The sequence below is a fragment of the Lactuca sativa genome, chromosome 3 (assembly GCF_002870075.4).
Source record: "Lactuca sativa cultivar Salinas chromosome 3, Lsat_Salinas_v11, whole genome shotgun sequence".
Lineage (NCBI taxonomy): Eukaryota > Viridiplantae > Streptophyta > Magnoliopsida > Asterales > Asteraceae > Lactuca > Lactuca sativa.
Genome location: NC_056625.2, coordinates 112,893,078 through 112,965,166, shown reverse-complemented (window position 1 = coordinate 112,965,166; position 72,089 = coordinate 112,893,078). Strand labels below are relative to the sequence as shown.

Below are 72,089 nucleotides of genomic sequence, written 5' to 3'. Positions count from 1 at the left end.
TCCTGTATTGACGATGACATCCCAAACGTTTTAAAAGGAATAAAATATGTTTCTTCGAAAATGTTTTGATAACGTATTTATCGTATTTTTCTGGGAACAAATTCCGCAACATTTTTATGAAAAGAAGTACTCTGATTTTTATAAAGCATAAACAAAAAAATCGGTCTTTTCTGGCCGTAAAAATGGGGATGTCACAATATGCAGCGTTGGAATGCTGCTATTGACCAGTTTTTTAACAGAAAATCATCAAAAACGATCTGTTGGAAACAAAGAACGTCGGAAAAAGCAAGTAGTTAAGAATCATGGAGGGACGTGCAGCAACGGTAGTGCTTGTTTCAAGAAAGTAAGTTACAATAATGTTTATTCAGTTATAACATATTTTTTTAATGTTTATTCAAGTATAACATATTTTGTAATGTTAAACAGAATTTGAATAGACTTGAAGTATTTCATCGTACGCATGTGAATAAAAAAGGGGAATTTTTTAATCCTTTGGTTCAAGAGCAATATGTAAGTTATTATTACTTAAAAATGAACTAGATATTTGTGTGTGTGTGTGTGTGTTAGTTTTAACATATATTAACAATCTTTGTGAAATACAAAATGTCTTAGTTGCTGAGGTTGCTCTACAGACTCATCACATAGCCGACTTTGGTGGTGATCCAAACACCATTGATTGGATCGCAATATTTGAGAAGGTGTTGGGTATACAAAGGGGGCATGTGAGAGGTATTTGGCCTAAACATTCTTCAGCTGCGGGTACAAGTACTCTATCTCAATGTCAGTCACAGTCACGAGTACCGCAACCAACACAGGTACTTGTTAAATTCTGAAAGAATTTGGTAGCTTTTTTATATTAAGAACTTGATGTATTTGTAGTAATTTTTGGTAGTTCGGTAGTTTGTTAAATTGCTAAATACTTAACTGATTTGGTCGTTTAATAGTTTGTTAAATTGTTAACGACTTAATCATTTGGTGCTTTGATAGTTTGTTAAATTGTTAATGATTTAATGTGCTTGTGACTTAATTAATTGTAGGATGTTGATGTGAATGCTTTTCTTCAAATCCCAACATTTGTGACCGCCATTGGAGATATTAATGTTCATTTAAAAACCAAGTCAACAAAGAGGAAAACCACGATTAGAAAGACGAAGACACATAGTATTTTCTTGTTTTATATCATGGATTATGTTATTTTGGATTTATTAGATAATTTATGGATGATATATTATACGTTTCTTTGGGATTTATTAGATAGTTTATGTAATATGATATATTTGATGTTTTATGTAATGTGGTATGTATTTATTTATGTATTTTATCAAATCTGCATTTTATAATATATATATATATATATATATATATATATATATATATATATATATATATAAACTAATATCATAAAAAATATGCTTTTTCTCAAAAAAAAAAAAAAAAAAAAGGCAGCGACACTGATGGTGTGCCTAGGAAGCACAACAGAGTCGCGTACAAGCCCTAAAGTCGGGCACACCAGCCAGGCTCAGCCCAGCAGGCTTAGCGCCCGCGGGCGCCCCCGGGAGCAGAACGCCGGGGCGGAAGGCTCGCGCCCGCCAAGTGACGCTCCGTGCTCCAAGACAAAAGATACGGTCAGGAGACAAACAGTGGGATCAGAGCATTACCGTCAGAGCCAATGAGGGCGCTCTAGCAGTTGAAGGCGCATGACCCTCCAATCAGCACCTCTGATCCTGTCTCCCCAGAAAAGCGATCATGTCTGGTACGGACCAGACAGGGGCGCTAGGTATAAAAGGATGCATTCTCAGGCTAGCGAGGTAAGTTCTCTGGCCGTTCTAGAGAATACAGACACAAACCCTAAATCATCCTCTAACTTGACCGTCGGAGCGTTCTTCCGGGAGCTCCTCCCGGAAAGCGGCTGACGACCTTTGTTTTCTGTGACCTTGCAGTAGTAATCAGGCAATCAGGAAGAACCTAACCGAAGCACAAGCGAGGTCAAACGGGGAACGAGGTTCCATCATTTGGCGCCATCCGTTTGTGAGACGAAGAACGGAAACGAAAAGCATGAAAACGAGCATCAATGGCGTCCAGCGGTAATGACGGACAACCAGCTAGTCCCATACGTCCCATGACGACGTTGGACGAAACGCCACCACCTGCACCGGCCAGCAGGGTCGTTTTAGGTGAAGGAAGTTCTACAACAATTGCCGGAGATGTTTCACAATTGCCGTTTCCTCAGCAAGAAGCAACTCCAGTGGAGCTACTCCCGTCTACACAGCTTCAGATACCGTCGTTCTTCGCACCGTCGTTGCAACAGACACGGGCAATCTACTCGACAACACCCCCGTCAGGTTACATTTCCAGTCTTCCGCCGCCATTCGCAACACCTTCACCGCTTCAGGCGACGAATGGGCAGAGTTCCACAACCCCATTTCCGCCACTGGCGCAAACCATGATGAACAACCCATCACCCATCTACTCGGCGACCTGTACATGGTCAGGACCCACTATATCTGCCAACAACAACCGGTAATAATCAACCCCGATGCATCCGTACCCACTTTCTCCACTAGTTATCCTTTTCAGTTGCCATTCCAACCATACCCCTTTTATGGACCAAGTCTAGGCTACTTTATACCACCACTGCATGGTACGAACTCCCAGTACCAACAGGGGATGTCGACCATCCCAGGCCAGGATGGTTTTTCCCGAAGCGAAACGTCTCTGTTCTTCAAAGAGTTGCTGGATTATGAGATACCAAATACCGCAAAACTCCCAACACTCAAAACGTACAATGGAACCACCGACCCGAACAGTCACATCGACACATACGAATGGACGATGACGTCGCTAAAACTCAAGGAGAAGTTCTGATGCACATACTTCCCAACGACGCTCGAGGGCAACGCCGGCACGTGGTTCAAAACACTACAGCTAGGCAATATTTCAAACTTCGCTCAGCTCAAGTATCTTTTCCTCACCAACTTCATGCAGCTACGCAAATACAAGGGGGACTCTCACCCCATTATTGGCTATAAACAAAGAGAGGAGGAATCTGTACGAGAATACTTCACAAGATTCACAAACACCACACTAGATGTACCAGGGCATGACGAAGGTCTTATAGCCGGAGCCTTCATGTGGGGACTTCTGCCAGGACCTTTGTCGCAAAAACTCATGGGAAAGAATCCCTTAACACGACCCGAGTTGAAAGAAAGAGTAGAACGATATCTACGACAGGAGGTTGGTGAAGCGGCTAAGCAAGCTTACTTGAATGCCATGACGACCACCAAGCATCACCAGCCGAGTCATACGGACTTCCGAGGAGGTGGAAGACATTATAGTCAGGCAAGAAGACCGCCAGCGCGTTTTCGACCATTCGCCAGAGACGACAAACGGGGTCGTCGCCCTGAAGTGTACACAGTGTCTGGGAAACAGCAACCGGCCAAGTCACCTAAGAGCCGATACTGTGAATACCACAAAAGTAAGACGCATGATACAGTTAACTCTTCGGTGCTAAAAAAGGAGATGGAGGAGAAACAACTCAAAGGAGATCTGGTGGAGGTGGCACGAAGTCTGTGCGCCAAGTTTGACGTCGAGAATGCCAAGGACTCATCCCGTGAGGGGGTTCAGCCCAGGTAGATATTCATGATACGCAACAAGAGAAGTAGGGAGGAACAACGGGGAGAACAGACGACCGTTAAACCTTCAGCACGAGCGCTCACATACTCCATTCATGATCCCAGGCCAGATGGTTAGAGAGGCGACAACCCGTTCATAATACAAGCATCTATCAGAGACGTGACTATCCACCGGGTTTATATCGACACCGGAAGTTCAGCAGACATCATCTATGAGCACTGTTTCCGACTCCTCCCTGATCGCTAGAAAGAAAACTTGCGACCTACGACTGGTAGGCCGGTGGGATTCACTGGCCATAACGTGTGGCCGCTGGGCACAATCCACCTTCCCCTGACAATCACCGGCCATGACAAACAGCGAAAGAAAACTGCCCTGATAGACTTCGTGGTCATTCGACACGCGGCAGAGCACAACATCATTCTAGGAAGAACAACCCTCTTGAAGTTAGGAGCAGTACCATCAACCATGCATGGAATCATGAAATTTGACACACCGAAAGGTGAAGCCATGATACTAGCCACTCCGCCCAAAGAGTTGTAGTGCTATACAATCATGAAGCCAGCAGAAATAACCAAAGGGTGCAAAAGACCCAGGGGAAATCCCATAAAGGGGAAGGAGATAATCAATGAACACCACCCTGACCAGCCGATCAGTGTTGGATGCGACCTCCCAGATCATACGAGAAGAGCACTGGTCGACTTGCTCAAGCGCTACAAACATGTGTTCGCATGGACTCCTACAGACATGCTGGGAGTAGAAAGGAGGGTCATGGAACACAAACTGATGATCAGACTAGGAGCAAAAGAAGTTAAGCAGAAGAAGAGGGTCCAGGGGGAGACCATAATAGGGCGATTAATGCGGAAGTGACCAAACTGACAGAGGTTGGGATATTAAGGGAGGCAATATTCCCAACATGGATCGCGAACCCAGTTACGGTCCGCAAGCAGGATGGATCGTGGCGTATGTGCATAGACTTCTCTGATCTAAACAAGGCGTGCCCTAAGGACTGCTATCCCCTCCCGGAGATCGATCAGAAGGTAGAGTCACTACAGGGATTTAAACTGAAATGCTTTTTGGACGCATATAAGGGATATCACCAGATCTTGATGAGAAAGAAAGATGAAGAGAATACTGCCTTCTATACAGATCATGGCACTTTTTACTACTCTAAGATGCCTTTCGGATTAAAGAACGCGGGGGAAACATATCAGCGTCTGGTTGATTCGATATTCACCAAGCAGATTGGAAGGAACATCGAGGTGTACGTGGACGATATGGTAATTAAAATCCCGAATGAGGAGAGGATGCTGCAATACATCGAGGAAACATTCCAGACGCTAGAAGTGGTCAAAATGAAGCTAAACCCAGCTAAATGCACGTTTGGAGTAGAAGAGGGGCAATTCCCGGGATACTATGTCACCAGACAGGGCGTCCAACCTAGCCCGACCATGGTTGACGAGTTCATCGAGACGCCAAGTCCAAACTCTCTTCGTGATGCACAAGGTCTGAACGGGAAGCTTACAGCACTAAGCAGGTTCATTTCGAAATCCGCTAACAAGGCCATGCCATTGTTCCACACCTTAAAGGGGTGCATGGAGAAAAGCAACTTCCAGTGGACAAACGAGGCAGAAAAGGCGCTTTAGAAAATCAAGGAAGCGCTACACGATCTGCCGACGTTGGCCAACCCTATCCCTGGAGAAACGTTACAAATGTATCTTTCAATGTCAAGTGAAGCAACATCCTCGGTATTGGCTGTGGAAAGGGAGGGGGAACAAAGGCCGGTGTACTTTGTTAGTAGAGCTTTGCAAGGACTGGAACTCAATTATCCCATGTTGGAGAAGTTGGTGTTAGCACTCATCTATGCCGCGAGACGACTTAGGCGATACTTCCAGGCGCACCAAATCGAAGTAGTCACGAGCTACCCCATTAAACAGATCTTGCTCAAGCCAGAGACGTCAGGACGACTGGCCAAGTGGGCAATTGAGTTGGGGGAACACGACATAAACTACCACCCAAGAACGAGTATCAAGGGGCAGGTGCTAGCCGACTTCTTACTGGAAATCCCAGACGGAGGGAGCTCGGCAAAGGAGAAGGTGTGGGTAGTTGAAGAGGCCTCGACGGAGCAGGGTTCATGGACCCTGTATACGGATGGAGCATCTAGTAGGGAAGGCTCGGGAGCGGGACTGATCTTAACAAGCCCAGAAGGAGAGGAGGTAACCTATGCCCTCCGTTTCGACTTCCACACATCGAACAACAAAGCGGAGTACGAGGCACTTCTTGTAGGGTTACAGTTAGCTAAACAGATGGGTGTGAAAGCTGTAACAACCTTAACCGACTCGAGGTTAGCATAAAACCAAGTCAATGGTAGTTTCGAGGTAAGAGACCCAAGAATGGGGAAATATGTAAAGATGGTGAAACAGCTAGTAGGGTCGTTCGGCTGGTTTGCGATCAAGCAGATACCTAGAAGCGAAAACAAGAGGGCAGACGCTTTGAGTAAGCTGAAGTCCACATGCTTTGACCATCTATCAAAGAAAGTTTTAGTAGAAGTACTCAGAGAAAGGAGTATAGATGAGCAGCAAGTGAGTATCTTAACCCCCGCTGGACCTACATGGATGACACCGTACCAAGAATATCTCCAAAGAGGAGCGTTGCTAGATGGTCATGATGAAGCAAGGAAAATACGTATAAAGGCGCCCACATACACGTTGGTAAATGGAGAACTGTACAAGAAAGGGTTCACGTCTCCATGGTTAAAATGTGTGGATCAAGCCAAGGGGATAGAGATATTGCAGGAGGCACACTCGGGGCAAGTGGGCGCACATGAAGGGGCGAGAGCTTTGACGGGTAAAGTGTTACGAATGGGGATATACTGGCCGACGATACAGCGGGACGCAATAGAAATAACCAAGAAATGTGGGGAATGCCAGTCTTATGCTCCAGTCCAGGTTAACCCCTCGGCCCCGTTAAGCAACATATCTAGCCCATGGCCTTTCTACTAGTGGCGCATAGACATAGTGGGCCCGTTCCCAGAAGCGCCGGGAAAATTAAAATACATGGTAGTTGATGTGGATTACTTCACAAAATGGATCGAAGCTGAACCTCTGGCGTGCATATCCGGGAGGCACATGATAAAATTCGTATGGAAAAACATCATGACAAGATTCGGAACACCTAAGATTCTCATCAGCGACAATGGCTTGCAGTTTGCTGAGAACCCGTTCAGGGATTGGTGCACTGCCAAAGGGATAAGCCAACGCTTCACATCCGTGGCACATCCTCAGGTGAACGGCCAAACGGAGGTGTCCAACCGAACCATTGTCAATGGGATTAAGAAGAGGTTGCGCAAAGCAAAGGGGAATTGGGCGGAAGAGATACCAATGGTGCTGTGGTCATACAGAACTACGCCACGGAAAAGCACAAAGGAAACCCCTTTCAGGTTGACGTATGGGACCAAAGCCATGCTTCCCATGGAAATAGCAGTAAACACATTGAGGGTAGCTAAAAAGGATGAGGAAAGCAATATGAAAGACCTAAGGATAAATCTAGATGTCCTAGAGGAGAAACGCGAAGAATTAAGCATACGCCAAGCCGCGTACAAGCAAGTGACAGAAAGATATTACAACCAAAGGAAAGTTGGGTCCAACATGGGAAGGCCCATACAGAGTCACGGAGGCAAGTAGGAGCGGTGCATATACGTTAGAAACGATGGAAGGGAGGCCCATTCCAAGAACGTGGAATGCTAGAAACTTAAAGAAATATTTCTTCTAAGACAGGGGAAGAAGAAAAGGAGATAGCCTAACTAGTGGGCGTCCCGTTGAGCGTATTGTACCCCAAAATGCTTAGAGCATATTTGTTCATGCTAAGAGACATGAGTTTAGTATTTAATGTATTTAAAACTCCATGCTAAGAGACATGAATTCAATGCTTAGTGTGTGTGTGTATATGTATATATATATATATATATATATATATATATATATATATATATATATATATATAATCCCATGCTAAGAAATACGAGTTCAATACTTAGTGTATTTACAATTCCATGCTAAGATACATGAGTCCAATACTTAGTGTATTCAAAATTCCATGCTAAGAGACATGAGCTAAATACTTAGTGTATATATACTTACAGTCCCAAGCTAAGTGACATGAGTCCAATACTTAGCGTATTTAAAAGTGTCATGCTGAGCGTCATGAGTTAAACGCTTAGTGTATTAAGAAGACCCGTGGCTAAAAATGATAATCACAAGATCTTTACATACTTAGTGTATGAGTGATCACATATGAAACTCAATCGTGGACGTTAGTGCGTCCAATAACAAGGATAAAACAAAGCACCTGGCACATCAAGACACTGTACATCCTGAACAAGGCGCAAAAAGAGAGCAAGAGAAACAACACACACAAAAAAAAAAAAGCAAAGCAAAACAAGCAGACAAGTTGATAATGCCTAGAACAGGCCAAACATACATCCAAAAAAGGAAAATATTGTTTTAAAGGTCCCAACACTACAACAAAATACCAAATATTAAACCAACAGGAAAAGGGAAAACTCACGGCTCCAGATCATCCCCACGAACATTATTTTTACCCGCCACAGCCTCCACTCCAACACTTTTTCCAGCATTTTCCCCAATCGCGCTACCATCGCCCTCTTCACCCACAACCGTTTCGCTAACGGTACCACCACCAGACCCGCGGTCCTTACCATCACCCACAGTACTCTCAGGCATACCCTCTGAACCACCAAAGGAGCATAATTCTCGCAGGTCTTCAATACCCACCTCCCCCAAACCTAGCAGACTTGCATGGTCCACATTAGCAAAGGACAAAAGAGCATCATTTATACTAACCGCGGGGCCCACAGACGACGCATCAACAACCGCCTCACCACTCCCACCGCCACCAGAGGCCTTCTGAATAGATTCGACTCCATCCATGAACGCAGCATGGCGGATAAGGCTAATGGCGTTGGTAAAATCAGGATGCTATATCATTTTATCAACAATACGGACAACGCCAACATGCAACAACCAATCCAAATCTCGCCGAACAACATCCACGTCTGACTGCAGTGACGACACAAGTTTGTCACGATCGACGGCATCGCGCTCAAGACTTTCAACCTGGATCATTAAGCCTTCATTCGCTTGTGTGAGAGACTCAACTTTGATTTCCAATGCAGACCTAGCCTCGTCAAGAATGTTCTTTTCGAAGGCCAGCAATTCACATCTCTTCTCAGAAGAGTGAAGATCATCCCCAATCTCATTCAGACGGCGCTCCAAGCTTGCCACACGCGATCCACAGGTGGCATGTGTAGCCTCCACCTCGCCCAGGGTGTGGATACGCTAAGAAACTGCAATGAGATAAAACATCGCCTGTGCAGCAGCATAAGCCATATTGGAAGCAAGGGCATGATTACCCATCGCTTCCATATCCTCAACAGCAGCTGGGGGGAAGGCATGGCGCGAGAATTCCAGAGCATTGGCATGAAAAGACAAACGAGAATCGTCATTAAGATTCCAAGATGACACAAAGACTGTAGGCCCAGAAGCATCACCACCAGGACCACTATCATTGGAAGTTGTAACTGCCCTAGGAGGGTCGAATTCTTTCACCAGGGAAAGCTTGGAGGAAGCAAACAGAATAGTTGGAGAAGGAATGGAAGAGAAATTCGGAATAACGGGTTGTTCAGTCGCCCTATCGATTCCCTTAGACTGTTGCACGTCATCATCGGGAATCACAACCACACCGGTGGAGGTGGAACTCATCGAACATAGCAGGCGGGAAAAGCAGCGCCTAGTATGAACCCTCTTAGCAGCAGGGGGCGCCGGTAACCGGCCCGCCCATGGTCTGCATAGCTTTTCGCTTTGCCTGCATCCGTCGGACGTCACCAATGATACCCTCTTTGCTATCTTCACTATCCTCCAGGGAGGAAGAGGGGCGCCACCCAAGGGCATAACAAAGGAGATAGGGCAAACATGCGACAGATCTTCCTTGATCATCAATGAGCTTACTGGAGGAACAGGAGGCGCAACAGTCAGAGCAAGACGGTCCGCTTGAAGAGGAGGGGGAAGACTATCGACCAGGTCTACCTCACGAAACTCCAGTTTGATGGGTTTTGGTCAAAAGAACATCCTATGTGCTCATACAAACCCTAATGCTTGGATCTAGGTTTCTCTATTGTACATGCAAGTTATCCAAGACTATAAACCCTAGATCTAGAATATAACAATCAATATAACATATAATTAGGGTTTAAATCATACCTTGATTGTTATGTAGCAATAACAATCTCAAATCCTCCTTGTATTGACTTTAGAAAGCTTAGAGTCACAAATGTCACTCCTCTAATGGTTCACAAACACCAAGAGCAAGAGGATGAGGAGGAGAGAGGATGGAGGCTGCCTAAAACGTGTTCTAACCCTAGAAGAGAAGTTCCCCACGTTTTTGAGCCTTAAGGGTTCTATATATAGTGAGGCTATTAGGGTTATCTAATAAGGAAACCCTAATTTGGATGCTTAAGCCCTAAGCAACCCATGGATCCCTTTCCTTAAGGCCTTGGACGATTTCCTTATGGGTTTCCCCATAGAATTCGTCTAATCCATGGCCCAATTGCAATTATCTTATAATTAAAATTCCAGTCCCTTAAGTTTAATTAATCTCTTTTAGTCACAAAACTAATTACCAATTAATTCTTAACTAATATTAATTAAACAATATGATTTCTCCTTTAATATATTATTCTCATAATATATTAATAAATCATATTTAATCCTTTCTCTCCATAATTCATCCTATCAAGTTGCTTTGGTGAAGGCAACCCAAAAGGACCATGCACCATCGGGTCAAGTACATACCAAAATAGTTATGGACTTAGACACTAATCCAACAGTCTCCCACTTGGATAAGTCTAATAACTATTATGCGTATGACTTCAGATCTTGATCTGCAATCGTAGCTTTCCAAAGCCGCTGTCAACTCTGATCCTATCAGATACGCGTGTCCTTTAGATAAGGGATCATATATTCCTCCATTCTAGATATCGTATGAGACATGATTTCAAATCATTCTCTTTGTACTATTTCTCGACTTCCGATTTATGACGACTGACTAATTGAACAAATCAAATTAGCCCTAGCTCGGCCGAGCATTTACGTTTGTCATCACTAAATCATCGAGGGGCCCAAAGATATCGCTTTTATCCTACTTTGGATAAAAGGAACGGATAAACTTTGATTCAATGCTCGCTTGCACTCACTCACCGAATCACACACAACAATATGTTTTATAACACCAAGTTACTAGTGCGTTTACATATTATCAATGTGCAACCGATTTGAAAGATACAACTCACACATCTCGGTTTCAAGAATATAAGATGTTATCGTCTCACCAATCACTCGTGACACAATCCATGGAGTGATCCAAGTGAGTGTGGGTTTAATCCAATGCTCAAATCATATTCATAAGCACTCATGAACGTTGCAGCAAACATTTGCTTATGTCTAATGCTCTTTAGACAATCCACACACCAATTCATGACAGTCTTCATTCATACCTACTTCCAACATATGAACGACTGTGGCCCGTTTGAATAATTTGACTGTTCTTAACCAATTAAATTATTCAGGAAGTCAAAACATGCAAAGTGAAACACAAGGATAATACTAATCCCATATGGCCTCAAACCATTGAGTATAAATAAAACACCTTTTATTTATCACCATATCGATTGCTCATTATTTGTTGTTTCGGGTAATCAACTTCTTATTTGAATTACAACACTTGTCCCATGCTCCTAGCATGCACACAATGTTTACCTATGGTTCTTACTTTGTGAAATAGATCACATTGAACACATTTCCAATCATACTAATTTCACAACTCCAAATCCTTTTCCATAAGTGAAAGAATCTCAAATTTTTGCTACTTATAGAATATGTTAGATTCTAATATTTCATGCAATGATCCTTTCGTAATGTCACTGCACCAAAGTCACAATGACCATTGCCAATGATATTACAAAATCCTTTATCGGAGATTGTTACAATACAATTCCTTAGATATGATGTCTCTCACTCAAAGAACATTCCTTTGAACATCCTATTGCATAAAAGTTTCTAATCTAGTCATAGGTTTTCAATATTCAATTCCCAATATGGAAATGTTTCCATATTTACCATATGACAACTCATTCTTAATAGAATCTTTTCTATTCATAATAATATCGATATGGTCCATCCAATACTATACTTCCAACTACTCACAAGCGACCAATCCTCGGTGAACTTTGGATTGTCCTTTGATAGTTGTTTAATTATCTTAGTCAAAACCGATTCTTGTCCTTTTTCCCTCTAAATGCACTAGACATTTGGAAAATTTTAGAATGGTCAAATATTATAGCATTTTCAATCGACCCTATACCCGAAGTGTATGGAATACAATGCATAGTGTTTTACATAAAGATTTGATACTTTATCAATCTTCTGCCATAATATTTTATTTGCTATGTTCTCAAAATTCAAATTGTGAAGAGGAATGCCGTAATCATAATCGAATTTTAAGAACACACTATGTACCTTTGACTAAATTATTAACATTCCACAACCTAAGCCTTTAGATTTGAAATGAAGCATAATATTCTCTCCCTTAATTATAGCAAAACAACTTTACAACTCTTGCGACTTCTTGTTTTCTATAATTAATATTGCCAACTTACAATACTTTCCTTAATAATCATACAATCATAACATTTATGCTCCCACTATCATGATGATTATTATAAACATAACGCTTATGCTTCCACTAGCTTTGACATGTATTCAGAAACCAGCTTAACTTCTAGATAAACAATACTCATTGCATTTCTTAAGTTCTTGTTTCTAATACCTAATACTTTGATAATCCTTTATCTAAGCTTATATACCTTTCCCTTAGATAGCTCATATGTGTGTCTAAACAATCAACACTAATTGTCAAATCTCACAATTCAAATTATGGAAAGGGATACTGTAACCATAATCGAATTCGAGAATACAATTTCACAATTACTATCTTCTAAAAATCTTTCTTAGTGAAAGTATTTCCTCACAGTCATTTTCATGAAGGAGGAAATCTTATGACACTTAGATTGTAATGGTGTATGTGTTCCTATCCATGTGAATTTGTCAAAACCAAGGTTTACGACAAATTCAAACTCATATGGATCGAACTTTCTTAATCTTGATTTCTTGCCTTATGGTAGCACAGCTGCCCACCATGTCTTCCACGTAGTCAAGCAGCTCACCTTTTTCTTATCAATGTACTTTCCATTGATCAAGGTCCTTGCCTTTTATGCATTCAAACGAGAACTCACATGCATAATTAACTCAATTGGAATGGCACAGAAACAATATAGTGTCAACACGATAGGTTGTAAACCTCAACTCGTGTGCTAGTGATAGTCAATAAGGTTTATTTTGATTTGTTCTTGAAACCTTTCAAGACCATTAAGACTCCCACTAACTCCTTGACATATACGATTCTCTTCTTAATAACCATTTCTTAACAAACAAATATTCAAGAGTTAGTGTAGCTTTTATCAAAACACTTCATAAATTGGTCCTAGTTGGTCTTTGTCTTGTCCAAGACATCACAACTTACCAATTTCAAATGTGCAAGAAAAAGAAAACCTTTTTCCATATTCTACATTTGATGAATGTTATAAACCTTCTTAATACTTGTCACTCATTGTCACAATCTTAACTTTAAGACTTGTTATGGAACGAAGTATGATTGACCTCTTGATTTAACCATTTCTTCAATCCTTGATTCCTCTTCTTAGACATACAATTGTACTAAGACTCACTTAAAGGATCAATTGAGATATGGTTCTTAATCATTAAGACCTATCATAAAGCATAAAAGGTACTCTCCCTTCTTCTTAGAATGGAGAAACTTTTATCTTTCTGCCTACTTGATTCTTCTTATTCGTTCTGCTATTGATTTAAACCTTTTCAATCAATTCAGAATTACACTTAATCTTATAAGTATAATCATATTTACTAAACCGTTAGTAAATCATGACGAATATCTTTGTTACTCTTATGGTGGACTTGATCAACACGCAACTTTGTGTACTCGATCTCCTAGTCCTTCACTTGACACTTTGTCAATGAATTAGTCTAATTTCCAAATATGAAATTCCTCATTCATCGTGCAACCAAGTTGCATGATTCCAAGTTTCTGTCCAATTGAAACTTGGGCGATGAGAAACTCTCCCTATTTGATAAATTCTCGACTTTCCATAAACATCATAAACAAGAATCATATCCACTTGTTGTAGAAATATGCAAATATCAATTTTCATAAAGATTTCATTGCAAGGAAATAAAAAAATAAATAAATAAGTCAAACCAAAATTTATTTTATTTATAAAAGCAGCAGAAAACATTTGTCCTTACAATGCAAAATCAACTAAAAACTATGTATTCAAAAAGAAAATTCCTAACAACTCTATCATAACTATCTAAGCTCAAAATCTAATCTTCAAGTCCTTGCGATCTAGATCCATTTCTTTGTGATTAGATTCTTCTTGCTCTCTTACCAAGCTTCCTTTCTTTTCACGGATCCTGCAAAACATTCAAATGCAATCTTATCACATCATGTATCAAGAATCAATGAATAGGAACTTGACGGAGTTAGATAGTGGATTTTACCTGAAGCGCAGCCATACTCTTTGACTCTCCCATCTTCTGGACTCTTCAGGCTCCTTGGGCAGACTTGTATCCAACGCCCTTTCTTTTGGCAGCAAACGCAGGTCGGTTCTCCTAGAACGTCCTCGGAAGCATGGTCGGTTGACTTTCCCAACAAATACGCTCCATTGCTTCGCCAAATCATTTCTGATTCAGCAGCAATGAGCATGTAAGTTAGGTCAATGAGGTTGTCGTCATGATCCATCATATAATACTTTCTTTTGAACTCATTATATGATTCAGGAAGTGACTGCAAAACCCAATTCACAGCCAACTTATCCGGGAAGGACACACCCAACATTATCAACCTATCAATGTGTGATTTCATTCCTAGAATGTGGGCACACACGGGTTTACCATCTTCATGTTTCATTTCCAATAGGGCTTTAGTGATATTGAACCTTTCAATTCTTCGATCTTGTGGGTTAGGGAGAACAATTGGAGGAGGTGGAGGAAGTGAAGCATGATTTCTTGTTCCTCGATCGAATCGTGGAATACCATCTTCATGTGGAATGCTTGTTCCACGGGATTTGGGAAGACCATAGTTGTCGAACTTTGACATCTACAAAACGGGAGAAAACGAATTCAAGTTAGTTGATTGATTGAGTCCTTAGTAAATCACCCAAATGAGATACTAAGGCTAGGACCCAACACAATATTCTACAACTCGGGAGAGGGATGCCGTAACCCAAATTGCAGAACATTTGAAGGTAAGTGAATGACGATTCACTAATTTCCACCATGAAAAACGAAAAAGAAATTTAAGTTTTAAATCTATGAAAACTCCTAGATCCTTTGAGATTCATTGAACATTTCAATGGCATGTTTAAATCTCGATATGCCCCTCTTGTTTGTGACTGGGATGCCGAGGATCACAAAGCGGGTGTGAATAACCATGCAAATTACATGGTGCCCCCACATGTTACAGTCACCTATTCGATGTGCCGGTAAACCACACACGCTCCACCGAACTATGACAAACATTGAGTCACCCTTTGCTACCTTTGCTTAGAACCATTTAGTGTGTTGGTAAACCACACACGCTCCACTAACGTCTTCGCAAGGGCACAAAGTGTAATTTCATGGAATTGCATCAATTCACTTTTGCCTAAGTAACTAAGATTGGGAATTTGTAAAACATTTAGTTATTTTTGTATTTCATTATACATATAATGGAAGGTTCTGTCCTATTCTACCCGTTCGGCTAACGACCATCCACTAGTCAAGAGTGCGGTGGGTAAGAGTGGATACGCATTCAATTGCCATTTTATAGGCAATTTTCTTAAACACCCCTTATAGACCAGCTTCGTGAATGAGGCCTACTAACGGTAAGACTGACTTTTACTCATACATATATATAATGTTAGACTTTTAATGTTATATATAGTATAGAGTGTATTTTACACTTTTAAAATATTAGGTGGTCAAATTTAACAATTATACTTTTATTCAATTAAATTTTAAACCAAAAATTTTATGGATTTATTAAACATCTTTTAATTATACACCTTAATTAATTAATAAATGTGATTTGAACTTTTCAAAACAATATTAGGGTTTTAGAATTTAACATTCCTAAATTAAACCTTTAATCAACTTTTAAATTCCAAAACTTGAGGACAAGTTTTGAAACATTTCAAAACATTAGGGTTTAGAATTTAAATACACATCAAAGTTAAACTTTTAATCAAAATTTAAATTCCAAAACTTGAGGGCAAGTTTTTGAACATTTCAAAACATTAGGGTCTAGAATTTAAATATGCATCAAAATTAAACTATTATTCCAAATTTAAATTCCAAAACTTGAGGGCAAGTTTTGAAACCTTTTTCAAAACATTAGGGTTTCAACTATTTAAATTTCAAAACTAACTTTTGAGTTCAAATTTAAACTATAAAACCTAAAGGGGAAAATGTGAAACTTTTCATAACACAAGGATCAAATAACAAATAATCTTAATTAACATTTAATCACATAATTATCCATATTTGATTTATTTAATGATTTCTTGCAAAACAATTTACCAATTTAATCAAAATAATTAATCAATTATCACATAAGGAAACAAATATTTTATTAATTGATAAATATCTTCAATTAGATCAAGAATATATATATATATATATATATATATATATATATATATATATATCATAAAATCGGATTTATATTGATCTAATATGATAAAGGCAAGTATCTCAAAGATAAACAGCAAGAAATCTCGAAAATAGCTCCATCTGACGCTCGAACTCGCCGAGTACCCCCATGGACTCGCCGAGTAGGGGGCAACTCGCCGAGTCCACAGTGGGACTCGCCGAGTCCATCATGCAGAACCACAAAAATCAAATTTTTTTTTAACATACAAGGCATCAATACAATAGAAACCAATCTAGGCTCTGATACCACTGATGGGTTTTGGTCAAAAGAACATCCTATGTGCTCATACAAACCCTAATGCTTGGATCTAGGTTTCTCAATTGTACATGCAAGTTATCTAAGACTATAAACCCTAGATCTAGAATATAACAATCAATATAACATATAATTAGGGTTTAAATCATACCTTGATTGTTATGTAGCAATAACAATCTCAAATCCTCCTTGCATTGACTTTAGAAAGCTTAGAGTCACAAATGTCACTCCTCTAATGGTTCACAAACACCAAGAGCAAGAGGATGAGGAGGAGAGAGGATGGAGGCTGCCCAAAACGTGTTCTAACCCTAGAAGAGAAGTTCCCCACGTTTTTTAGCCTTAAGGGTTCTATATATAGTGAGGCTATTAGGGTTATCTAATAAGGAAACCCTAATTTGGATGCTTAAGCCCTAAGCAACCCATGGATCCCTTTCCTTAAGGCCTTGGACGATTTCCTTATGGGTTTCCCCATAGAATTCGTCTAATCCATGGCCCAATTGCAATTATCTTATAATTACAGTTCCAGTCCCTTAAGTTTAATTAATCTCTTTTAGTCACAAAACTAATTACCAATTAATTCTTAACTAATATTAATTAAACAATATGATTTCTCCTTTAATATATTATTCTCATAATATATTAATAAATCATATTTAATCCTTTCTCTCCATAATTCATCCTATCAAGTTGCTTTGGTGAAGGCAACCCAAAAGGACCATGCACCATCGGGTCAAGTACATACCAAAATAGTTATGGACTTAGACACTAATCCAACACAGTTTACCTGATAGCGTTTGCGTAGTACCTCATCCATAGACAAAGAAGACTCGGTGCCTGGGGGAAAACAGAGTAGAGATATCAAAAAGACAGAAGCAACGAAGAGAAACGAAAAAAGAAAAAGGGGGAAGATACTACACTAACCATCAACGACGGAGAAGAACACCGCCATCTTGCCACGTCGCCGCCACGAAGGACTCATCCCCACACCAGAAAGAAGTGCCTCAGAGTAATCTTCGGTGGTCACCTGCACACTCTTCAGATAATCGGCGACACCCTGATTATGAGGAAAAAGCTTTGGAATAGTATCAGCAGATGCATTAGCACGATAACGGCCACTTCCAACCAGTCCCTGGTTCACCCATAGCCACTTATCTTGCCAGTTCTTGGGGGTATGACCATTAGGAACCAAGGCGTCCCCCCCCCCCCCCCCCCCCCCGAACTGAGAAGGTACATTTATCTTCGGTGAGGCAGAATCGAAAGAAGAACTTGAAGACAAAGTAGTCGGGAAGATACCCATTTGCCCTACAAATCATCTCAAAAGCAACCACCTTGTTGACAGCGTTAGGGGTCAACATTTGAAGACTACAGCCATCCTTCTGAAGAACTTCCTCCTGAAAGTTCGTCAGGGGAAATCGTATGCCGGTATCCAGGGTTTTCAGGAAAACCCCAATTTTGCCAGGAGGGGGGAAGAGATGTAAGAACCAGGGGCAGGAAATTCCACACCTTCTAAGGAGGACAAGCCATATGTGGTCTCTAGTTGTCGATACTCAGCAGCAGAAGGGACGATTCCAGGAAGGTTAGCCATGGGAGAAAAAGAAGAATGAACACGAAGAGGAAAGGAAGAACATAGGAAGCAAAAGAAGTTATACAGATACCATCTTAAAGAAGGGGAAGAGGCAGGACATTTAAATATCTGACGAAATGATGTAACTGCTAGCAGTCAGGTGCAGTCACGTCGCCATTAAAAACGGAGTGGCGGGTAGAGAAAAGCGAACACGCGTCAATCATCTAAGTCCAGAACGTCGTAACTAACGCCGCAACGCTACGGCTACTGGACTGGGGGACTTGATGGTGTGCCTAGGGCAGCACAACAGAGTCGCGTCCAAGCCCTAAAGTCGGGCACACCAGCCAGGCTCAGCCCAGCAGGCTTAGCGCCCGCGGGCGCCCCCGGGAGCAGAACGCCGGGGCGGAAGGCTCGCGCCCGCCAAGTGACGCTCCGTGCTCCAAGACAAAAGATACGGTCAGGAGACAAACAGTGGGATCAGAGCATTACCGTCAGAGCCAATGAGGGCGCTCTAGCAGTTGAAGGCGCATGACCCTCCAATCAGCACCTCTGATCCTGTCTCCCCAGAAAAGCGATCATGTCTGGTACGGACCAGACAGGGGCGCTAGGTATAAAAGGATGCATTCTCAGGCTAGCGAGGTAAGTTCTCTGGCCGTTCTAGAGAATACAGACACAAACCCTAAATCATCCTCTAACTTGACCGTCGGAGCGTTCTTCCGGGAGCTCCTCCCGGAAAGCGGCTGACGACCTTTGTTTTCTGTGACCTTGCAGTAGTAATCAGGCAATCAGGAAGAACCTAACCGAAGCACAAGCGAGGTCAAACGGGGAACGAGGTTCCATCAGACACCTTTAGGGACGACATAGAACAAATGCGACGACATATAACTCTGGTAAGCTTTGCCAGAAAAACTCTTGTCGGTGGCCGGAATGTCAATAGAGACGACATCAATAGCAACGACAAACAATTATTAGAGACAACACGTATTAGAGACGACGCTATTTGCGGCGACAAACAAGTATTAGCTACGAGGTAATAGAGACGACATGTTGTCATTTAAGGTATAGCGACAACAAGGTGCATCAATTGCGACGATTTTTGTCGCCGCTAAAGGTTACGTTTTTTGTTGTGACCCATATATTACATGAGTTTATTTAAAATAAAAAACTAAATATAAAATTTTAAACATTTGCGAAGTTTGAATTTCTAAGAAAAATAATAAACATATTGAATTATAAAAATTAAAGTGATTTTTTCTTTAAATTTAAACAAATAATTTAGATAAATAAATAAAATAAATTAATAAAACTTTAATGAAAATATTAATATGCATTTATTGTTGCATTTAAATACTATGTGAAATTAATAAAATAGAAAAAAAATGACATGTAAAATAAAAATTAATTCAAAATAACCAAAAATAACATCTGACAAATTGAATGAAAGTACGACAAATTGTAAAATGATCATCATTTATTAGAGTAGATGAATGGATGAATCTGCTTACCTACGTCTCAAGAAAGTTTATTATCTAATCACACGACTAGATAATATGGTGTTATCCATACATAAAACCATAATAATTATAAATATTACTATTTAGATTAGATGGGTGTTGTTTTAGGTGGTTACTATATATGTACTAACATTATATATATGTACTAACATTATAATGGTGTTAGTTGTAGTTATGTTATTATGGACCTACACAACAATGAATAACTGGACAGCCGAACCACAATTTTTGCTCCTCAAACGTGTTGTTTCTTTGGGTGTCACCGTCAATGTGTTTTTAGGGATCATTACATATTTAAAAAAAGTTATCTCATATCCTCCATAATAAATAACTATATCCTCCCTAATAAATAAAAATCATTTTGTTACATGTCATATTTTTATTGATTTTGCCACATGTTATTTTGTGGTTATTTTCAATTAATTTTTTTTTCACATGGTTTTTTTATTTTATTAATTTCCACATAATATTTAAATGTAATAATTGCAATAAACGCATATCAATTTCATTAGTTGACTTCCTTCTAATTTTTAAATTTCTAAATTAATGTTTTATTAGCTTCCTTTGTTTATTTATCTAAATTATTTGTTTGATTTAAAAGAAAAACAAACAATTCAATTTTAATAATTCAATATTATTTTATTTTTTTTATTATAAATTCAAATTTCTCAAATGTTTAGAATTTCATATATATTTTTTTTAAATGAACTCATATAATACATGAGTCTTACACCTAGTTCGTATAATACAAACTTCAACTTTGAAATGATATATCTTTCTAAAAGAAAAATTGTCATTCTATGGTCCTTTAAATTAAATCACACTTGATAATCGTGATGGTTTTTATGATAGAAGAAGACACTCTAACTAATTTTATATTTTTAACAAGTTATTATATATTGTATGATTGTATGAATTTGTTAAGTTAACCTCAAGTATGTAAAGAGACGACTTTAAAATATCAAAGATTGGATTTTGCCATGCCACTATAGATTAAATGTTGAAGGTCCATAGGACCAGAGATGTTAAGAAACACTCCATTAATTCTTTACGCATAGTTTGGAATGAATCCGGTCCACCACTCTAGTTTAGATTTAAATTTATATTACATCTCTTTTGTCTTAGATCATTTTAAATCAAATTCTATTTTTATATTTTATTTTTGAATTGTAAAATAGAGCTTAGAGTGATTCAATCTTCAACCTCATTATAAACTTTATGTTACATTCTAAAAATAAAACGTAAAAATAGAATGCGTGGAAGATGGTATAATTTACATTCTAAATTTAGAATTAACTATTCATTTTTCTATTATATAGTTTAAAATATAGTTGAATTGGAGCATTTACTCTGGTTTATAGTTTATAAATAAAGTGTACTAGCAAAACTAAAATAAGATTGGAGATACTATTGTAATGTATACACATTACATTCTTGTAATACTATTTTTCATTTTGTATCTTACTAATTTCAATATGTTAGCTTAATTTTTTAAAAACAATACATAATAAAAATATAAAATAGATTACAGATCTTATCGACTCGTTCAAAATAAGACAAATATTAAATATGTTTTTATCAAATGCTTTTCTATATACATTTGAAAGTTGGTTTTATAAAATTTAGTCCGCTATAGCATATATTTTAGTTTTATAAACATCTTTTTTGTGATTTAATATGAAAGCTATAGATTAAACTAACAAACAAATTGATACGACTCATTTATAAATCTTTAAACGTCGGCTAGTGTAAACAAATTTATAAGAGATAAAAGTCTATATATTAATGACATGATATAAAAAATGGTTGTGACATTTTTATGGGCCTATAAATGAAATCCATCAAGTTTTAATGACCTATAAATGATACTCATCAACTGGATGAATTTGCAACATCTCTCTTGCATGTATCACAATATTGTCCGTTTTGGGCTCGCAACACGAAAACTTCCTCTGCGAGATGTGGTGGCAACTGCTCCGACCCCTCAGCTGCTAGATTTGAATCTCAATGCGCCCTTAAACGACTACAACAACTAATGGATCAGTAGACAAGGATTCCCCCTCAAAAAGATTTCAAGTCTCCTAAAGATAGGTAAAGATGTTGGTTTTCAGCTTGCAAATGACGATCCAATCATCATGGAGATATCGTCGACAATGGAAATGGTGTGGCAAAAATTCCTCAATGAATTGTTTAAGTCTCAACATAAGGGGGTGTGGGAAAACTCACAAAATCGATTGGATACGCAGACTAAAGACCTCACAAAATGTAGACTTTATTGGGTTACATGAAACATGGGTAACAGACTCAAATACAATCGATTTCGAAGGTGTGTAACACCCAAAGTTTTGAAGGCTAAGAAAGGAAAGAAAACCCTAATTTTAGGGGCGACTCGGCGGGTCCAAGGAGGAACTCGGCGAGTCCGAGCGGGATCCGGGCCGAGGAGTAAGTGACCGACTCGGCGAGTCGGCCAAGGTGACTCGACGAGTCTGGTCTGTGCGTGGAAAACCCTAAATTCGGGACTTAGAGCCTATATAAACGTCTTAATCTTCTTCCTTGGGTTCCTTACTGCCTCTTTAGCCCTGGATACCAAACCCTAGCCGTCATATCCATTGATTGAGCCAATTTTGCCTTGAAGAGTGCATTAAGCTTGGAGAAAGAAGAAGAATCTTGAGAGTGCAAAAAGAGGGTTGTAGATCCGGGATTGGGAAGACATTTCTAAGCTTTTAGAGGTAATAAGCTAGTCCTTGGACTCCCTTGCACCTAGATCTATGTGTGTGTTAGGCATTCTTGGCATGATAGTAACCATTTCGAGCTAGAAGTCCAGATCTGAGGTTGCTACCTCAGATCCATGCTTGTTTTGGTCTAGTGTCCCATAAAGTATCTGCCCTTGAGCTGATTATGGAGCCTTCTTGCCTTAAACCCTAGTTTATGGTGTATTTTTCTTAGATCTCATTCTCTACACGTAAAGTTTGCAAGTTTACGTGAGGAATAGGCTTAGGAAGGGTAGATCTACAGATTTGAGTCTCTGCATGACTCAAAAGTCCTCTTCATGTATGAAGGACCGGATGGACTCGGCGAGTCCTTTGAGTGGACTCGGCGAGTAGCTTGAAGATGAGGAGGAACTCGACGAGTGGGATGAACAGCTCGTCGAGTCGGATGAAGTTGGGCATGAACTCGGCGAGTTGGATGAAGATTGTCTTGGACTCGGCGAGTCTGTTCTTGGACTCAGCGAGTCAGGTCGCGAAACCCCAAACCCTTCGAGTTTAGTCTCGAATCAGTGAGTCGATTAGAGACTCGGTGAGTTTGACAGGTCGGGACTCGGAAATCGGTAGACTCGGTGAGTCATGGACTGACTCGGCGAGTAGAGTTGCGAGGGGAAGGACTCTTGACTTATGAACTCGGCGAGTCAGTAGGGTGACTCGACGAGTAGGGTTAACCTGGAAGGTTGACTTTGACCAGGACTTTGACTTTGACCTGAGTTGACTTGGTTGTCTTTCGGGGGTCAGTTAGACTCAGTGTTGCCTTGACATTGGTAGCTCGGGAAGCGAGTGGAGCAGGGGTTCAGAGAGTTGTCGGTCAGCAGCCAGAGGATTATCAACAGAGTTCAGCAGTGCAAGGTGAGTCTCCTCACTGTTTGTATGGGTCTAAGGCACCAATGCCGGCCCATTTAGAATATGCATGAAAGACCACGGGGTGGCTCCTGGCACACAGTATGTTATTATGGATGACAGGAAGACCCGGGGGTTAGTCCTAGCCAATATGTATGAAAGACCAGGAGGTGGCTTCTAGCACACTGTATGCTGTTTAGCTAAGTAGAGTAGTATGTACGGTTGTCTTTGTGATACTTGCATAAAAGACCAGGGGGTGGCCCTTGGCACATGTCTGTAAGACCAGGGGGTGGCCCTTGGCACTTGTCTGTAAGACCCAGGGAGCGGCCCAGGCTTGACCAGGAAGACCACGCGCGGCCCATGGCATAATGGCAAGACTATGTTTGGCACATAGCACCTTACTTGATTATGGATAAGTCGGTTATGTATGGTACTTGGCTATGAATGGTTTGTATGGTATGTGGTATCTGAGGAACTCACTAAGCTTCGTGCTTACGGTTGTCAGTTTTGGTTTCAGGTGCTTCCGGTAGCGGATGATGGAGCTCGGGATGATCGCATGGCACACACCATAGATTAGTCAGCCTAGGAATGTTTTACTCTGATAATGAACATGTGTTTTGAAAACTAATACTCTGTTTATGTTTTGAAATGATGATTTTAATTAAGTAATATTTTATTAAAAGAAATTTTTAGTCTTGAATTTTGGGACGTTACAAGTTGGTATCAGAGCCTTGGTTTGAGGGATTCGGACATGCTCTCGAGCATGTCTGAACTCAAACTGAGGGATTGGTATAAGAGTTTTCAAAATCAAAAGACAGTTTTGTAAAAGAGAGTTTTGATAAAGAAAATGGTTTTAGAAAAGCAAAAAGAATTCGGAAAGAAAAGAACTTTGAAAAGAGAAAAGAGGTGTGGTGCATGCAATCAACTGAGCTCAAGTAAGTACCCCAAAATACCCATACAAGTTTATGTTATGATTATCAGTTGATAGAACGGCATGCTAGATTAGGACTAAGGATCTAGGAATGATGCCTTATGTGCCTATTATATGTTTTGAGCTGCATGATAGTGTTGATTAGACAGTAGTAGGATAGCCTGTTTAGGTTATGCCTGAGTTTATGAGTTGTGTTGCATGCTAGTTCAGATTCTTGCTATTTGGATATGATTGCTTGAGTATGTTGTGGTTAGATTTTCCCCTTGTCCGAATGTTGTTTGCTTTGTGCATTGTGGGATTTTGAGTAATGGGAGTTAGCCATTAGGTGGATACGTCACGTCACATGTGATCAGGGTTGAATAATCTCATAGTGCTGGATTTGGCCCTATTGCGCATCTCTTGTTTGAGTCTAACCGTTGTAGGGACGAGTCTTTGACTCGAAGGATTATCTGAGCCTCGTCACATGTGATGGTATCCAGGTGATGACTAATTGTCATCGCAAGGAAGCCTTCAGCAGCTGAGGACTGGTTTGAGTTGAGCCAGAGGTTTCCCTAGGGTCAGCCTAGGATGAGGTAGTGCTGGAAGCAGAAGTAGTAGAAAGGGACCTGGTGGAGTCGAAGCAGTTCCTGAGGAAAGTACGGATAGATGTGGAAGGTAGTATGGGCCCGTACTACTGAAAGCAGAGGATCCGTACTCGATTCGGGAAGGGCCGAGACAAGACCGGGAACCCGGTAGTGCGTGTGTTTGGCCTCGCAGCAGTGATCAGTATTCTGATAGTGGTTGTGTTATATTTCCAGCATGGTGACGTTGCGAGAGAGACCAGTGGGCGGGTCAGGATCCGGTTCAGGATCAGGTTCGGGCGCGGGATCCGAACCAGTTGATGATGGGTTGCGCGAGTTCATCGCATCTGAGATTACGAGAGGCATCCTTGAGGCGACCCCGGTCATTTTCGGGTCGATCAAGGAGGGGATCATTGAGCTGATGGAGGATCACCTCCGAGCTTTCAGGAGTGATTTGGCGTCTGGCCAGGTAAGTACGCGCACGCTGTCCTTCAAGGACTTCAGAGGGTGTGGTGTGCCGGATTTTCATGGGGTGAAGAACCCCATTGTTGCCAGGAGATGGATCGCAGACATTGAGTCTGCACAGTTGACGAGCTTCTGCATGAATGGGTCGAAGGTCCGCTTTGCGGCGGCATGTTTGAGAGACAGAGCTAGAGATTGGTGGGAGTCAGTTGGAGACTCATTGGGAGCCTCGGTCGTCGAGGCTATGACCTGGTCAGACTTCGTGACCAGGTTTAGGGAGGATTTTGCGCCGGCAGTGGAGCTTCAGCAGCTGGCCAGAGAATTCCTAGACATGAGACAGACGACAGAGTCGGTGGCGGAGATTACCGCCAAGTTTTGGGAGAGGGCCCTATTAGTTCCTCAGTATGCAGGGGATGATGAGATGCAGAGGACCCGCTATCATGACATGTTGAGAGCGGAGATTCGGGAGCATGTCAGCTTCTAGGCATGCCCGACCCTGGACTTTATGATTGCCAGAGCTAGGGAGAGGGAGATCGATCTGGAGCACATTGCGAAGAGGAAGTCAGATCAGACATTCACTTTGGAGGGTCCCGGGAAGAGACCTAAGACTTCAGATCGGTGATTAGTGGGTCGGCAGGGCCAAAGTCAGTGCAGCACGTGCGGGAAACCGCACGAGGGAGTGTGTCGTTCCAGGGGTTCCGGTTGCTACAAGTGTGGCAGTGATGGTCACGTCAGCAGGGACTACCCACGGGGGGCAAGCCCATTATGTTTCCACTGCAATCAGGTGGGCTACAAGAGGACCGACTGCCCGACGATGAGGGGAGGAGCAGGGAGTGTGCCTGCCCCAGCGACTATGAGGATTACGGATGGGCGAGAGGGTAGTGCCATGCAGTGACAGATGCGGAAGATCTGGATTACAGATAGGAATGTTGAAGGTACATATCTATGGCTATTTTCATTCCTATGTGAATTAGGGAAGTTTTTACCCTGGACTCAGGCGATTTTATGTATGATTTGTCTCTCTGCTTGTATTTGGATTGTATTTTGGAATTGTCATATGCCAATTGCATACCAGGAGCTATTAGTAGCTAGTGTAGGTCATCTTTCACTTCGGGTTCGAAGTGTCCAGTATCATCTCGGTTACGGTTGAAAATGGTTCGGGAAGTGGTCAGCCACCATCATCAGGGTTTGATGGTTCTAATCTGGGCGTTCGGGATGGCTTTCGGAAGCATCAAGGAAAGTGGCTTATCACCAAGGAGTCTGTGCCCAGTTATTCAGACTGTAAGGACAGTAGTCAGAGCTTAGAGGATTCTTTTTAGAATCAGGGATGCGGGCGGTGTTCATCTAGTATTCGGTAATCATACGATAGTTGGAGTGGGCTAGATACGGATCACTAGCAGGGACAGGGCGATGGTGGTTATCATGCCTATTGTGTAAGGAAGGAAGGAATGGAAATCTTCGGGTTTTCGCAGGCAGTAAAGACTTAGCTGAGGCTAAGTGGGGGAGAAACAATCAGGTTATGGGAGTAGAAGGGGTTTTGGAACTGGGATAAGTTTCGCTCTCCTGTTAGTAAGAAAGACGGCTCAGGTGACTGTATGATTGGAGGATAGTGTAAATTGGAAGTTGGGAAAACTTGTCAATTGTGAGACCTCATCCTCGAAATTTCTGGTCGCGGATTACATAGGAATCGGTTGGGAGTTCCATTTGGGGCATGAGTACCACTTGGGGGTACTCGATTGTGTTGTATGATCGACTATGGGTTAGTCGTAGCATCCGCTAGCAGCTAGTCGGTGTGGGAAGGTGTTGTCAAACTACCGGATGGTCGTATTCACCAGTGGCTAGATAGTAAGAGAAGTATATTAAGACTGCGGTGTGGCCCGTAGCATTAGATTAGTAAGACTGCGGTGTGGTCCGTAGCATTAGATTAGTAAGACTGCAGTGTGGTCCGTAGCATTAGATTAGTAAGACTGCGGTGTGGTCCGTAGCATTAGATTAGCAAGACTGCAGTGTGGCCCGCAGCAATCGTATGTGAGTATGGTTAGGCTACGGTGTGGCCCGTAGCATTGGTTTAGCAAGACTGCGGGGTGGCCCGTGGCATTCATCGGTCCCTGTTTGTTAGAGCGAATGTGTCAGGTGTATGATTCAGTGGCAGAGTGGATTGAGCGGTTATTGGTGAAGTTTCTTGGAAAGCCGTTGGGAACGACTAGGAGTTGAGTTGGGGATAGCGACCGGTGGGGGCCGGTCATCCAGATATTGGTAGATTGGTAGGGACCAGGGTGGTCTCAGTTCATCCAGAAGGCAGATAAGGAATAGCATAAATTCCAGCCAGTAGCAGTGCTGGCAAGCGGTCTATGGTGAAATTCAGATAATTGGTCGTGGGGTGCTCGACACCAATTATAGTAGAAAGAATGCCCAGTGGATACTGGCGATAATGACTCATACTGGAAGTAGAGGGAGTAATGGATTTGGTGGAGATAGGGTCTTCACAGTGGCAGGGGAGATAGTTGTTTTGGGGCATCGCCTTGGGAAGGCAAGGGAATCGTGTAAGGAAAGAAGGGGTGAATCCCTATGGGTTCAGTTGCGATACTCGGAGAGTATCAGAAGGTTGTCGGCTGAGTAAGTTGTGTTTCCAGAATGATCAGGGTCAGATTTGACCCGAAATGATTATCCGCAAGGATTTGTGTTAGTCGGAATGACCGAGCGGGAGGCCAGCAGAGTAGGCAGCTGGTGTTGGATTAATTGATGAGTTATTGGAGGCAGATCGCAGGCGGTGGGCCATAGCAAACTTCGAGGACGAAGTTTAGTTTAAGTGGGGGAGAGTTGTAACACCCAAAGTTTTGAAGGCTAAGAAAGGAAAGAAAACCCTAATTTTAGGGGCGACTCGGCGAGTCCGAGCGGGATCCGGGCCGAGGAGTAAGTGACCGACTCGGCGAGTCGGCCAAGGTGACTCGGCGAGTCTGGTCTGTGCGTGGAAAACCCTAAATTCGGACTTGGAGCCTATATAAACGTCTTAATCTTCTTCCTTGGGTTCCTTACTGCCTCTTTAGCCCTGGATACCAAACCCTAGCCGTCATATCCATTGATTAAGCCAATTTTGCCTTGAAGAGTGCATTAAGCTTGGAGAAAGAAGAAGAATCTTGAGAGTGCAAAAAGGGGGCTATAGATCCGGGATTGGGAAGACATTTCTGAGCTTTTGGAGGTAATAAGCAAGTCCTTGGACTCCCTTGCACCTAGATCTATGTGTGTGTTAGGCATTCTTGGCATGATAGTAACCATTTCGAGCTAGAAGTCCAGATCTGAGGTTGCTACCTCAGATCCATGCTTGTTTTGGTCTAGTGTCCCATAAAGTATATGCCCTTGAGCTGATTATGGAGCCTTCTTGCCTTAAACCCTAGTTTATGGTGTATTTTGCTTAGATCTCCTTCTCTACACGTAAAGTTTGCAACTTTACGTGAGGAATAGGCTTGGGAAGGGTAGATCTACAGATTTGAGTCCCTGCATGACTCAAAAGTCCTCTGCATGTATGAAGGACCGGATGGAATCGGCGAGTCCTTTGAGTGGACTCGGTGAGTAGCTTGAAGATGAGGAGGAACTCGACGAGTGGGATGAACAGCTCGTCGAGTCGGATGAAGTTGGGCATGAACTCGGCGAGTTGGATGAAGATTGTCTTGGACTCGGCGAGTCTGTTCTTGGACTCGGCGAATCAGGTCGCGAAACCCCAAACCCTTCGAGTTTAGACTCGAATCAGTGAGTCGATTAGAGACTCGGTGAGTTTGACAGGTCAGGACTCGGAAATCGGTAGACTCGACGAGTCATGGACTGACTCGACGAGTAGAGTCGCGAGGGGAAGGACTCTGGACTTATGAACTCGGCGAGTCAGTAGGGTGACTCGACGAGTAGGGTTAACCTGGAAGGTTGACTTTGACCAGGACTTTGACTTTGACCTGAGTTGACTTGGTTGTCTTTCGAGGGTCAGTTAGACTCAGTGTTGCCTTGACATTGGTAGCTCGGGAAGCGAGTGGAGCAGGGGTTCAGAGAGTTGTCGGTCAGCAGCCAGAGGATTATCAACAGAGTTCAGCAGTGTGAGGTGAGTCTCCTCACTGTTTGTATGGGTCTAAGGCACCAATGTCGGCCCATTTAGAATATGCATGAAAGACCAGGGGTGGCTCCTGGCACACAGTATGTTATTATGTATGATAGGAAGACCCGGGGGTTAGCCCTAGGCAATATGCATGAAAGACCAGGGGGTGGCTCCTGACACACAGTATGTTATTATGTATGATAGGAAGACCCGGGGGTTAGCCCTAGGCAATATGCATGAAAGACCAGGGGGTGGCTCCTGGCACACAGTATGTTATTATGGATGACAGGAAGACCCGGGGGTTAGCCCTAGGCAATATGTATGAAAGACCAGGAGGTGGCTCCTGGCGCATGGTATGTTATTATATATGAAAGAACAGGAGGTGGCTTCTGGCACACTGTATGATGTTTAGCTAAGTAGAGTAGTATGTACGGTTGTCTTTGTGATACTTGCATAAAAGACCAAGGGGTGGCCCTTGGCACATGTCTGTAAGACCAGGGGGTGGCCCTTGGCACTTGTTTGTAAGACCCAGGGAGCGACCCAGGCTTGACCAGGAAGACCACGCGCGGCCCGTGGCATAATGGCAAGACTATGTTTGGCACATAGCACCTTACTTGATTATGGATAAGTCGGTTACGTATGGTACTTGGCTATGAATGGTTTGTATGGTATGTGGTATCTGGGGAACTCACTAAGCTTCGTGCTTACGGTTTTCAGTTTTGGTTTCAGGTGCTTCCGGTAGCGGATGATGGAGCTCGGGATGATCGCATGGCACACACCATAGATTAGTCAGCCTAGGAATGTTTTACTCTGATAATGACCATGTGTTTTGAAAACTAATACTCTGTTTATGTTTTGAAATGATGATTTTACTTAAGTAATATTTTATTAAAAGAAATTTTTAGTCTTGAATTTTGGGACGTTACAAGGTGCTTGGGGTAACTCAAATTATGAGGTGGAATTTGTAAACCCAGTTGGTAGATCAGGTGGTATTGTGAGCATATGGGATCCTTTGATTTTTATCAAGTCCCATTCCTTTTCCTTTAAGAATTTTCTTGCTATATCAGGGCAATGGATTGGTGTTCCTGGAAGCACCACAATTGTAAATGTATATGGCCCCAATCAGTTAGAGAAAAAATATTACTATGGGTTGAACTTCTCCAGTTAAAAGGAAGTATTGATGGAATATGGATATTTCTCGGCGATTTCAACGTTGTCCGTTATGAATGTGAAAGAGTAAATTCCAAGTTTTGTAAAACCACAACCATTGATTTCAACAACTTCATTGTCAAAGTTGGTCTCCATGAATTCAATCTTGGTGGAAAGAAATTTACGTATATGTGCGATGATGGCTTAAAACTCAGTAAGTTAGACAGGTACTTGGTATGTTCTAACTTCATTGCTCGACAGCCTCTCTCCATGGTTATAGTTCTGCCTCGGGAGCACTATGATCACACTCCTTTGGTTCTCAAACCCTCGAATCAAGATTTTGGGCCACCCCTTCCATTTTTTCAACTCCCCGCTGCATAGAGAAGACTTTGATTCGAATTTTATAGAGGCTTGGAACTCCTTTAGAGGTTTTTGTTCACCTGATATGTTTTTAACAGCCAAACTACGTTTTGTTAGAAAAGCGATTTGTAAATGGAGGAATACAGATGCTGTTAAGGAATCAAAGGAGTTGATTAAGTTATGGAAGAGAGTAGATGAAATTGAGAATCTTGCTGAATTAAGAAGAGTGTCAGAGGTGGAATTATCTGAAAGAAGAGATAGTAAATCCAAGATTGTTGAATTGGAGAAGTTTGCAAAATTGGATATCCAACAGAACGCTAAATTCCGTTGGCTTGTTGATGGTGATGAAAACACGTGTTTTTTCCATAACACCATTAAATGCAAGAACAGAAAAATAGATTGCATGGTCTAATAATCAATGATGTATGGAACACAGAACCTATCAAAATCAAAAGGGAGGTTCACACATTTTTTGGACGTAGGGGTGAACATTTGGACCACACTAATTTTACAGAAATTAATGGACCTTGGGTTGGACCTATTGAGGCTTCCAATGTTCAAATCTAATTCGCCATCCGGAGGTCCAAATGTTCATCTTTATTTCATTGAACTATTTATCCGCTCATATATTTTTTTTCCAAAAAAAGTTGGCTTTAGTAGAAAAATAAAAATAGAACATTTAAAGTATACAAATAAATAAAATATAATGACTTTTTATACTACATGTCGACCAAATCCAAAACTTTTTATACCCAACAAGAACTATTTTTGCAACTTAACTCAACTTTTATCGGAACCGAAAGTAAAATCCAAAAGGTCCGTTTAGGTGGGACCCATTGTGCCTTAGCGAACAATTTCGGTACTTTATCCCATTACGATTTCGATCTTGTACCGTACAAGTAGCTAATGCGTCTCGCTTTCCCCATTTCTCACGCTCTATATTCTCCGGGCGTGGAAAACCTGAACCAAACACTCCTTACGTTTCTTACCTTTTTCCTGCTCAATTCTCACCTTATTTTTATTATAAATTCAAATCACATAATAAAATACATAAACCACTCCTTAGCTCCCTCCGCCTCTATCTCGATAAACTGTCGTCGTTCTCCGCCACCCTCCGCCGATCACCTTTCTGTTACTACGTCCATCGTCTCTCATCTACGATTTCGATTGAAGACGAGATAGTTATTGTCCTTCTTTATCTTCATAGCTCAGGTATGTTGTTACAGAGTTTCGCCGATTGTATTACGTGTTTGATTTATGTGAATTCATATCGGATATCGCTCATGTTTTAGGATTGTTGATCGTTTTCGCTTTAAGTTTCTGGTAGATCTGTTTGCAGTTTCATGTTTCTCGTGTAGATTCTGAGTTTGTTATGCTTTCATATGCTCAATCTGAACATAAATTAGTTAAGTTTTTTGCACTCTGATCGTTAAAAGTTTTGTTGCTAGAACTTAGAAGAAGAATCGACGTGGTTTTATGAATGTATAATCTGGATTTATATTCGAAGTTTGATTATCTAGAAATGTATTATTAGATTAATGTTGATTTTTTTTTTAAACTTTCGGTATAGATTTTTTTGATCATAAAGGTGGTTTAAAGTAAAAATAAAAGGAGAGAGAATTTGTATAGTATTTTTATGGAAGGAAGAATTCAAAAAAGTGGTGTTTTTGGTTTTTTGTAGAAAAATAAATGTAAGATGTTGATTAATGACTTAATTCACATGATTTCATTTTGTATATTATAAGAAAAAAGAATTCTCGATCATATATTTAGATACTATCATTTTCCTTTGATTATTAAGTTGATTAATTCAATTAAGAAAAGTCAATAAATCGATAGAATAAGACATTTAAATTATACAAGATGTTACTATTGATACACTTATTGCTAGTTGTATGCTAACTAATCAAATTAATCAGGGTTCCATGAAATCAATTTTTTTTTAATTTTTAAATTTTTTTTTTACTTATTATATCCTCATTGATTTGATTTTGGGTGTTGTTATAGTACTTTTCACTCATAAACACACTCATCATATAAGGGTACAATTTAGTAAATAGTAATCAAGGATACGAATAGACTCACCATTTTGATTATTTGTCTTTCTATTGTTCATTTTGTATTTATTTTCCTTATTATTATTAATTATTATTTTAAAACTTGATCATATTTATATAACAAGTTATTACCAAAAAAAGAGGTACAATAAGTAATCAATAGGATGCATTTAATATAAAGTCATCCATTAAAAATTATGCATCAAAGCATTGGTCAAGTAATTTAGTAATTTAACTTTGCTTTAATGAAAATCATTTATGTAATTATACATTTTAAAATTCAATAGGAAATTTAAAGATTTTATTGTGTTAAATTATGTGGATTAAAAGAAATAACAAAATTTTAAATATATATTGTAGCAAATGGTTGAATTCCGTAATTGTATTTATAAACAATTCATGCTTTACGCATGTCACCTACCAAATGCAAATGGTTAAAGTACTTCTCTTTTTAAAAGATAAATGGTACTAGTATAATTTATGGGAATTGAATCTATACGTCATAAATTAGTGGGATTGAAATGATTGTTTTTTTTTTTTCTGTTTTAAACGAAAATCAAATTTTAAATAGAAAAAAAAAATCTTAGGTATTAGAAACCTATAACTCTATAAGGTTAGGTATACCTTCTTATCATAAGTACGGTTATTTTCTTCTCACCTTTCCTTCGTTAGTAGGAAATTACCTTTTTATTTATTAAATACTAGGTGTGAAACTCGTGTGTTATATCGGTTGATTAAAAAAATTATATATGAAGATATAAACTTTAAATATTTTTTTTAAAGAAAACATTAAATATCAAAGTGTAAACATTATGTATTTTTTTAAATAAAATTTCAAAATATATATACAAACAAAATGATGGATAAATAAATAATTCAATTTATATTAATAAAATAAACTACAAAAAATAATTATATTTTGACTATATAACATTTTTTTTAGTTTGTCAATAAAAAGCAACAAAGTTTGATTATTTTTTTTGTACAGACTTATTTTGTCTAAAATAATAATAAACTTTAAAAGAAACATATCAATTTAAAATTATATATATTGAAGGAAACATTTTAAAATTTGAAAATATAATGAAACAAATTAATGACGCATTAATTACTTTCTATAATCTAAATATTAGATAGTTAATTAAGCAAATTAAAAATTACCATAAAATGACAAGTAGAAATTAGTTTTTAAGATTTAACCACAATATTACATATGTCCAAATACATAAAAGGTTGACAAGTGTCAAAAAGTTTTTTATTTATTAGGAAGGATATAAAATTATAACTTAATAATTTTTGAAATATTTAAAATAATAAAAGATATTTAATAATTTAATAGTAAAAACAATTAAATAAAAAAAACAATATAAAATAAGTTGATATTTTTTAGAATTGGTTGAAGGACTTGTATGGCGTCAACTGTTTGAACAGTAAATTATAACAAAACTATATAAAATGGATAGCACAAAAATGCATTTTAACAAAAAGAGTAAGTTACACAAATAGTCCTATGGTTTAAGGTAATTTACACGTTTGGTCTCTAACTTATTTTTTAACTCGGAATGTCACTACTATTTGTTTTTGTTACGTTTGGTCTCTGTCTTACCTAAAAATATTATTTTGCCTTGATTTTTTAATTTATTTAAATAAACATACCCCCAACTCTACCCCCTCACCTTACCTTACCTGCCACACAATTTTTTTCTATGTAAATAATAGTCGTTTTAGGTAAGATATGGACCAAGCGCGTAACAAAAACAAACAGTATGGACTTTCCGAGTTAAAAAAATAAGTTAGGGATTAAACGCACAAATTATCCCAAACCATATGGACCATTCATGTAATTTACTCTAACAAAAATTCGAATGTAAAACGTTCATAGAAATTATTGTAGTTTTGGATTTATTTCGGTTTGAAAGCCAAAAAGAAAGTTTTGCTACTTTTTGATAAGACTGGAAGGAGTGGGAGGGAAACTTTCCTTATTTTTGGTGGGTAATATCCCTCTTTCCCCCACTCTCCTTTCCCTCACCTAAAAGCCAAGGAACGGGTGAGAAACCCTTCCCTCACTTTTTTTTATATACTAGTATTAAATAAAATAGTTTTTTTGATTTATAATTTTTAAATTAATATCAAACATAAAATTTAATTAAAAATAAAAAGCATTTCATTAAGTAAAATAAAAGTTACATTAACCCTAATATTTAAATAAGTAGAAAAAAACCGCAAAAAAAAAAAAAAATCAAACAACCTACAACATAGTAAAAATTATTAATTAATATCCTCATTTTATTTAAACCTAGATACGTCACTCGGAATCATCGTCTTCGTCCTCGCCTTGATCATTTGCATCATTCTCCCCAACGTCACTCTTGTCAGCGGAATCTTCACTCTCGACGAACATATCAGAATCCTCGTCTGATTCGTCAAACAAATCATCGTGAGATAACTTGTGCGGGGGCTGAATATGAGTCATATAAATGTGATCCACCAAATAAGCACGAAGGGTCTGATGAATGTCGCGATTGTGTACTTCTCTTCTATTCATCCTATACTCTTGTGTACCAACGGCTACTCCTTCGACATTTGGCAAACCTTCATTTTCGTTGTATCGGCATATCGCTCTTCCTTCGTCTTCAAGAATCATATTATGCAATATGATACATGCATACATTACGTGTTGTAACCTTTTCACCTCATATGACCTTGCCTTGACCGTTAGTACTTGCCAACGTCTCTTAAGTACACCAAATGCTCGCTCCACATCCTTCCTAGCTGACTCTTGCGCCTCTTTAAACTTTTTCTTTTTTCGGGTCATTAGGACATGTAAACGATTTCACAAAAACAGACAAGGGAGGATATACACCGTCAGTAAGATAGTATCCATGCTTATATGCTACCCCATTTGCTTGAAAAGGTACATCATGTGACTTTCCAAGGTAGATATCGTTGAATACAGACGACTGGTCTAGCACGTTGATGTCATTGTTTGCACCAGTTGGACCAAAGAATGCATGCCATATCCCAAGATCATGTGATGTGATAGCCTCTAGAATGATCTTCGGCTCTTTGTGATCGCCTCTCATGTACTGACCACGCCATGCGTTGGGGCATAATGATCAACTCCAATACATGCAATTGATACTACCTAGCATTCCAGGGAATCCATGTTTGCCTTCATGCACCGTATACAATTGGTGGATATCGTTGATAGTTGGTTTGCGCAAATATCGTTGCCCATAAACCAAACAGATCGTTTTGCAGAACTTGTACACAGACTCCCGCATGGTATGCTCTGACATCCTAAAATACTAGTCTCATTTGTCTGCGCTCATGTCGTATGCTAGCTGACGAATTGAAGTCGTGCATTTTTTAATGGAAGAGAAACCTTTTTTCCCCTTGCATCCATTTTCCATTGGAAATATGGAAAGCGGCCTTCCAAATCGCCAACAATACGTAAAAATAGTTTCTTCCTCATCCGGAACCGACGTCAAAACTTTACAGCGTAGACGGCGTCATCTACAAAATAATCTTCTATAAGGCGATCGTGTCCGGCTTCGTGATTTCTACGTAACGGCGGCTTTCTTAGGTTAGGTCATGCACGTGATGTTTCACCTAGTCGGTTTTGATAGTATGCAACTGTTTTCGTCATGACGGAACCGATAAACTTAGTCTCCTCTACTGCCGTTGAATCGGATGATGAAGATCATGTTGAGTAATATTTTTTACAGAGAAATATAGATTATGGGTTAAAAAAATGATAAAATGTTTGAATATTTATAGATTAAGAATAGGGAAGGAAAATATATATATATATATATATATATATATATATATATATATATATATATATATATATATATATATATATATATATATATATATATATATATAGCCGTTTAAATAAAAAAGAAAAAAAAAACTCGTCACCCAATGGTTAGAAGAGAGAGAGAGAGCGGGACTCTCTCCCCCAGCCTCTTCCCGCAGTTCCTTTCCCGCACCCACGGTGCGGTGTGCTTAACTGCGGGATCGGTTCCCGTTCCTTCCCCGCAGTCCCACTCCGTCCAGCCTAATTGATTTGGGAGATTTTTCTATGGTGTCAAATACCCAAAAAAAAAATTAAAATACATTAACACATTTAGTTATATAAAAACTATTGTAATTTAGAATATTTTTTCCGTTTAATCATTCAAATTAGATTGTTTTATGGTTTAACCATTACAATTTACAATTTTAAAATAAAACGAAATAACTATAACCAAAAACAAAATCTCAAGGTCTTTTGCAAAGAAATATAACCAATGAAAACTCAATTATTATTCTTGCAACATGTGGGAACTAGAATTAATTTATGTATATTTATACACGTTGGTGGAGAAAACGTTTATATTCAGCTATAAACTTTTACTTTGTATGCTGCTGGAGATTCTATTTATCTGTTAAAAGGAAATTTCAAACGTGTGTGTCCCTATACTTTGAATGTGTAAATAATCGACTTATTTTGCTATTTTTTTTAATATATTAATGTCTTATTATTTGTAGCCGTTTATTTATTTTTTCCGCAAAAATAGGATAAAGGCGGCATTTATTCATCATCATAATTCATAACAATTAATAAGTTTTTAAAGCGTTTATAATTGACAGTTGAATAATCAATCATTAATTTATATATTTTTTTCAACACTTATATGACAACATTTATAGTTGAAATTTTTAACATATTCTGTTTTTTGTTTTTAAATTTGGAAGATATTGATATCTAACTTTATTAATTTTGATATGTTTGACGATATTTTTTCGGATGATAAAAAAAATATTATTAAATTGTGAGTTATCTATCTCATGGCTATTAAACTCTAAATCATCAAAATTTAAAACATTTTTTGTTGTAGGATCTTCAAAAACAATTTTCGTAGCAAAAAAAAATAAAAAAATAAAAAAAAAAATCATATTGCGGAAATATAGGCTGTGTTTGGCGCGCCACAGCTAGCTTATTTTTCGAGTTTTTTTATGTTGTCGTGTTTAATAAACCAAAAAGTAACTTTTAAGCTATCTTTTTTGAAAAGCTACTTAGACTAGCTTTTTATGAGTTTTTTTAAAATTTTCCAAATAAGTCCCTTAATTAATTATAGAAACACATACTCCTATATGTCTTTTTATGTAATTTTATATATTTCAGCTAGTTTTACCAAACGTTATTTTTTATCAGCTAGTTTTTCAGCTATCAGCTAGTTTTTTATAGCTAGTTTTTCAGTTAGTACGCCAAACATAACCATAGTTTTAGGTTCAACGATTCTTAAAAAAAGGTAATATATTAATAGACGTTATCTTCTAGTTATAATTATTTAATATCATACAATCATTTTCTTTCAAAATAAACATCCAATCACCCTTTATATATAAACATCAAACCAAAAATTTGGTACAAGTCGTGAAATCTACATCTCCCAATCATTTAACAAGCGCATTAATCATTTTGACACTCAAATGCGACGTTCATTAATTTCCCTAATCTACAATTAGCATATTAAAAAAAAAACAAATCAGATTAGATATCTTAACTTAAATCACCACTTATTATTCATTAATTATGTGATGTAACATTGCATCAAACACCCAACGCAGATCGAGATCGCTAATATTGACAAACATGTTACAAAAATGGCGTGGTCAAAACCAACATGTAGCTCAACCTTTGGATCATGAAAAAATGGTAATTGTTAATTAACCACAAAATCATAAATTATTGAAACAAATTCATTTTAATAATATAATGTAAAAAAATAATAATAATAACAGATTAAAGAGCTTAGGGTTGCGATTGGGCCCCTCACTGGGCACGCATCAAAATTTTGTACGGATGCGTGTTTAAGAAGGTATCTGGAAGCCAGAAGCTGGAATCTTGAAAAAGCCAAAAAGATGTTAGAGGACACACTTGAATGGAGGTCAAATTACAAACCTCATGAAATTCGTTGGGTAAGTTGGTGATTTATTTTGGTAATTTAATAAAATGAAAAAAAAAATCAAAATTATGTATTTTACTATTTATTTTTAATGGAATTTCTAGGAACAAGTAGAAGAAGAAGGTAAAACAGGTAAAGTCTCGAGAGCTAATTTTGTTGATCGTTTTGGAAGGCCTGTTCTCATCATGAGACCAGGGAAACAGGTTTGTACTAAATCCATCTCCCTTTAAATTCTTAACACTAAATTTTAATCATTGTCAAAAATATATGGTCATAATAAGGTCAATTTATATCGAATATAGTTGTTTTTTGTAATCTTATTTTAAATCATTTAAAAAAGTAAAAATGTTTTCTAAAAATTATAATTTAATTTAGAAATTATACCCTAATGGAACCAGATGATTTCGTTTTATATTAAGTCATGTTTTCATTAAGTTTGTTAAGTAAAAAAGAAAGTAATATGTAATGCCTAAATTTTACGATTATGTTGTAGAATACGAAAACGGGTGAGGGTAATGTTCGTCATTTGGTGTATCTGATAGAGAACGCGATTTTAAACCTTCCGGAAGGCCAAGAACAAATGTCTTGGTTGATTGATTTCACTGGATATTCGATGAATGCAACAAATATCCAACCGAAAACAGCTCGAGATATCATAAATGTGACACAATCTCATTACCCTGAGAGACTTGCCATCATTGTCCTTTATAATCCTCCAAAAATATTCCAAGCATTATTTAAGGTATCGCATCTCCATCTCATACATATCTCTCATTTTTGTTACTATAAAATTAACCATATATAAAAAAAAGGGTTAATGTCATATTCGGCCAATTAAAAGGTTGTTTGATAGTTGTTGATTAAGTCAATGTCTGACCGAGTAAGATTCATCCTTGAATCTCATATCTGACCGAGTAAGAGGCACTTTAGAGGAGAGAGGACCGAATCAGTGGCTTCTAAGGGCCCGTTTGATAGTTGATATCTGGGAAAGTTTTCGGACTTTCTGGGAAAGACATCTTACAGAGAGACCCTATTTTTTGTGCAAATCAAACAACATTTCCGGTCCATTTAGCCAGAAATATTTGTTTGGAATTGGAAAGATGTCTATCAAACGAGACCTAAGTGTAGTGTCAAACAGTCTAAATCTGATCGAACTTCCAGACCCCCAACTCCCCAAGACGCATATCAAACAGCCCCGAAGTTATGCTAATTTACCAATTTAGCCATGAAAGTTTTAATAAAGATGCCAATGCCACAAAAAAAATCGTCTCGTTTGACCATTATAACATTCTATAACAGATGAAACTGGTTTTGATGTCTACGTGTCATGATGTCATCCACATATGCAAGTTTTGATCATAATATGTGTACATGGCGTTTTGAACATTTTATTTAACTTTAATATTTTAGATCAACATAATGTCATTTTCAACGCCACATGGACATATTGTGATCAAATTTGCCATGTTGACATAAAAGTCGATTTCATGGTAAAATGGGTAACTTCTTGTTACTAGATGCAATGAAAACCAAGTAAAATGTATTAATCCAAATCTTGTATTCAGGTAATAAGTTACTTCATAGACCCGAAAACATATTTGAAGATAAAATTTGTTTATCCAAACGACAAAGAGAGTATCGAGATTATGAAGTCGTATTTTGATACCGATAATCTTCCACGTGAGTTTGGGGGAAAAGCTAACTTCAATTTAAATTATGACCATGAAGAGTTTTCTAAATTGATGGTTGAAGATGATATAAAAAAGGCCAAGTTTTGGGAGTCGGATAATAATGATACCAATGGTCATTCCGAAACTACAAGTTAAGTTATAGAGGAAACAAACCAAATGTATAATGGTTGGTTATTAATATATATGTAACTAATTATTTACATATGGTAACATGTAACTAAGAGTAACATATATTTTTATATGCAACTTGAATTGCCGATTAGTTACATGTGTTAATATGTAACTGATAAATTTTATTAGATATCATGATATGATTAAAATAAATGTATGCTTATTTATTTTTTTAGGTAAAGAATGGTTTTGAACTTTTGATAATTTATTTATATTGTTCTTTTATGTCTATAATAATGTCATATCTGTCTCATTCTCATCTATGTCATATAAGTAAAATTTAAACAACACATGGACAATATAAAAAGGATATATGCGTATCTGAATTGGCATGTGATACAAGTGGATGCATATTTCATCATTGTTATATGCAACTCGATGTAGTTCAATATCAAATTCTCACCCTTAAACTTGAGGTCCTTTTTCACGTTCTTTGACCCCGATATAAAGCATTTGCTCCATTTGATCATTTGAACCTTTTAAAAAACTTCCGAACCATGTTCTTCTCCTCTAAATCTTTAAAGGCATAAAAATTGGCATGTTGAAGTTTCGCATGCCACAACCAGTTGTGATCATCTTTGGTTGATAAAAGACATATTGTTTGTCATATTTTTTAACGTGTTTTGTAAATTCGATTAGGGAACCTATTTACTCTTAAAAATAAAGTGTTATTGTTGTCGAATACACGTAAAATGTCAATATATAAATCAACATGATTCCCATTCCCATTAAGTAGGTTTTGATCATCGTTTTTGCAATAAAACAAGATCGAAATTTGCCTTTCGTGTCGATCTTCGAACCATCTCCAAACCGAGTGTCATGATGATTTTGATTTTTTTTATTTGTTCAGTCATTTGGTTGTTAGCACTGTTGTCGAGATACAATACCTAAAACTCAACTCCACCTCCCGATGCAAGAAGCCTAACATTACTCTTTTCTTCGACACCTTATAGAGTGTATATTGTTGTGGGTTGTCATCGTCAATACATACTCTTCTTTGTTATTGGTTTGAGTGATGTTCACCTCCTCATGCGAATTCTTGTTTGGATACTCTTAACACATAATGACCAAATTTTTCACAAGTAAAACATTTTATTTTAACTTCGTCCAACAACTTTTAGCTTAGATCGAGATTCCCACTCGATATATGTGAGGAATAGAGAAGGTCCTTCTTCTCATTCTCTATACACTCAAAGTATCTCTTCATGGGTCTTGAGATGACCTAAAACCTCTTTCCCTTTCATATTTGTCAATTCCCCAAATTGTTATACGACTTTCATCAAACAATCTAATAAACAACCAAAATTTTATCAAAATATATTTGTTTAGTTAGAACAAATTTAGATATAAAACACACTATTGCAATGATACAAACATAATATCATTAATTCTTTTCAAGAATAACTTTTACATTTAATAAAAAAAGACATAATAATTAGTTAAACCATAACTTTCTTTCCAAGTTTTCTTGGAGAAAAAGTCATGCTTCTATATAGAAAAAAACAACGATTGATCAAATTATCATCCACTCATATTTTGCTTAATTTCCCTCTCAAGGTAACATTATTACAACTCGCTTTCATTCTTTTATATTTGGATATTTATATTTATTTATAACCCATTTGTTTATATATATAAAAATAACAACAAAGGTATGTAATTTGGTGTTTGTGACTTCACATTAAATACATATTTTGATTTGTTTTCCTGAATTTAAAGTTCTATAATTTTTCAAATATCTTAGTTTTATGGGTTAATGTTTAGGTGTGACCATGGTTCTACAAACTAAAAATACCGAAAATACCCCTGGTGCTACAAAATCCTGTTATAAAGATATGGGAAATTCAAAAAAATACATCAAGTCATTTGTTAGTGCATCTTTTAAGGACCACAAGGCTTGCTTCAACGCAACTTGGCACAAGGTTAAAAGAATTTTCAACCACTTAATATTTTATTTATTTTCTCATATAAAAAATAAACTAATCATTTTTTTTTTCTTTTTCTGTTTGAAATTTAACAGATGGTTGACAAATTTCAAAAAGCAAAATCTGTTGCACCAAAACATGGAAAAGAATAAATTTGCTCATTAGTTTTTTTTTTTTTTTTGGTGGAATTATGTTATTTTTGTAATGCACTTATATTTCCAAGATATGCTTTAAATATGTAAAGAATTCAAAGAATTTAGCAAAGTTTCTTTTTCTTTTTTCTTTTTCTTTTTGTAAAATTTTTGCAATCACTTAAAAATAAATTGTTACAAAATTAACCCCACAATAGAGATGTGGACTTGGAGATGAGTTTGGTGGCAGCTGTGATTTTTTCCAACCTGTACAAGTTGTACCTTACGCATTAAGAGTTGTAACTTGTGTAGTATCAATAGTACATAATGTGATAAGAGAGATTACTTTGAAATTTCTTCAACAGCTTTGATTATGTTTTGAGAATTAGTTTCCACAACTTGACCTCCAAGAATCATTTCATCTAAGATAGTATGCATCTACAAGAAACAAAGAAATAAATAATTATAAATTAAATTGAAAATTAATTATAAAAAGAGAATAATTGACAAGTTGTGAAGTACCTTGCCATAATTGAGAACAATATCAAGTTCGCATACATTGCTGAAGCACTTCTCCAATGTTTCCACATATACTGAAAGAGTTGATAAAAACTCAAATCATGAAAAATATAATTTCATGAAAGATTAATAAAAAGAAATTAGATTTTGGTGTGTACCTTGTATAAGATCAAACATAGCTAGTTCATTTTCAGAGCTATCAAATACAAACACAAAGTACAATGTTGCAAACAACTTGTAAACAAGTCTTGAATCCTACAAAGGGTTTAAGAAGTTAGTTTATGTGATTGTAACAATTTATTATATATGAATCCTACAAAGGGTTTAAGAAGTTAGTTTATGTGATTGTAACAATTTATTATATATGAATCCTACAAAGGGTTTAAGAAGTTAGTTTATGTGATTGTAACAATTTATTATATATGAATCCTACAAAGGGTTTAAGAAGTTAGTTTATGTGATTGTAACAATTTATTATATATGAATCCTACAAAGGGTTTAAGAAGTTAGTTTATGTGATTGTAACAATTTATTATATAAAAAAACATAATTATGAGAAACCAATAATATCTGATTTTAATAAAAGAATTACCGGACCCAATAGCGAGCCCCCTTCAATGAAATTGCTTACATTTTCAGGCTGCAAGCATAAGACTGGAAGAAACAAAACAAAGTGTTCAAATTGTAATCAAGAGAGAATCTGAAATGTTCAAAATCGTGGAGTATATGATGCTAGATCTTGATAATGATTCTTATCTCCTTTTTGGTATTGAATTGTTGATGAAAGTGAAATATGAACCATATTAGGTTCAATTACGATTGTAATAACCCTAGAATGCATGATATGTTGATAAACAATAAGATATTTCTAACATCATCAGCACATTATGCATTCTGGAATCAACATAAAAAATCGGAAAGAACATGAACCTGAATAGATGCTTCGAATTAGTTGTTGCTGCTGTTCCACAGGCTAACCTTGCAACAAAATACACACCATAACACAATTCACAATTTCAAATCGAATGAAAATCAACTAACAGTTTGTGTTTGTCCCTACGTTTTACAGAAAAAAGAGTAACATATGCAACTTTCAACTTCAAATATCATATGAAATTAAGGATAGAATGCACTAAAATCGATTAGATTTTGTGGAAACTAAGTAATCAGAAGGAAAATTATACCGTATAATTGTAGAATTTGGCGAGACGAGGCTTGCCTTGGTTGTTGATCACCATCATAGCCCTAATCATTTCGCACAAACAAACCCTAAATCTCAGTTTTCAGTTGAAGTAACGAAAAGGAGAAGACGAAGATCCGATAACGATAACATCCAAAATCCATCCGATCGTGACTCCGGCCTCCGTGATGATCTTAGACAAAGGGCCTGGGCTAAAATTGTTACGCAATTAACTTCATACCCGGCCTGTTAATCGGTTTTTCAAACACAAAACTGGACCATGTCCATGATGTGTAGATAAAAATTATTTGGACGAATTCATATCTCCAAAATGTAAAAAGTAAATTCTATCAATCAAATTACATTTTATATAAATTTATAATTTTAGTCCTTTTATTTAAACAGAGCTTTCATTTAGATCCTTCTCGGTTTTAAAAAATTACTTGTAGTCCAAGTGTCCAACATAAAGAAAAAAAAGCATTTTGTATTTCAATTTGTAGTAGTCAAATCATATATGTATTTTTTTTGTCCATACCCCTACAATACAAGATGGTGGTTGTCTTTTTTTCATTTATACAGCAACAAAAGATAAAACAGGAAATGACATTACGAGTGGTTGACATTTGCTCTTTCAAGTCATAGACAAGCAAATAAGAAATAAAAAAGAAACAATGAACAACTGATATTCGGCAACAAGCAAGTGGAAGAATGGAGGAACTGAAGATCAGAAGATATATTCTTATCTTCTAAATGATCCCATTATCCACGTTTTTATTTTTCTATACTATGTTTTTTTCTCCATTTTCATATATTAAAAATACTTGCTATAAGTAGAAGTTTTCATCAAAAAAATAAGTTATAAACACAAGGTTTTTTTTATCATTTACGTAATGGCGGGTTGGAAAGGGTATTTCCAATTCAATGATCAACCGAATATGAGGTATGTTTATACAACTGTTATTTATTTATTTATTTTTTTTTTTGTAAGTTGTAACATGTACAATGTGTTTCGTGTAGATGCATAATGTTCATAGAAACGTATATGAAGGTTGTGAAAAGTATTTTCACTTCAACGATCAAATGAACTATCGGGTACTTTTGTATAAGTGTTTTATTTTTTATTTTATTTTTTATTTTATTTTTTTATCAGTTGTAACTTGTAGTGTGTGTTTCGTATAGACGAATAATCTTCATACAAACACATATGAAGGCTGTGAAGAGTATTTTCAATTCAACGATCAAACGAATTATGAGGTATTTTTATGTAAGCGTTTTTGTTTTTAAAATTGTTTTTGCAAGTTGTAATTACTAACGTGTGTTTTGTGTAGACGGATAATGATGATGCAAACGTATATAAAGGCGACGGAAATGAAAACGAGAAAAAAAAAAGTAGTTACTTCATCAATGACTCAAGTATTCAAACCAACATGGGAAAAATTTAAGTTCATTAATATATATTTGTAGTAAGGTTGTCATCTAGAATATTGCTAGTTGTTGATCATTATATCGTTTTCAAGTGTTCAATTGTCATAAAGACTTAATAGATTGGGTGCAACAAGCAGGGCGATCTTTTGGTTATGTTATCAACATTAAAAAAAAAACTCTAAAAGTGATTTTAATGTTTTATTTAAATGTGATCGTGGCGGTATATACACGAATATGAAAATCTCCAAAATACTCATCCCTATAAAGATCGACTAAATGTATATGAGAAGTTATTGGCCACTAATCGTACTCGTGAACATGTTTTAGACAAATAACATTGTAACAAAGTTTTAATAAAGTTGTAATATATTGAGTTTTAAAGTTATAATATGTATTAGTGTATTTTTTTCATTTAACTAGATTAGTAAGTTTTTATTTATTTTAGTTTAATATTTAATTTTACATGTTAAATTTTATTTGATTTAACCGGTAACCGAACTGAATAAACCGTAACTGAATTAACCATAACCAATTAACCGAACATTATTATGGTTAGTTTTAAGATGTAAAAAATCGATAAAACCGAAACGATTAAACTGAAAATCCAAAAAACCAACCGAATAATACAATAATTAGAAGTCTAAAATAATGGGTCTAAAATAACAAAAAATCTTAATATTTCCAATTAATACATTGATAATAGTATATACTAAAAGTTAATAAATAAAAGGTATTAATTGTACCTTCCGATTTGGGAAGATTTGAAAAGAAAGAATAAAATGTTTAACTTTTCTTTCATTTTTTTCCAACTCGGGAGCACAAAAGACAAATTTGTTTTTCTTTCTTTTATCTTCTTACTTTCTTTTCTCTTCTCTTCTTTTCTTTGTTTCAACTCGGGAGCGAGGTGTAAGGGATTAATTTAAAAACATTAAGTTATTAAAAAAGATATTATATAAAAATATTATTATATTAAAAAGGAAATTAAATGACTAGCTTATGTGAAAAATACACTACATAGTTCGTGTATTTAAAATGGGTCATCCTATACTTTTTTTAGAACACCAAATGTAATCTTACTCCTAAATTACTTCTAATTCCATTTATGTCTCCAATAAGACTTGAATTATCAATCTCTAGAAAGGAGGACAACACTCGATACCGTTGGGCTAAACGCCTTTTGACGGGTCCTCCTACACATACGAACTAATTCGTGTATTACACTGAAATCAATCAACAATCATTATATTAGTTTCATTAATGCAAAATCAATGCTTGTCACTTTCCTAATTTTATTCTTTTTATTTCTTTTTCCTTTTCTTTCCCTTTAGACTTAGACATAACTTACAAAACAAACCTTTATGTTATTAATTATTCTTTAGTTATTTGAAATACATATATATATATATAAAAATATATGTTAATAATCTTAAAACTTTTAAAAATATGTGAATAATTTTTTAATTTTAGTATCATTGTACATCATACTAATAAGGTTCAATTGACATGCATACTAATAAGGTTCAATTATCGTGTCAATGTGTGTATCAATCAATCTATTGACAAAATGTAATATTACAATTTTATGTTTCCAGTTTAAGTTGTAGTTTTAAAAAAGACCTTAGATTTTTAAATTTATATCTAAACCCCTTGAAACTTTATTAATTTTGAAAACTAACAAATAGAAACATATTATTTAATCATAAAAGTTATATAATTAAAATGATCTCATGAATACATTTACAAGAAGAGCAATAATGAATATTATTAAATATTTTAAATATTAATAAAAAATTTAATTTGTTAAATAAGAAATATAAACTATGAAACACTAACAAAAATAGAAGTGATAAAAATAAAAATTTGGTTTCAATTTTCTTTCTATATATAAACGATTGATATTTCTTATTTGTTAAACTGAAAGTGACTTACAATGTCATTTGAAAGTAACTTTAATGTCATTTGAAAGTAACTTCCGCTAAAAGCAAACATACAATATTTGTTATAAATATAGATTATATTAAACTGAAAGTAACTTCTACTGTTGAATAAATCTTTTTTATTTTTTCAAGTTTTTTCTTAAATATTAAAAGCTAAAAGCTATTAAAAAAAATAAAAATAAAAAAATAAAAATCCATGTCTAGCACACCTAAAAGTAAAACTATAAAAACAAAGAGCTCATTTTCTGAAACAAAATATATAATTTTGGAATCAAACCAAACATTGGGTCTATTGGTTTACAATTATAAATGTTGGATAATTAAATATTGTTCACCTTTAATCTTTTAAGTTGTCCACATATTATTATATATATTAAAGTTATGGAAGATTTTAATAATCTTTTTTTGTCAATTTTGGTCCTCTAAGTTATAACATTGACTTTCACCTTTATGTTTTTGTTCACAAACAACCCTTTCACTTTGGGTTGAATTTTTCATAACCCTCGCATTTTATTACATATTATTAGTATTTAGTCTTTTGGCAGAAATGGTCCCTCATCATTATTATTATTATTGTTAGACAAAATTACACGATTGGTCCCTATGGTTTACCATATTTAACAGGCTCTTTTTGATTTTAAATTAATGTTTTATTTATTAGAAAATATCCACCCAATACCATAAACTCATCCACCATCTGCCATCACCACCACCACCACCGCCGCCAAAATTACATAAATGGTCCATATGGTTTACCCATGGTGACAAATTCAGTCCCTATTGCCTGAAAAGACCATATTACCCTCGCATTAACGGACAAAAAGCCACCGTCTATATTTTCCGGATTGGTTTTCCGACCGCTACCATACATGGCAATAAAGTTCAATTTGTGAGATCATTTGTTTATTTTCCTCAATTATTGCAAGAAATAATGATTTAGATTTCTTTACTTATGTAATTAGATGACATTGTTTATCTTCCTTTACTAGATTATCTAAATACAATTCAACATGCTATTTTACTTTACAAAGCAATACCTTCCGACACCGGCAACGCCGGGGAATCTTTTCTAGTTACCATTAAACTTGTTCACATTACATCCTCCCTCAAAAGTACTTAAGTGAAGCGTCTAAACAAGTTAAATGGTAACACGGAGACAAAAAAAATAACTTAAAAACTAAACGTTAACAAAAACGTAACCTATGTTCACGCAGTCTACATTACAAAATTAAACATGCATCATAAAACTATAAAACCAAAGAAAAACCACTAGTCTCCAAAAAGAAAATTACAATATATAATAAAATTATCACAATCAAAATCACATAACATAATCCTTCAACCCACTCTCCAACGATTTAACTACACAACTCAGAGTCTATACACACAGCATACATTCGTCAATTACAAATTTCACAAAACAGACAATCTCAATCACACCAAAAAAAAAAAAAAAAAAAAAAAAAAAAAAAAAAAAACTCAACTCTTCACGAAAACGCTTTACACCAATAACCACACCTATACAATAAATATCTTAAATTTGCAACAACAGCCAAATGAAAATTCTTGTTTTCTATCTTCTCCTTAGGGACGACCCTTTTCCAGTTGCCTTCATATTCTGAGAATCCCTAAAGCAAACAAAATGCACAATTGTGTTTCCATTTGGATACACTGCAAAAACACTAGTCCCTATCTTCTTGTTACAAAGAGAACACATACTCTCTCCCGTGATCTTCACATCCACTTTTCTCTGGCTATACAACTCATCCTTCGTCTACACCATTTTACAAAACCACATATTAAAAAAAATTAAAAAAAATAATAAAAGTACAATGCTATTTCAAAACACAAACATACTTGGAGGTTCTGACATTCTCTCAATCTCTTAATCACGGAAAAGTTGCGATGCGCTTCACTCGTCTTTCTCAAAAGAGGTCCGAGAAACGGAAGCAAATTCTAAAACATTAAAATAAGATTCAAAAACATTGTGTAACGTAAAAGAGTAAAGAGAAGATACGAAGGGTAAGTTGGTAATTTTATTACATGTAGTTTGGTTTCTTTAGGTAAAAGTTTGAGTGCATGTGCACCGTTGACCCGGTCCCACCTTTGACCCAACACATCAAGAACCTCATCAAGCATGATATTGGAAACGACTTCCTCACCAAAATCATCTCCATCTCCATCATCACTTTTCCCACTATCGGTTCCACTTGGGCTGATTCTAGAATCTTCTGCGCCTTCGATGTCTGCTATTTTTTTACCTAATCCTTTTGCTTTGGTTTTTACGGATGTCCAACCGACTTTAGGACTTGGAGATGACGATGAAGATACAAGATTTGCGATTCTTTTTTCGATATTTTTTATTGTTTTTTTAGGGTTTAGATAGATTTGAAGTAACGTGAGGTAGATGTTGGTTTTTGGAGTTTGGTGTTGATGAAGTCCTGCCTCGTATAATTTGTCACAGTAGGATAAAGCTAGGCTTGGAACATGAAGCTGGAATATGGAAGAATATATGTAAATTTCTTTATATTTTGGAATAGTAAGAAACAAAATATTATTATTATTATAATAAGAAGAATAAGGGAAAACTCTGTAAAAGTCTTTATATTTTGGTTTCATGATCGATTTAGTATTTATTTATTTTTTAATTCAATTAAGTAATGAAAACCGGTAATTTTAATCGTTTTAGCAGGTCGACAGGTCGTCCGGCTTTAGAAATTTACACTTTTGGATGAGATTTTAAGTTTTATTACAAAATTTGGTCAAAAATTTACACTTCTGGACCAGGTTTCAAAATTTTGTTACGAATTTGTCCTAAATTTTGAAAAAAAAAAAAAGATGTGAAAAAACTAAATTTATGATGATTTTGTAATAAATTTTGAAATCTTAGCCAAAAGTGTAAAGTTATGGACCGAATTTGTAATAAGATTTAAAATCTCGGCCAAAAGTGTAAATTTTGGACCAAATTTGCAATAAAATTTATGTTCTGGGTCAACAAGGCATCCCACTTTCAAAATTTACATTTTTGGCCCAGATTTTAAATTTTATTACAAATTCATCATAAATTTAGTTTTTTTACATCTTTTTTGTTTCAAACTTTATGATGAATTCGTAACGAAATTTACACTTTTGTCCCTGATTTTCAGTTTATTACAAATTTGGTCCAAACTTTACACTTTTGGCCCAGATTTCAAAATTTTGTTACGAATTCATCCTAAACTTTGAAAAATAAGGATGTAAAAAAAACTAAACTTATGATGAATTCGTAACAAAATTTTAAAATTTGGGCCAAAAGTGTAAAATGTTATCCAAATTTGTAATAAAATTTAAAATCTCGCCTAAAAGTGTATAAATTTTGAAAGCGGGATGCCCAGTCAACCAAAATAAAAGGGTCAAAATCATTACAATTGCCGGTTCTTGGGACTTAATCAAATAAAAAATATATAAATAAGGACTAAACCGATTATGAGGCCAAAATATAAGGACTTTTATGGAGTTTTCCTTTTCCCTAATAATAATAATAATAATAATAATAATAATAATACCTTATGAACATAAATGGACAATGCAAGTTCATGTTGATTCATTTTCCCTGATAAGATTGCACGTTCTTCATACAAAGCATTTGGAGGTAATCTTTTCAATAAAATCTCTGGATTATATCCAGAAATACCCTCCAATGCTGATAACAGCTTTTTCCTTGATGCTGTGTAACTTTTTTCATCCCACTTCTTTTCACCAATCAGATCATTATACCAATCAAGCACTTCTGAAAGATATATTTGCACCTATAAAGTAAACCACAAACAAACATTCTAAATCAAAATAATTAAACAATCTCTCAGAAATTAAAAGAGCAACAACATAACATACCATTTCATTTTGAAGATTCCCAGAGATTCCATTTTCATTCATTGAAAGCATCAATTCCAAATACATAGCTTGCATTTTGGGAGCATGTTGTTTTAAATAAGAGTTGACCAAATCTGCAGGGATGTTTCCAGTCAAAAACAGGTCAATGGTTTGACTTGGACAGCTTTCAAGAACATGCATTGAGAATTCCAGAACAAGCATTGGGTCGGGCCCACATAAAGGCTGCATAAAAGTATAAAACAATTCAAATACACAGTACAAAAGTTTATATATACATAATGATATTAAAAAGCTAGGAAAACTTACTTTGAGATATTCGATTATCATCTCAGGTTTGAACTTTTGATCTGATTTTGACTCGTTGACTAGCTTATGAAGAAGCTTGAGAGCTTCACGATGCATGGAGTTCCATTTATAAAGCTCTAATAAACATAAATAATGGTTTCCATTTCTTAATATTTCCTCACATATTTTCACATCACAATAATTTAAACTTTTTAGTAAATCCAAAGCAGCTGTAGATTGTGAGGTTAAAAGCAAAGCTTGTAGAAGTGCAGTGTCTAATATCAATGCCATCTCTCTAGCACCTGAGTCAAGGGGCATGTTGACTCTCCCCTAAAAATAAAAAATTTAAAAAGTTAAATTTTTTTAATACTATTCACTTTAAATAATGTTACTAAATTGTTACCTTGTTTGATCTTTTGGATCGATTGCTTTCATGGGAGTGTCCAACAGCATCTGATATAACCTCTTCAGTTCCTTCAGCAGCTGCTTTTCCAATTACACTGTTTCTCTTCTTCTGTAGAAACTTTACTAATGCCATTAATGTGTTATGAGACATTTTCTTGGATTCAAGAGCTGAGCTTTCATCATATTCCAGTGTATGAGAAGTTGAAGAAGTTTCCATGTCATCTGACACACCAGATGAAGCTCTTGATAAGTAAACTTCACCGCTCATATCCAAAAACTTCTCAGGTCCAGAAACCACTGATGACTTTGGAATAACAATTGATTGATATAAAGAAAGAACATAAGTTATTTCCACTTGAGATGCCACAAAATGATCCATGGCTTCCTCATAGCTCCCATTTTCAAACAGATAGTGTGCATATCTGCAACAGAAAACAGAGAACAACAACAAATCAACAATGACAATGACAAGATTACAAGAATACCCTCCATACAAATGGTAAATGTTACCTGATATGAATTGACTGTTCCTTTGAGGCTCGAAGGTTTGAATCTTCTGGTGGAAGTAGCTTACACAATGCTAAAGCTTCCTCAAAGTTTCCAGATGCTGTCAATTGTACAATCTGCATTGTGATAAAAGATTTAGGAACTGATAAAGTTACATAAATGGCCATTGCTTTTGTTTCTGGATTTCAGACAAACCTGTGCTCCAATAGGAACAGGGAACAATCCATGAATGGAGTTGTTTAGGGCAACAATCACTGCATTGTTTCCTTGGTGAATAAGGCGGACATCACGAAGAACAACTGTTTGTATTAATGGGTAAGGGACTCGTAAAGAACGTATCTGGACACCTCAAGATAAGAATAATGTATTAGTTTATTAAGTATTAACCTCAGATAATAAAGAAGATAAGAAAATCTACAATACCTCTATGTGTCTTTGTAAAAGAGCTGTAGCATAAGGCTTCTGAATGACAACTACTGCAGGGGCTTCAGACCAACAGATCCTGCCTTCTTGAAGGAGCTTGCCATTTTGGTCCACAAGAACTCCAATGTTGTCCTGAGAACAGAGTGTTGATTCACATATGTAAAATTTCAAAGAAGATGGCGTAGAAGGAAGAAAGAGTGTATACTGTATACAGTACCTTCCCTAAAAGAAGTTCTCCAGATGGAAGAGACACCACTAATGGTGGAGCAATTCTTCCTGAGGGGAAGACCTCTGAAAGTGCACCATTGGTGGCGTTCAATATCGTGTATTCTCTTCTAATCCCAAGACATATATTCTCGCCACACCAAGACATTGACTTCACTGTATCTGGAACACTAAACTCTTTCACCTCCACAAATCCACGACCTCCTACAGAAGAATTGAAAGTTGTGATAAAGATTTCAGCGATTAAGCTTTAGTATTTCAGGACAAATTACCATCGTGTCTGAAAATGCAAACCCTCTTTTGCCTAGCAAAGCACAAGAACCCTCTGCGATCATCCCACGAGTAAGCATTAGCTCCTTTCGCCTTCGTAATCACCGCTAGCGTCTCCAAATTCGGGAGCTTATGAAACGAAATTGACTCGGAGAGAGAAAGCAGAAGCTCTCTAGACCCCAACACCTCCATAGCCAGCATAGGCTTCCTGGAGAATCCATTGACAGTTCTCTCGAGCACGTATGGTTCCCTCTTCAATTCTAGGGTTTTAGAATGACGATCGGACGGTGGAGATCTGTCAGCGGATGAGGTGGAGGATTCCGGGCCGTAGATTCGAAGAGATCCATCGGCACAAGCGACTAGTAGGTTTGAGCCATAGGATTCAACCGCGTCGATCTTCGTGGGGCAACCATTGAGTAGTTCAAGCGAATCGAATGCAGTGTGCACCATTTTTTCCGGTGATCTTCCTTGAAAATCTGAGAAAGAAATATAAGGTGTCTGGTTATTCGGGGTCAAACGACGTCGCAGTGGTCGTTGACTGTTTGGATGATGAAAAACCCTGAGCCAAAGCTGCCCGCGCTTTTGAACTCGGCCTTTATGGGGTGGTTTGGTGCCCCTTGGATCATATAATCAAAGAGGAAGTAGATTTTCTAAGTAAAAATAAATCATCAAAGTATATTGTTATTTCCTATAATTGGACTCTTAAAGTAATAGTTGAGAAAGAGTGAGAAACATATGTTTATATCCAAATTTGTTTTGATACTACACTTTTGCATGTGTGTACTACATAAACATATATTGGAATGCATAAACAAACACATATACATAACTATGTAACAAATACAAAAAACTTCATGATTTCATTACTATCAAAGGGTGTCATCTATTTACATTTGGAGTGGGGTTTGTTTTACAAAATAAAGCATCATATTTTATATAGATGTATCAAAAAGGACATTCATAATAAGTTTATCATGTCCATCCAAAAATGGCAAAAGGCCAAACAAAAAGAGCAAAAAGGCATTCAAAATATATGTTCATCATTTTTCATCACTCACTATGCATTCCCAAAAGATGATTTTTCTTCAAACTTGTATTCAAAATATTCTTTTAAGTTTCCACTTCATCGTCGCCTACTTCCTCATTTAATTCCTTTTCTTTTCATATGAGTGGCTTTTTCTTACAAGTCCTTACAAAGTGTCCCTCAAGTTCATATTTTGCATAAGTGGCATTAGATGCTTGAAGCATTCATCGTACGGGTTAAAATTTATTAAGTTATATTTTGAAAACAATTAATCATTTTAAAAGTTGTTGCGGATAATTGGGGTCTCATTCTATTGTTTAATGCTTAAACAACCAAGTTTGGAATTTTATAATAAGAGGGTGTACGATACAATATCAAAACCAAGGTCAAGGAACAACCACCAAATGATGTGTCGCCTTCTAAATCTACTATAATAAATGAAGGTTTTTTGTCACATGTCTTCTTCTTATTCATTTAGACACATGTCATTTTCTAGAATTTTTAAATTTTCTATTTTCTACTTGTCATTTTATTAAAATTTTCATTTTATTAAATTAAAGTTTCACATTTAATATATAAGGTAATATATATGTAAGGTATTTATTAGAAAGGGTTTATATATGTAATGTATTCTATACATTAAAGCCTCATTAATTTTAATAATTCAAAAAATTTCTCATTTTTCTTATAAATTCAAAATTTTCAAATTGTTAAAATTTTAAATTTAATTTTTTTTTAAATAAACTCATGTAATACATGGGTCTCACACCTAATATCCAATATAATATTCTCTAAACCTTCAACATGAGTACATGTCAAAATAAAAACGTTAAGCATTTGGACTAAACTTACGAAAGAGCCCCAACTTGCCAAAGTAAGGACCAAAAAAGTCTATGGAGACTAAACATACCATTGCCAAGTAATGACTAAAAGAAAAAAAATCACCAAACATGCCAACTAAGAACCAAAAAAGAAAAAATATATATATAGACTAAAGTTGAAAACCAATGTCATTATTGACATTGGTTTTTAATATTATATATAATATATGTAAGATAAAATTGCAAAAATGGTCCTTATGGTATGTATTTTTTGGGAGTTTTAGTCCAAACCACAAATTTTTTGGATTGATGGTCCTTTTAAGCTAGTTTCGTTGAGTTTTTGGTCCCCCAGAAAACTGAAAATACTAAAATGCCCTTCTCATATATTTTTTATGATTTTTACTATTTAATTTAAAGTTTTATTAATAAAAATTATGGGGCCCACCTCTCTCTCTCTCTCTCTCTCAGTTTTATTTCTTCCTTTTCTTCTTCATTTTTATGGTAAAAATACCATCGGAGGTGGATGCATTTCTGGTGACCATCAAGAACAACTCCACCGGCAAGCCAAGGGGCTGCCATCGCCACCACCAACACCTCTGTCGCCACCAACTACCGCCTCCATTAATGCTTCCTTGTTCTCGGATCAACAGAGGATCGAAGACCACTATCCTTTTTTACGTTTTTCTGCCGATCACAACAGAAAGGGAATGAAGGCTCCGGGGATAGCCTTCTGTCGACACCCCTCCTCGTGGCTGTGTAACCACCACAACTTGAGACTTGCTTATCAATTTCACAAAGAAATAAGAACGAGACATTGAATCTCCATCTTTGTCCCATCTTCTCGTTCAAATCTTCTCGTTCAAAATCAAAAAAGAAATGGGGGATCATTGAGAGTTGCGATCGAAATCACATACACACACTTATTAATCGATCCAACTAAGATAAAGAAAGGATATCCATGGTTCGATTTCACACGTAAAATCAATTTCAGATTCGAAATTGATTTCAAATTGCATTAGGGCTTACCGAGATTGGATCTTGAGAGATCGATGTGGTTAAATCTTAACATATTCGAAATCGTTTTTTTCCCCTGATATGTCTTCAACTTCTCAATCAATTTCATATGTTGTTCTTGAAGAGCAAACCCAGAACAATGAATGTTTGTGTGTGTGTCGGTGTATGTTAAAGTGCAAACCTATGAATTGATTTCCATGTGAATTGATTTCCAAAAATGAAAATTAGATCACTGCTGACATCCGTCAACAACGAACATCACCATCACCTACTAGTAAACCTAACAACATTGTTGTCGTCCCTTTTCTCTTCCTCCATGTCAATAACCAAACCCTAAATCTTGATATTTTAGGTGGGTTACATTGTGGTAGTTTGGTCTAAGGGTTTCAATGGAGGAGATAGTCAATTTCCCGACAATGGAATAATAATTCAAGAACTGGGTAAGAGTTATGGAAAATGGGTGAAAGAGGTGGGGTCACAGGAGAGAGAGGGAGAGAGAGAGAGAGGGGCCCACTTTTATATTTAATAATAATATTATTATTAAAAATTGAAAAAAAAATGAAAAATAAAATCATTAAGGGTATAATAGTCTTTTTAGTTTGGATAAGGACCAAAACTGCAAGTAGAGTAGCTCAAAATGACCACCAACCCAAAAAAATCGGGGTTTGGACTAAACCCCCCAAAAAAAATGCATACCACAGGGACCATTTTTGCAATTTTGTTTATATGTAATACAAATCTTCAAAAATGATCTATGTGGTTTTTATAAATGTTTAGTTTGGTCCTTAACTTTTGTCACACCCCCGAACCAGACGGCGGAAACGTCCAGGGGCTGTCGTGACTCAATTGAATACCATAACATTGAATATATATGAAACAAAACAACATTCGTCACCATTCATCAACATAGTACAACCAGTAGTGTTTACATATCATACATTGTTTTAACATTACATTCCCCAAAAATTAATTTGTTCAATTCATACAAAAATAAACTGCAACCGTCACTGAGTATGATTTCCCTTGATTCACTGGTTCCCTGAGAATACAAGTATTTTGAAAAACGTCAACATACGAAATGTTGGTGAGTTCATAAGTAGTGTTTGAAATCGAATGTTTATATTGCTTGAAAAACCACCAGAAAATCCGATATTTTCTGAAAAGAAAAGCTTTCGAAAACGTTTGTGAAGATCCATAGGTATGCTTGTTTGTTTCTATACTTGTAAAAAAAAATGTTCATTGAAGATGTATGCGTTTCAAATCTGTATGTAGTAAAAACCCTAGGGAAACCCGATGTTCCCCTAGTTCTTTTGGAATCCATTAAGTTGCGTTGAAAACATTATGAAAATAGCAGTGTCGGTCCCAGGCGACGTTGGAAGGTTCTCGAGCATTGATTATTTACTACAAACCCGCATTACACAAACGCCCAGTTTATAGTTATACTAACGAACCCGAAGGCGTCGTCCGTACTAATCACGTTATCCAATCGCCCGGACTAAGTGTAGTCCCACATCCGAAGAGAAAGAGGTCACGAAGACCCCGGTAACTCCATTAACCGGTTGGGGAAAATATGCGTGCGAGGGGTCCCCGACCCGCCTCGTAAAATATGCAGACTCTTCTAGCAATACCATGGACCCTTGGGGACCAGTGGTACAAGCCATTGAAAGTCACTCTACGTTGTGCCGAGTCGGTAAAACTCAACACTCCGTAGAAAATAAGTGTCTTCGGGCCTTAAGATCAGGTCATTGGGCTAGCTAGGCCCAACAAGCAAGATTTTACACTTTTGGGGCCCGAAGATGGTGCGTAGACGTCTGTGCACACTCGTATGTATATGTATTACCAATCGTTAGTTGTATGTATCGAAGAGTTAGTAGTTGTAGATTTCCATTGGCTCGAGACCGAGCCAATTCGTTTAACAACGACTTTTGGTATTGTAATGAGTTGTATTTCGTTGATAGTCGAGGTGTCATTATTTGATCAAATTGTACATATTGAATCAGCCTTGAAATATTTCTGTTTTCAGCCCCTCATTATTTGTAAAATTTACATTTTCAACCCTTTTATTTCAATATTTCCCGGTTTGGTCCTTAAACTATTTTTCTTGACCTTTTAACACCAAAAATTATTGAAATTCATATTTTCTAGCATATTTTTCATAGAAAACAGTTTAAGTCCCTGAAAATGCAGTTTTTCTCGGTTTTAGCCCTTCTTTTCGCAATTTTGACAATTTTGGCCCAAATTGGAAAATTTTTGCAACTTTGGTCCTTTTTAAATTTGAAAAGCATTTTAAACCTTTGAAAAGGGTTTGGGACACTTATAGTCCACTGTTTTACAGAATTTCACAGTTTTGGCCCTTCAAAACAGAAAAATTCGCACAATGGGCCTCCTTGGGCCGAAATTTTCATTTTTAGCCCAATAAGCTTGAAATTTATGTTTTTAATCCTCTAATTGAGTAAAATTCCAGAAATAGTTTTATGGAAACTGTTTTGGCACATTTCAACCATCAGAATCTGTAAAATGTCAATTTGGGCCCTTAAGTTTGTATTTTTCACATTTTTGGCCCAAAATGTGTGTTTTTAGCTTAAAGAAAATTGTTGCTAACCACTTAGCTATTTTTCTTGTATCACTTATTATGTAGGAACATATTTGAAGCTAAAATCATAAAACATAAGTTATATCTCGGTTTTGAGGGGTTTAATGGCTAGATCCAACATTAAAACACATATAAGCATACATATAAGCATGAAAATCATACAAGGCATACAAACACATATAGATCTACACTTTCACTTGTATTCCCCCCCCCCCCCCACAAAACTCATAAAAACAGAAAATAGGGGTATGAATCTCACCTTGGGGTGTTGACTCGGTTTTTGGAAGAAAAGATGGAAGAAAAATGAAGTGTTTTTGGCCTTGGCTCCCTTTGATGAAGATCTTGAGTTTTGAGATGATTCTAGGGTGTAAGATCACGATTTTTGTATAGATTAGGAAAGGATTTTGATAACAAAAGAATTTAAACCATAGATCTATGCATAATCTTACCTTAGATGATGATTTACTTGCAAAATCCTCTTGGAAAGTCCCTAAATTTCGAGATTTTTGGAGAGGGGAGGAAGGAGAGTTCTTGAGTGTTCTAGAGAGAAAGTTGAGATATTTTTGGTGTGTGTGGTGTTGCTCTCGGCCGAACAAGAAGAGAAGAGAGAAAAGAAGTGACTCTTGAAGTGATACATGCATGGAGGTATGTGATATGTGCCTAGAAATCCATTAGATAATAGTGAGGTGGCAACCAAAGTCAACTTCCCTTGGATTTGGGCCTTGGGCCGAGAATATGAAGGGAAAGAGGAAAAATTTTGGGCTTTTGCCCCCAAGCCCAACATTAGAGGTAGTTTAGGGTATTTATTGGGCTTATAAAATAAAATTGTGATTTTTATGCTTTATTAAGCTAGGTTAGGTTAAATTATGGATCAAAACTTGTGTTTTATTTCCTTCTAGGTTCTACCTAGCCCAAAATATTGAAATAAACGAATGTGGGTCCAATTAGAGCCCAATTAGGGTTCTAAACCCATAATAGTCTAATTGGAAGCTTATTGGTCCATTTGGATCCAATAAGGAAGTCTTAGTCCAAAATGGACTTAACCAAAACTTCTAGGGTCTCCAATTGTTTGATGACTATTTGTAGTTCTAGCATGTTGTATTTACTTGAAGTTTTTGATTCACATTAGGTTGAATGCATAGATTACATGGCTCAAAATTTACAGTTGTGACATCATCCCCCCGTTAGAGGGAATTTCGTCCCGAAATTCTGTTTGAAAGCTAGATTTGAGAAAACTAGAATAGGTGAGGGTACTTCTGCTTCATTTGATCCTCGCGTTCCCACGTGAATTCTGGCCCACGCTTTGCGTTCCACCGTACCTTCACGATCGGGATGCGACTTTGTTTAGTACGCTTCACCTCCCTGTCCATGATTTCGATTGGTTCCTCGACGAACAGGAGATTCTCATTGATTTCGATTTCGTCAAGAGGAATGACGAGAGTTTCATCTGATAGGCACTTTTTCAGATTAGAAACATGAAACACGGGGTGTACACCGTTTAGCTCCGTGGGTAGTTGTAGTCTGTATGCTACTGGACCTATTCGGGCGACGATTTCGAAAGGTCCAATGTATCGTGGGTTTAGCTTTCCTCGTTTTCCGAAACGTATAACTCCTTTCCAGGGTGAGACCTTCAACAATACTCGATCACCGACCTGGAACTCTAAGGGTTTTCGCCGTTTATCAGCGTAGCTCTTTTGCCGGTCACGCGATGCCTGTAATCGAGCTTTGATCTGGACAATCTTTTCTGTGGTCTCGCGAATGATCTCCGGTCCTGTCATTGCCCTATCCGACGTATGTGTTCTTGCTAGCTGGGTGTCACCTACTTCAGCCCAACATAACGGTGATCTACATTTACGCCCGTACAGTGCTTCGAAAGGGGCCACCTTAATGCTCGAATGATAACTATTGTTATATGAAAACTCGATCAGCGGTAGGTGGGTATCCCAAGACTTTCCGAAGTCTATCGCGCATGCACGAAGCATGTCTTCAAGCGTCTGAATGGTTCGTTCGCTTTGACCGTCCGTTTGTGGGTGATACGCGGTGCTCATATCAAGATGAGTTCCCATGGCCTTGTGGAGCGACTGCCAAAAGCGTGACGTGAACCTACTGTCCCTATCCGAGATGATAGATTTTGGCACTCCATGAAGTCTTACAATCTCTCGTAGGTACAAACGCGTCAGCCTCTCCATCTTGTAGGACTCTTTGATTGGCAGGAAATGGGCAGATTTCGTCAGTCGGTCGATTATTACCCATATGGTGTCCAATCCTTCCGACGTCTTGGGTAGCTTGGTCACGAAGTCCATAGAAATCCCCTCCCATTTCCACTCAGGGATTGCCGGTTGCTGTAACAATCCAGAAGGTTTCTGGTATTCCACTTTTACTTTGGCACACGTAAGGCACTTACTAACATAGGTTGCGATTTCCGCCTTCATGTTAGGCCACCAATAGTGCTGCTTAATGTCCAAATACATCTTGTCCGAACCAGGATGAATGGAGTATCGTGTCTTGTGGGCTTCCTTCATAACGGTCTCTCTGAATCCTCCGGTTTTTGGGACCCAGATACGGTTCATGAAGTAGTATACCCCATTCTCTTTGACTTCCAGGTTCTTCTCCATTCCGCGCAATGCTTCGCTAGTTCTATTTTCCGCTTTCATAGCCTCTGCCTGGACTGATGCGATTTGAGTGGTCAGATGAGACTGAATGGTTATCGAGTGCGTTTTCGTACGGTGATTTGTGTATTCCTTCCGACTTAATGCGTCAGCCACCACGTTGGCCTTGCCGGGATGGTACTTGATCTCGCATTCGTAGTCGTTTAACAATTCCACCCATCTTCGTTGTCTCATGTTCAGCTCCTTCTGATTCAAGATGTGCTGGAGGCTCTTGTGGTCTGTGAAGATGGTGCACTTAGTACCGTACAGGTAGTGCCTCCAAATCTTTAAGGCAAAGACCACGGCTCCCAGTTCTAGGTCATGGGTCGTGTAATTTACTTCGTGCGTCTTTAGTTGACGGGATGCATATGCTATCGCTCTTCCACGTTGCATGAGAACGCAACCTAAGCCTTGATTTGACGCGTCACAGTAAACTACAAAATCTTCCGTTCCTTCAGGTAGAGATAGTACAGGAGCGCTGCAAAGAGCTTGCTTCAGGGTTCGAAACGCAATCTCTTGTCGGTCTGTCCACTTGAATGGCACGCCCTTTTGCGTAAGCAAGGTAAGCGGCTTGGCGATCTTAGAGAAGTTTTGGATGAATCTCCTATAGTACCCTGCTAGGCCTAAGAACTGACGAATTTCTGTGGGCGTAGTCGGAGTTGCCCATCCTTCCACAGCTTTGACCTTAGAGGGATCCACATGAATTCCATCTTGGCTAACTACGTGGCCTAAGAAATTCACACTCCGAAGCCAGAACTCGCACTTGGAGAGTTTGGCGTAAAGCTTTTCCGTGCGCAGAGTCTCTAAAATTTGTCGGAGATGTCGGCCATGCTCCTCTTCGCTTCGAGAATAGACGAGAATGTCATCGATAAACACAATGACGAAGTTGTCCAGAAACGGTCGACAGATTCGATTCATTAGGTCCATAAATGCAGCAGGTGCATTTGTTAGACCGAAGGGCATTACGACGAATTCATAATGTCCATAGCGGGTTCGGAAAGCGGTTTTAGGAATATCTTCCTCTCGGACCTTGAGTTGATGGTATCCGGACCGTAAGTCTATTTTAGAAAAATAGCTAGCTCCTTGGAGCTGGTCGAATAGATCATCGATTCGCGGGAGTGGGTAGCGGTTTTTGACAGTGAGTTTGTTTAACTCTCTGTAATCGATGCACATTCTGAAAGATCCATCCTTCTTTTTGACAAAGAGCACCGGAGCTCCCCATGGCGAGTAGCTAGGTCGGATAAATCCCTTGTCCAGAAGCTCACTGAGTTGGCTGGATAATTCCTGCATTTCAGCAGGTGCCAACCGATATGGTGATTTAGCGAGGGGAGTTGCTCCTGGAACGAGGTCGATTCGGAACTCAACCTGTCTCTCTGGGGGTACTCCTGGAAGATCTTCGGGAAACACGTCCGGAAATTCACACGCTACCGGAATGTCTTGGATGTTAGTTTCTTCTTTGGTCTTGTCCACTATGTGAGCCAAGAATGCCAAATTGTTCTTTCGCAAGTGTTTTTGCGCTTTGATGCACGAGATGAGGCGGAGATTCGTACTGGGTTTGTCTCCGTAAATTACTAGGGTTTCGTGATTTGGGAGACGAAGGCGAACGGCCTTCTCGTGGCACATAATCTCAGCATGGTGGGGGCTTAACCAATCCATGCCGATAATCACATCGAAACTCCTAATTGATACTGGCATTAGGTCTATTCGAAAGACGTGTTGGTTAAGGGTTAGGGTACATCCGATGTAGATCTCCCTAGTGGATTCGGTTTTCCCATTGGCCATTTCCACCGTATAGGTTTCATTTAGCTTCTGGGGTTGTTGTTTTAGTAAATTTTTAAACTTCTCGCTTACGAAACTTCGCTCCGCTCCGGTATCAAATAAGATGCATGCATAAGTGTGGTTTAGGAGAAACGTACCGGTCACAACTGCGGGATCTTGAACTGCATCACTCTGACCCATAGTCAGCATTCTTCCTGTTCCTCTGTTTCCGGAGTTGTTGTTGTTGTTAGGGCAATCTCGACGGAAATGTCCCGTCCTTCCACACCCGAAACAGGTGTGGCTAGGCCCTGCGTTGTTGCCGCCGGCATTGGTGTTGTTGATGTTGCGATGATTGTTGTTGTTGTTCTGGTTGTTTCCCTGACTCTGGTTCTGAGAAGGATAAGTCCTGCAGAACTTTGCAGTGTGTCCCCTTCGGTTGCAACTGGTGCAATGGAACTCCTTACATTCTCCATGATGATGGAAACTGCACTTATTGCACTTGGGAGCGCTACCAGAATAGGGCCTTGAAGCATTTGAAGCAGCTGAGGCTGGAGCATGTGAGGCGACTGGAACCGGCGCAGTAACAGCGTTAACTGCCACTGTTTGTTGCCTTTTTGAGGTCTCGGGGCCCTGGCGCCCCTTTCTTTTCTGGTTCCATCCCTTCTTACCATCCCCTTCCTTCTTCTTCTCAGTCTCCACTGGTTTCTCGCCCTTTTTGTGGTTATGATCATATAGCCTCTTTGCCAATCTCTTCGCGCTGTCAAACGTTTCAGGGTTAGCAGCTATCACGTTCCCTTGAATGGGGGATGTCAGTCCCCAGATGAATCGTTCAATCTTCTTTCCCTCTGATGTGATCATACCCGGGCACATCAGGGATAGTTCGCTGAATCTCGATATGTAAGCATCGATGTTCCCATTCTGCACCGTGAGATTCCAAAGCTCCTGCTCCATCTTCTGTATTTCACCTCGGGGGCAGTACTCAGCCGTCAACATCTCTTTCATTTCTGTCCAGGGTATAGAGTTGGCAACAGGGAGTGTCATAGCTTCTATGTGACCATTCCACCAAGTGAGTGCTTGGTCCACAAAAGTGCAGGCCGCGAACTTCACCTTCATCTGCTCGGGGCACTCGCATATCTCGAACACCGACTCTACCTTCTCGATCCATCGCTTTAGGGCGATCACTCCCCCAGTGCCGTTGAAAGTTCGGGGTTTAGCGTTTGCAAAATCCTTGTAGGTGCACGTTTTAGTGAGCCCTTGGTTCGTCCCGTTGTTCGAACTTCCGGAGCCTTGACCATTGCCTCCTCCATTGTTTCCTCGGTGGAGTTGTGCCATAGCTGCCGTGACCGCAGCAGACACAGCTGCCTGGAAAGCAGTGGAGTCAACTTCCGGCGGGGTTGGTTCGGGATTTCCGCGAGTAGCTGGGCGAGGCATCTTTCTGTCATGAAACGGAAAGATGTTGAGTGTACGTGGTTTCGGTGAGGTTATGATCCTACTAACTAGGTGTAGGGTACGAACCTAAGCATTACTATCATCAAGCATACAATAACACCTCAACACATAACAAGTTAACAACTGAGAATATCATAACAAAACACACAAAAGTTTATTAATATTATCCGTGTTTAGTACAAGAAAATTTGCTCGTAGGAGCATACATAAGTAACACTAATCCGACAGCATAACGGCTCCATGAGTAGTGTAGTCACTTAAACATAGAGCCGGAGTACATAACATAGTTACTAATATCCTACTACGATAGGTCTATCCCTAACCGCGATGAGCTGCGTCAGGAGGTGGTGCCGAAGTCATATGCCGAAATGTTGCGCCAGTAGCTGCGCCATCTCTGCCATGTCTCCTATAACTTCATCCCTCTCGTGCTCTGCTCTCACTGCCCGAGCTTCCATAGCATACAGCTATTGTCGCAGTGCGGCGATCTCAGCTTCGAGGGAACGGTTCTCCCTTGGGGGGTTCACTGGTGGAGCGGGGTGATCTGGTTGTGCCTCGTCCTCGCATGGTGGGATGGGGTCCTGGCCCCCGACCTGACCCTCCTCGTCGTCATCGTCGACCTCTCCAAATTCGTAGTCGGTGTCTATATATTCGTCGGGTTCGACGTCGTGTGCTTCTCCTGGATGCTCTTCCGGCTCATCCACCAGCATCCCGTGAGCTACTAAGGCCTGATGAAACTGGATACCCGGCTGCTCCTCCTCAGGCTCCTCCTCCTCCTCTAGCCACCCGTTGTTTCCCTGATTAGGGAAGTAGGGGTCTCCAGGGTGATGAAAACCAGCCATGCTGTCTGCGCGAGTACGTAATTATGCTACATTATTCCTAGGGTACTATGACTATTGTACAGACTAAGCAAACATTCTCTTTTTGGGTGATAAAGGGTATAGTTTTAGGTTCCCTGGCTATTCCGATCTCATCAAGACGTGTGTTAGTTTTACCTTGGAGAGAATGTAGTTGATCAGGCTACATTCGCCCCTTGGCATTACTAAGAACAGTCTCGAATGAACCGAGATACCAGCTTTATTGTGTTTGATTCAGCGTTAGGTCCTTACTCCTAATGCAGGCAAGTGTGTTTTATTTATTTGTTTTGTTCAGAGTTATGTTAGTCCTTCTTTTTGGTTTATAGTTGCACATCAATGTATGGCTCGACGTGCTAGTTCACTATAAACAAAGCTCTGATACCAACCTGTCACACCCCCGAACCAGACGGCGGAAACGTCCAGGGGCTGTCGTGACTCAATTGAATACCATAACATTGAATATATATGAAACAAAACAACATTCGTCACCATTCATCAACATAGTACAACCAGTAGTGTTTACATGTCATACATTGTTTTAACATTACATTCCCCAAAAATTAATTTGTTCAATTCATACAAAAATAAACTGCAACCGTCACTGAGTATGATTTCCCTTGATTCACTGGTTCCCTGAGAATACAAGTATTTTGAAAAACGTCAACATACGAAATGTTGGTGAGTTCATAAGTAGTGTTTGAAATCGAATGTTTATATTGCTTGAAAAACCACCAGAAAATCCGATATTTTCTGAAAAGAAAAGCTTTCGAAAACGTTTGTGAAGATCCATAGGTATGCTTGTTTGTTTCTATACTTGTAAAAAAAAATGTTCATTGAAGATGTATGCGTTTCAAATCTGTATGTAGTAAAAACCCTAGGGAAACCCGATGTTCCCCTAGTTCTTTTGGAATCCATTAAGTTGCGTTGAAAACATTATGAAAATAGCAGTGTCGGTCCCAGGCGACGTTGGAAGGTTCTCGAGCATTGATTATTTACTACAAACCCGCATTACACAAACGCCCAGTTTATAGTTATACTAACGAACCCGAAGGCGTCGTCCGTACTAATCACGTTATCCAATCGCCCGGACTAAGTGTAGTCCCACATCCGAAGAGAAAGAGGTCACGAAGACCCCGGTAACTCCATTAATCGGTTGGGGAAAATATGCGTGCGAGGGGTCCCCGACCCGCCTCGTAAAATATGCAGACTCTTCTAGCAATACCATGGACCCTTGGGGACCAGTGGTACAAGCCATTGAAAGTCACTCTACGTTGTGCCGAGTCGGTAAAACTCAACACTCCGTAGAAAATAAGTGTCTTCGGGCCTTAAGATCAGGTCATTGGGCTAGCTAGGCCCAACAAGCAAGATTTTACACTTTTGGGGCCCGAAGATGGTGCGTAGACGTCTGTGCACACTCGTATGTATATGTATTACCAATCGTTATTTGTATGTATCGAAGAGTTAGTAGTTGTAGATTTCCATTGGCTCGAGACCGAGCCAATTCGTTTAACAACGACTTTTGGTATTGTAATGAGTTGTATTTCGTTGATAGTCGAGGTGTCATTATTTGATCAAATTGTACATATTGAATCAGCCTTGAAATATTTCTGTTTTCAGCCCCTCATTATTTGTAAAATTTACATTTTCAACCCTTTTATTTCAATATTTCCCGGTTTGGTCCTTAAACTATTTTTCTTGACCTTTTAACACCAAAAATTATTGAAATTCATATTTTCTAGCATATTTTTCATAGAAAACAGTTTAAGTCCCTGAAAATGCAGTTTTTCTCGGTTTTAGCCCTTCTTTTCGCAATTTTGACAATTTTGGCCCAAATTGGAAAATTTTTGCAACTTTGGTCCTTTTTAAATTTGAAAAGCATTTTAAACCTTTGAAAAGGGTTTGGGACACTTATAGTCCACTGTTTTACAGAATTTCACAGTTTTGGCCCTTCAAAACAGAAAAATTCGCACAATGGGCCTCCTTGGGCCGAAATTTTCATTTTTAGCCCAATAAGCTTGAAATTTATGTTTTTAATCCTCTAATTGAGTAAAATTCCAGAAATAGTTTTATGGAAACTGTTTTGGCACATTTCAACCATCAGAATCTGTAAAATGTCAATTTGGGCCCTTAAGTTTGTATTTTTCACATTTTTGGCCCAAAATGTGTGTTTTTAGCTTAAAGAAAATTGTTGCTAACCACTTAGCTATTTTTCTTGTATCACTTATTATGTAGGAACATATTTGAAGCTAAAATCATAAAACATAAGTTATATCTCGGTTTTGAGGGGTTTAATGGCTAGATCCAACATTAAAACACATATAAGCATACATATAAGCATGAAAATCATACAAGGCATACAAACACATATAGATCTACACTTTCACTTGTATTCCCCCCCCCCCCCCCCACAAAACTCATAAAAACAGAAAATAGGGGTATGAATCTCACCTTGGGGTGTTGACTCGGTTTTTGGAAGAAAAGATGGAAGAAAAATGAAGTGTTTTTGGCCTTGGCTCCCTTTGATGAAGATCTTGAGTTTTGAGATGATTCTAGGGTGTAAGATCACGATTTTTGTATAGATTAGGAAAGGATTTTGATAACAAAAGAATTTAAACCATAGATCTATGCATAATCTTACCTTAGATGATGATTTACTTGCAAAATCCTCTTGGAAAGTCCCTAAATTTCGAGATTTTTGGAGAGGGGAGGAAGGAGAGTTCTTGAGTGTTCTAGAGAGAAAGTTGAGATATTTTTGGTGTGTGTGGTGTTGCTCTCGGCCGAACAAGAAGAGAAGAGAGAAAAGAAGTGACTCTTGAAGTGATACATGCATGGAGGTATGTGATATGTGCCTAGAAATCCATTAGATAATAGTGAGGTGGCAACCAAAGTCAACTTCCCTTGGATTTGGGCCTTGGGCCGAGAATATGAAGGGAAAGAGGAAAAATTTTGGGCTTTTGCCCCCAAGCCCAACATTAGAGGTAGTTTAGGGTATTTATTGGGCTTATAAAATAAAATTGTGATTTTTATGCTTTATTAAGCTAGGTTAGGTTAAATTATGGATCAAAACTTGTGTTTTATTTCCTTCTAGGTTCTACCTAGCCCAAAATATTGAAATAAACGAATGTGGGTCCAATTAGAGCCCAATTAGGGTTCTAAACCCATAATAGTCTAATTGGAAGCTTATTGGTCCATTTGGATCCAATAAGGAAGTCTTAGTCCAAAATGGACTTAACCAAAACTTCTAGGGTCTCCAATTGTTTGATGACTATTTGTAGTTCTAGCATGTTGTATTTACTTGAAGTTTTTGATTCACATTAGGTTGAATGCATAGATTACATGGCTCAAAATTTACAGTTGTGACAACTTTTATTTGTCTTCAAGTATGGTCCTTGTTTTTATCTAGGCCGAAAGTCACTTCCACCAACATCATCATCTTCATTCATCTTCATACACCTCCCTCTCTCAAGAACAAGTCCAAGATCCTCAAAGAAATTTCTTCCTTCAAGTTAGTCCTTGGGTTTTGGATAATATCATTTTCAAGAAGTTCATCAACCTCATTCAAGAGTCTAGGCTTGGAAATCTTCACACCATCTCTTCAAACAACCCACAAATCCACTCAAGGTGAGTTCATACCCCCACATTTTCAAGTTTTTCATGTTTTTAGGGGGGGGGGGGGGGGGAATACAAGTAAAGTTTAGTTTTTATACAAATGCTTGCGTATTTCATCTCCATGGTAAATATAAAACATTATTTGCATGAGATATGGTTATTACTAGATTTTATACAACTATTTGTGATATATTAGTTAGGAAATGCAAAACTCACAAAAATAAAACATAATATACGTTATAAAATCATAATGAAAATTATGATTTGCAGCTTTTTTACAAAAATATAACTTTTCTAACAAAAATGAGTACATTCTAGTATTTCACCATTTTGTGGGTTACAAAAGTAATATTTTGACCTTACATTTTGAAACTAGAAAATATAATTGTTGGGGAATTTCGAATTGGGTTATAGGAAATCTAGATCACAAACATGAATCGTGTGATACACTTTCCTTGTTTGATATTTCGACCCTAATTGTCTTGGGTATCACGAAATCCAAACTAGGATAATTCCTGAAGAAACGATTCTGATTTTAGGCACAAAACACATAATCAATTTTGAGAGAGAATGAAGAAGAAAGCGTTTTTTAGTTTTCTGTGTTTCAACGAAGTCGTTGTATTTCCCGGATTTATCCACTCAACGGATAAATGAAAACAGTTTACATCTTTTAGAAAGGACAGACCAGTCCTTGAATTTGCATCTCTAAAGAACGGGACCCCCGACTTGACACAGTAGATCAGGGTTCGGTACTAACAATGTTTAGTAAATACAAGTGTGCATTCCCACACCTCCTAACTTGTATTATAACTAAAACACTATTCTTGAAACATTTGTTAAATCCATTACACTAAAATATATTTGGTGATTAAACCACCAACAATCCTCCCCTATTTTAGTGTAACCTTGAATTAACAACCTTAAAACAAAAAGAAAACGAAACTAATGTATAAATGAAAATATCGATACGATTGAATTTTCATGTTAGTATATTACACATTTCAAACATTCGAGAAATCAAGGTATCTTAAAGATTGAAGCCAACAACTCTTTTGAATATCTAAAGATAATATACACATTAGTTTTACAATCATCTCAACAAAATAACTTGACACTAGTTATAAAGTCGTGTGTCCCAATCCATTCTTTATCGTATAAAAGCCAAGCCCCCAAGCTCTTTGAAGTGCGGCTACACTTCACGATCATATAGGTGATTCTTTTATTCATGTACCTGTATATATTTTATCAAAAGAATCATTAAGAAATCAAATTCATCCTGGTCTTTACAGGTTCAAACACACGTACCTTAGGATAGTTATAATGTGTGTTCCAATTCATATAAATAAGCTTTCCTCATTGAATTCAACCTCTAACATTGTATTAGAGGGGGAATTGGGTGTCTCATTCATAAGAATTTATAAGGACTTTAAGCCCATCCCTATAACAGACTTGTGCACTAAGTCTCGCGCCAAACTCTTAGTGAGATGGTCCGCCAAATTTTGTTGTGATTTTACAAACTTAATCGAAATCACACCATCCATGATTAGATTTCTAATCATCCCATGTCTAACATCAATATGTCTCGAATTACCATTATAAACTTGACTATAAGCTTTACTCATAGTAGAAACACTATCACAACGAATAGATAATGGTGAAATCGGTTTCCTCCACAATGGAATCTCATAAATCAAATTCTTTAACCATTCTGCTTCCTTACTTGCAGCAGCCAAGGCAATAAACTTAGATTCCATTGTTGAACTAGTTATGCAAGATTGCTTTTTAGATGCCCATGAAATAGCACCTCCACCAAGCAAAAATACCCAACCAGTTGTAGAAGAATGATCTTCTCTATTGGATATCCAACTGCATCAGAATATCCTTCTAATACTGAAGTAAATCTTGAACCAATAGCTTGCGAGTACTCCAGTTGAGAAACTGATCTACCTCTATTAGGCATCAACTTCATGCTTGAATCCATAGGGATGCTAACAGGTGTACAATCACTGTAATTGAACCGTTTGAGAATTTTCTCAATGCAATATGACTGTGTAATAGCAAGTCCCTTGTTCATCCATTTAATCCTTATTCCAAGGATTACATCCGCCTCCCCCATATCCTTCATAGAAATCTTTGAAGACAATAAATTCTTTGTTGCATTAACTTGATTTTCATACATACATAAACTTGACTTCATACGTACATGAACCTTTGCATCACAAAATATAGCCAAAAATACATCTCCATTCCCACCCAATAAAACTACTGTAATTTTGCAAATTCTTACAACATGCTTCAATAGAAATCAAACTACCAACATC

General features: G+C 37.6%; 3 protein-coding genes and 1 long non-coding RNA gene across 4 annotated transcripts; 2 read left to right on the top strand and 2 right to left on the bottom strand.

The window, feature by feature from the left end:
- Positions 1 to 31,964: 31,964 nt before the first annotated feature.
- LOC111885831 (CRAL-TRIO domain-containing protein C23B6.04c) lies at positions 31,965 to 41,097 on the top strand. The gene is made up of 6 exons (XM_023882063.3): positions 31,965 to 32,226; positions 38,694 to 38,781; positions 38,868 to 39,044; positions 39,136 to 39,234; positions 39,525 to 39,773; positions 40,597 to 41,097. Exons 2-6 carry the CDS (start codon positions 38,719 to 38,721, stop codon positions 40,855 to 40,857), a joined length of 849 nt encoding a protein of 282 aa, XP_023737831.1. The 5' UTR covers positions 31,965 to 32,226; positions 38,694 to 38,718; the 3' UTR covers positions 40,858 to 41,097.
- Positions 41,098 to 42,413: 1,316 nt separating this feature from the next.
- On the top strand, positions 42,414 to 43,099 carry LOC111885833 (uncharacterized). The gene is made up of 3 exons (XR_006189340.1): positions 42,414 to 42,450; positions 42,658 to 42,815; positions 42,914 to 43,099. It is a non-coding gene; the product is annotated as an uncharacterized LOC111885833 (long non-coding RNA).
- Positions 43,074 to 44,885, bottom strand: LOC111885832 (AP-3 complex subunit sigma). The gene is made up of 7 exons (XM_023882064.2): positions 44,653 to 44,885; positions 44,399 to 44,441; positions 44,061 to 44,122; positions 43,627 to 43,723; positions 43,472 to 43,542; positions 43,296 to 43,387; positions 43,074 to 43,216 (listed from the first exon to the last, which is right to left on the bottom strand). The coding sequence occupies exons 1-7, from the start codon at positions 44,719 to 44,721 to the stop codon at positions 43,153 to 43,155; spliced, it is 498 nt and encodes a 165-aa protein (XP_023737832.1). The 5' UTR covers positions 44,722 to 44,885; the 3' UTR covers positions 43,074 to 43,152.
- A 4,395-nt stretch (positions 44,886 to 49,280) lies between these two features.
- Positions 49,281 to 54,601, bottom strand: LOC111885811 (vacuolar sorting protein 39). Its single transcript, XM_023882049.3, has 12 exons — positions 54,001 to 54,601; positions 53,721 to 53,932; positions 53,504 to 53,635; positions 53,276 to 53,419; positions 53,084 to 53,196; positions 52,572 to 52,995; positions 52,190 to 52,498; positions 51,884 to 52,105; positions 51,556 to 51,798; positions 50,054 to 50,503; positions 49,868 to 49,966; positions 49,281 to 49,784 (listed from the first exon to the last, which is right to left on the bottom strand). Exons 1-12 carry the CDS (start codon positions 54,446 to 54,448, stop codon positions 49,584 to 49,586), a joined length of 2,997 nt encoding a protein of 998 aa, XP_023737817.1. The 5' UTR covers positions 54,449 to 54,601; the 3' UTR covers positions 49,281 to 49,583.
- Between the last annotated feature and the right edge of the window lie 17,488 nt (positions 54,602 to 72,089).

Coding starts and splice junctions, on each gene's coding strand:
- LOC111885832 (XM_023882064.2), bottom strand. CDS start 44,721: ATGATTAGGGCTATGATGGTGATCAACAACCAAGGCAAGCCTCGTCTC. Junction 44,123..44,398: donor AATTCGAAGCATCTATTCAG/GTTCATGTTCTT, acceptor TGTTTCTTCCAG/TCTTATGCTTGCAGCCTGAA. Junction 43,724..44,060: donor GGGGCTCGCTATTGGGTCCG/GTAATTCTTTTA, acceptor AACCCTTTGTAG/GATTCAAGACTTGTTTACAA.
- LOC111885831 (XM_023882063.3), top strand. CDS start 38,719: ATGTTACAAAAATGGCGTGGTCAAAACCAACATGTAGCTCAACCTTTG. Junction 39,235..39,524: donor TCATGAGACCAGGGAAACAG/GTTTGTACTAAA, acceptor ATTATGTTGTAG/AATACGAAAACGGGTGAGGG. Junction 39,774..40,596: donor TATTCCAAGCATTATTTAAG/GTATCGCATCTC, acceptor TCTTGTATTCAG/GTAATAAGTTACTTCATAGA.
- LOC111885811 (XM_023882049.3), bottom strand. CDS start 54,448: ATGGTGCACACTGCATTCGATTCGCTTGAACTACTCAATGGTTGCCCC. Junction 53,636..53,720: donor GAGAACTTCTTTTAGGGAAG/GTACTGTATACA, acceptor CTCTGTTCTCAG/GACAACATTGGAGTTCTTGT. Junction 50,504..51,555: donor TGTCCATTTATGTTCATAAG/GTATTATTATTA, acceptor TCCATATTCCAG/CTTCATGTTCCAAGCCTAGC.